The sequence below is a fragment of the Hydra viridissima genome, unplaced genomic scaffold, assembly GCF_058129835.1.
Source record: "Hydra viridissima isolate aposymbiotic clone 2 unplaced genomic scaffold, HvirCarnegie_v1 scaffold_15, whole genome shotgun sequence".
NCBI lineage: Eukaryota > Metazoa > Cnidaria > Hydrozoa > Anthoathecata > Hydridae > Hydra > Hydra viridissima.
In genome coordinates this window covers 1,852,491-1,924,579 of record NW_028324314.1, presented here as the reverse complement: position 1 = coordinate 1,924,579, position 72,089 = coordinate 1,852,491, and the positions used below count along the sequence as shown (strand labels likewise).

Here is a 72,089-nt window from a genome sequence, read left to right as displayed (position 1 = left end):
CTAAACTAACATTGTCAACAGAATACCAGCTTCACCAAAAAAGGATAGAAGATGCTCAATTTGCCAAAGCTACTGACAAAGAGCGATCGAACATTGATCCGTCTTTTTTTTCTGCAAACTTCGATCTCCAAAGTGTGCTACAAATACCGTCTAGTGACACTTCTCAATTGTACTATTCTCCCAAGATCTGTGTCTACAATTTGACGATAAACAAATCACGCTTGCCTAATGACGGATATTGCAATGTTTGAACAGAAATGAATGGGAAAAGGGGTAGTTCGGAAATAGGAAGTGCCTTGTGGTTCTGGCTGAAACAAATTCCCAAAACTGTTAAAGAATTGTCTTTATTTTCAGATTGCTGTGGAGGTCAGAATCGAAATCAACACATAGCTGCATTTTTTATGTATGTGGTGCAAACACTTCATTTCAGTTGCATTGAACACAAATTCTTAGAAACTAGACATACTCACATGGAAGTTGACACCATGCACAGTGCAATCAAAGCTCAAAAGAAAAATGTACCAATTTTTTTCAATAATTGATTTGATGACAGTTTTCAGATTAGCACGGTCTTCAAGGAAACAAAAGATTGCTAAACCATTCAATGTACATCAACTGAGATTTTCTGATATGTTAGATTTGTCTGATTTATCAAAAAAAATTATTAAAAATCGTACAAAGATGAAAATGGTGCTTCCGTTAAATGGCTGAAAATAAAATGTCTAAAGTATGAGAAATCTAAGCCAAAATTGTTTCCAGTATCGTTATGACTTTACCACGCCGTATATAAATATATTTACAAAGGGTAGAGGTCGGCAATTCAGCATGCCTTCAAAAATAAATAAGGCATACTCAACTCTACTGCCCATATCACAGGCAAAAAAGAATGACTTGGAAAGATTGGGTACTTTGGGAATAATTCCTATTGAAGTACAAGAATGGTACCATAATCTGCCAGTTAGTCAGATTGCAAGAGACGTGGCATCAGAGTCTGGTGAAGATGACTTTGAAGACGACGAATGAATGTCACCTACTAAGTAGTATTAATATTTTAGTTTACGATTGAAAAATTATGTCTTAAATATTAAAATTCTTATTATTAGTATATTTGTTTGTCAACAATTGATTAAAAGTAGTTTTGTCTGCCACAAAATAATAGGTTTGCCTTTATTTTAATCATTATATCATAAGAAATCATTCGCTTAAGTTTCTTATAAGCCTCAACTCTTGTCAAGCAGAAGTCAGTAAGTGCAACCAATTTTTGATTTTTCTCAAAATTTGTAAAAACCTCCTTATTTTGTGAAAAAAATTATTTTGCATCTGTATCTTTGTAAAATAATAAACATTTTGAAGTATGCAACATGCATTTTTCTTATGATTCCTGATTTATAGAGTTCTTCAAATATTAAAATTCAAATATCTCTGAAACACCAAAATGTTAGTTACCAACTTCTGCCAAAAACCCGACGATATGTTGATTAGAACTACTTTTGTTTCATGTAATTATAGATTAATAATTCATTATTAATAATTAAGCATAAAAATGCTTAATTATTTCTTATACCTTTATATTATTATTTTTTTGTTAAAAATGAAAAACGGTAATGCAAGAAATTTTTTATTTTTTGGTTTGAATTGAATTAAATTTGTTTAAACTTCGTAGATTTCTTTAAGAATCAGAATTAGTTTTAGCTATAATATCCGAGTGGCGTGGATTTAAAAGGTAAGGGGGATGGCGGGGGGGATGGGACGAAGAGGAAAACTGGTAGGGAGGTGAGCAGGTCTTGGAAGAAAATATTCCTTATTCTGAAGTTTATGAACAAGGGCAAAAGATTTTTTGTTTTTTGTATCGATGTGCGAAAAAAACTTGAATTACTTAGACGTATACAGTTTATGCGTCACTCAACCAACTATAATAAATATTCCGCACTTACTAAAAATAAAAGCAATCAGTTTATATAAGCTTTGTTTACAGCTGGTTTAGTTTTGTTTTGCTCAATGAAAACTATTTTTTTTGCTAGTTCATTTGTCTGATTTTTTTCTAAGAACACAGCAATCTTTATTTTTTAGAGTAATTGAATTCCAGTTAAAAAGGATAGCTTCATTTAAAAGGAGTGACTCTCTTTGGAATTTCATACTTTAAAAAATGGGAAACCTTATTAGCTATTCAAAAGTGAACTAATACTGAATTTTGTTTCAGTAATAGCAGAAATTACGTTAAATGTTTCATTTGAGAAAAACTGACCAGCAAAACTAGGTAAGATGATGGCAGGTAATTACAAATTAAAACATATTTTTATTATGGTGAAATAGACATAGTTGAATTCTTTTTTAAGAAAACCTCCTTAAGTTAAAAGGAAAAGAGATTACACCACAATTAGAAACGTCACGCTAAAATGTAAACCTTAGTGCCGCAAGGCACTCCGGTTACAATTAACTTGAATTCAGTTTTATTAATACATAAAGTGTTTGCTTGTAATGAAATGCATTGATATCTGGGAATTCAAAATTTTGTCGCTGTATTACTTGCGCTACCCATTTGTTAACTTAAAGACATTTGATACAATTTTAGTTTACTCTTAGACCAAAGGCTTAACATTTATGATGATCTTCAAGCAAATTGACTTTAAAACTAGCTAATTGCCGTTAAATTTGGAAAACTCTTTTAGCATTTGTTATGTTTTAAGAAAAGAGAAGCTTAAATCATTTTTTGTCACACCACCTGGTTGGCCCTCATCCGATGGACAGATATTCAAATCTAACAGCTTTAAGCATTATCCTAGTAATATCAATCAAAAGACTCAGATCTTATCAAGCTTTATCTTCAAACTAGATCTGGTTAGTGAATCTTCAACTTCCGTATTTCTCAAATACGCAAGAGCCTTTGATCTCGAGTTTAAAAAAATGTTTTTGAGTTTGAATATTTAGGGGAAAAAAGTATCTTTAACCTACTTTTTGTGTCGTAGGCGTTGGAATCTCCAATTATCCTTCTTTTATGTCTTTACATGTTAGTCAACTTCTCTTAACTCTATGTATCAAGAATAAAACAAAATAGTTTTTAAATGTTTATTTTAAACGCTCATTTTTCGATCTTAAATGCTTTTGAACTTTGCGAAATAATGTCATTGTCTTTATTATTTTTTGAGAAGCAGTAACGCAAACCGCATTCAACCTTCAAGAATTGTTTGTTTTTGAAATTTTGAGGGAGTTATAAAATGTCACTGTTCAGCTCCGATCTCTTTTTTTTGAACTTTTCAGCCCTAGAAAATTGTAAATGTTACTATTTAAAAATGTTACATCAAAACCTTGTGAAAGGTATTAACGTCCTTAAGTAATCACAAAATCTAAATGTGAATACTTTAATTCACATGTCTAGAATACTTTAATTCACATGTCTTTATTTCAGTATTTTCCAAGTCATAATATTTTAAATTGACCAACTATAAAGACTTTTCTCTTGAATTGCTTCAAAACTGGACAGGCAAGGTATGGAATATTAAAACATTAATATTTGTGATGCATTTTATATTTCAATGTATTCTCTTTTGATGTGAATCTTTTTTATCAAGATTTGAACAACTTTAAATATTCGGTGGTATGCAGCTCAAACTTTTAAATATTCAGATCATCTTTAAGTTACTTGAGCTTGAATTTAAAAGGGAACAACACAAAAACGGAAAATAATAAAATATCAAAACAAAAAGTTTAATTTCTTGTATCTTTTTAGAAACTAAAAAAGTTTAGGCTCTAGACTATTGGGAAGACAAATTCAAATTGATGGCCGCTACAACCAGTTGTGATAAATGGCTTTTGTGACGAATATAGTTGAATCATATTTGAATAAATTATCTGGGTTCACTTTACGACCGCCGAAAAGTCAATGATCTTTCAGACCGCCGAACAGTCGATAATCTTCCCAAACTAAAGATATGGTCTTATAAAACATTGATTAAAAAAATATCCTTGATGACAAAGAGAAACAAGATAAGTTTACTCATGTTGCACTTGAAATAAATGCATAGGAGCAATTGAAAAAGTCGACAACCAATACAAAAACAAACGAAATGTCCGAGACGCTCTAGTTCTTGTGATTTAAAGCTCACATTATTTTGGTGAAAAAAATGTCGAAACCTGATAGCAATACCAGTTTACTTTTATATGGTGCAAAGCTTGTTGTATACAAAAATATAATAATGTGCTTAAAATTTCCAAATTAGGTTGAAGTTTTAAATTAAAGACACTCGCTTGGGAAAATTTTTTGCGCTGAAGGAGGAACACCCAATCATAGCGTTGTTGCTGCTGGAAATGCTCTTTTAGTCATAAAACGTTTTAAAAGAACTTTTTAACTTAGTGGTCAACAAAATGTTAGCGATTGCACAAGCTTTGACAGCAGTTATAAACAGATGTTATGAGTTCGAAAAACCCCAAACAGAATATCCAATTTTGCAACGGATGGTATACAAACTGGATGCATTTTTTTGTTAAATACCGGAATGCTTTTCTGGAATGCAAGTTAGCGCGAACACTACCGGCCGTTCGAAAGGAATTGCAAGACGAGACTTAAGTAACTAAAACTATCATGTAGGGTAGACCGGGGCACGTTGGCCCGCTTTTTTTTCTTTGATTCCTAACTTTTTCGCATTTCGTGTTTTATTTTGTTTCTTTATGGGAAAAGGTTGCTAAAACTATATAAAATAAAAATATCTTTTATTAAAAGCTGAAATAAACTTGTGAAAATTTTTAAAATGCTTTATTTAAGGTGATGTTCCTTGGGCCAATGTGCCCCTTACTTGGGGTAAGTTGGCCCATGGGTTGGGGCAGATCAGCCCTCAAAATTTACTTATTGTTATTACATTCTTATATAAATTTACATAAATTTACATATTCCCTACATAGTATGAGATTCTAACAAAATTGTTAAATACCTAATTGATTTATTAGGCTTAATTCTTATCAAATGTTTTGAAACTGGCTAAAAAGTCTCAATCAGATTAGCGTTTTAATAAAAACATTCTATCACTGGCATTTTCTTCCATCACAAATAATTTAATATGAATTAAAAAATGTGCATGGGTAAACGGGGTACGTTAGCCCTCATGGCCAACGTGCTTCGTTTGTGCTGGGTCAACCTACCCCATCGCCATGTTTAGAGTAAAAATTACTTTTTTCTTAACCCATCAACAGATACTGTGTAACATTGCATATTAAAATAATCCTCAGACTTTAAACTTCAAACAAGATATTTACCTATAGCACTACTGTTGAAGACTAGTGAACACAACCACATCAGGCAAACTGTTCAAAATATACTTCAGCTTATCCAAAATCGATAAAAAGATACAACACTGGCAACTGTGCTCAGATATCAGTGATACTTCTGAGGAATGAGGGGAGGAGTGTTGTCAACCTTCCCTTTGATTCCTGGCGCGCCAAAGCGCATAGTCAAAGCTAACTCAAAAGGGCCATCCTGCCCCTATGGCCAACGTGCCCCGGTCTACCCTACAATACCTTGAACCAGCGGACATTTAATAGCATATGCAAAATGACTAACGAAAAGAATTTTAGTGATGATGAAAACACATTTATCTCAAAAAACAAAACGTTTGAGATATTTCAATTAGAACGACAAAGTTGCTTTGAGTACAATTATTAAGTCTGATATACTTAAGATTATTAGTATAAAAATATAGGGTATGATTTCTAGAAGTGATTAGATCTTGAGTCAATATTTGAATGCATACGCATGGTTGTTAATTGGCGAGGAATTAAAAAACTATTTAACAACGCTTAATATATTCTATCTAGAAACGCAAATATTGCAAACTTACTTTTCAAACGTACTTCTTACATCTTCATTATATTTCTTGTGATAGAAACTTTACTCATCAAAACAATATTCACTTTGAAGATATATTTTCATTTAGATCAGTTGCGTCTTTGTAGTTGAAATGGTCAAAATAAGCAGAACTGTTTATTTCCAGGTTGACACTCGCTTAGGTTTATTTCAAACATGGCGTAACTTTTATTTGTTTAAAACTACAGTTTATAGAGTAAGAAATCTAAGAAATTGACATTGATCAAAATAATTGGGAGAAAAAAAATCTATTTTTGAGAATAAAAAGATTCATAAAGCTATCAAAGAGTTAATTTTATAGTCTTTAAAATTGGTACAACCCTCAGAAGTTTTCAAAAATACATTTTTTATGTTTTTATTGCTTTAAGCATTAAGAAAGTTAAAACCAATCTTGAATTTTGTGATTGATGTTTATTTCAAAATAAAGGTTTTCTTAAAACTTTTAGATAATTAAACCTTTAAATAGGTATTAAAAGTACAAATCTTCAGCAGCTATCGTCTTGATTATAATATATACCTATCTAGCTGATTGGTGAACTTATTTTAGATAAGGTCTGTAAGTTATCAATTTTTAAAATCCATTTTGCACGGTGCATATGACTATTCTCTATGACTTTGCAACACTTTCTCAGAAATTTTTTTTTTTTTGATTATCATTAGAAAACATTTTCTTGTTCAAAAAATGTACACGACAACTTTTTTTTGTGGGGGCTTAGGGAGAAATCACATAATTTAGGGAAGTGCCCAGGAATTTTTTTGTTCAAGATAGGTAACTAAGAGGCAAGGGGGCATACTCACGCTTCTAGTATGTTGATACTGGTATCAAATGAGGATGATTTGCAAAAAGTTAGGGTATTTTAGATAAACTAACCCCGCATTGATCCCTTACTACCCCCTTCCTAGAACTACTTCCCAGCTAACAATTAACGTTCAAGAAACGTTGTCCGAACGTTCGTTTAGGTTCGTTTAATGTTCACTGCAAACGTTACGTGAACCAGCTTTTGTGAACTCCGATTTACAGCTCTTGAACGTTCGCATTGAACGTTCAATTATCAGATAGCGAACGTTGTATTGACGTTCACTTCAAACGTTATTTTGACAGCTCTTGAACGTTCATATATATATATATATATTTATATATTTATTCAGTTGAACGTTAAACTTTAAAAGAATAGGTCTACATGGAGTTTACTAAAAATTTAAATGCAATCTTTATTTTTATTTAACTACTGCTTAACAACCAACCATGTACATGTAATGCTTTTTTGACCTTTCAGAGATTTATTTGAAAAGTACAAATTTATTATTTTTATCAGCTGAGTTACATATCAAGCTTATTTGAAAGACTCTGATTTATTAGACAATAGATATATATTACATTATCATTACATAGTTAATCATTTACAAACAAAGCATGAGATAATGTCATTCGTGATGTTAATGCTATTTTAATAACTCGATGCCCTAATATTTGGTGTAGTTGGGCAAACCTTTTTGGTACATTCTTGTTCTCAGACTCCAATCACTTTTTTAAATTTGCAAATCAATCTCATTTGACATAAACATGAACATACTTAAGCCTATATGCTTAAAAATGCCATAACTAAAACAAAATATCCTGCAGGCACCCATGCAACATTTAAACAATATATCATCGCCTTCGATTTACAAACTAATAGTTTTTGATTTGTGTTCTTCTTAAAATACCAAGTCGAATTTGGTTGGTTTGAGTTAATTCAGGTTGAACACCATGTACATCATCTTAACTATTGTCCTCAAAGTTAATGTTAAAAATATTTTGCAGTAGGGGTGTTCTGAAGTGTTCCACCACTTTTGTGCAAACACCTCTAACGGTTTTTGAGACATCCAATGGCTTACTCCACATCACAACGTACCTGATGGTGAAGTTTATTAAAATATATTTCCTCTGGTGTAGCTGGCTGATTAAACCGTGTAATCATGACTGGTGAGAACCCATATCCTGAGTCTGCAAAAAGGAAACCTGCGTTTGGATCATATTCCATTTACTGTTTTAATGCAGAATTAGAAAAGATAAAGCATCATGGCACGATCCAGGATACTTTGCAACATCTCTAAACTTTCCATCAGCATCAATGACAATATGACAGTTTAAAGCACGACATCTTTTTCTAAAAAAAGAAGTTTAAAATCTTTAAAATGTTAAAATATTTAAATATCCCAAGAGCAGCTAAAACCTTTTTGGGAAACATTAACATCATGTTAGAATAACTGTTCACCTTGGCGGAAACAAAAGATTGTTTTTTGACATGATCTTTTATCATAAACTATATGACCTTATATTATAATATTGTTTTAAGTTAAGCACTAATGTTAAATAACTAGATGTTTTCAAACTTTAAAGAACAACGATGTGCTATTTAAAATATTCAAAAAAACTTTGATTTTTGTAATAAACATGTTGCACTTTGTGAAATTGAAGTATTGTCCCTTCATAAATTAAATATTTTTTTTACATGTTATTAACAACATGAAGCACTCTATAATAACTTAATAATGTGAAGTGAACTACAGCATAAAAAACTATTAGCACCTAAAAAATGGAAATAGTAAATAATTTTTTTTTAATAAAGATTAATGGAACAGAAATATTTTTTTTAACCATGTATGCATTATATGCAAACATACGTAGACAGAATAAATCTAGCTGAGCGGTTAGCAGATAAAAGTATCGCTCAAAAGGCGATCAAAGTCCACTTACTAGTGTAATAAAATTGATGCGGAAATTATTCCGATAATAAAAGAATGTGGTAGAATAATTTGAAAACATTTAAAAATAGCAAAACAGATTGTTTTTCTGTTTTCAAAAACAATTTTTTTTAAGTGCTAATACACTAATGTGCAATTTCAAAACAGTACGAGGCAGCCATACATCCTCTGTAAAGTAGAAAAAGATGTGTATTTTTCCTTTTAATCGCAATAAGCTAGATAATTTAAACGAAATTTCACTTCATGTTTATCCAATAAAGTACTATGTGCGATAAATATATCACACATAGTACTTTATTAAATATACATGAAGTGAAATTTTGTGTTAACCCATTTTCGAATTATTCTATCAGCTCTAATCAGATGTCAGATGAAGGTGTCAGATATATCAGTTAAAGAAGCAGAAGGTTCAATTTTGAAAGGATTTATTCACTTTTTCTTTTTCCTTGTGATTTGTTATTGTTTTAATAAAGTTTTCATCTACTTTGAGCTAGCATAATTCATTTTATCTTACTTAATCTAAAATATTAGATCTATATTTACATCTCAAAAGTAATCAGTTTTTTCAGTATCCACAGTGCTGTTAAATTTGCTGCCCATTTAACCCCAAAGAATGTTGGAGTTGAAAAGTATATATAAAAGTATATATTTACAGGAAAAACAAATTATAGACTATTAACAAACAAACTTAATTAAGAATATAGTTTTTAGAGACTTATTAGTGATTTCAAAAAGTTAATAGATAGTAGCTCTCCAGTTATTATATTTAATATAAAATAAATAAAAAAACTTTATGTTAAAACATTTAAGCATTTAAATTTAAACTACGTTTAATGAAATCGCTTGCCTTGCTAGTTTGAATGCTCATAGTTTACTCGCTCATATATTTTTTAGTTAGATATGGATTAATAATTTCTTTAAGTGACTTAAAATGCTAGTAAAAATTTGTTCAATGAATTGAAAGTCATATTGTGAATTAAGTAGAAACAACATCTGATGAAACTGCAGGGTGACTACACATAATTTGAAAAGATTTTATGTTTGGCCACCACTCAACTATCATCAATTTTGTTATGGAAATTTGAAGAAAAAAGTAAATACATTTGCATATTTCCTAAAAAACAAGTCTTACTTTAAAGTTTTTGCTAAATGTGCATAAATTTTCTAACTAAATGATTTTTTTAAGTGCGAAGTATTCGCTTTCCTTGTTGTTCTTTGGGAACATTTAGTTTAGCATAAAAATTATGCTAAACTAAATGTTGCCAAATAGCTTCAAACATCAGAGCTTCTTAATAAGTTTTAAGTGATTAAAATTTTGTAGGAAAAAAAAATGTTGATAAATATTTGCCTCATTTCCAAGTAGAACTAATATGTCAAGTCTGAATACTTTCATGATAAAGTAATTCATTTGTAATGCCATTAACAAGCAACATTTACCATCGGATTTTTGTTTCCAATTGCATTATTGATTCTCAAGTGTTAAATCAGCTCTGCTCTTTTTAATTAAGTTTTTGGGAGATTACAGCAAGAAACAACAGTCTAAATGAAGTTAAAGAATTGTTGCAGCCTGTGATTTAGAAAATTACTGTTCTCTGCTTAACAAGTTACCGAAATCAACCTATCAGTGATGGAATTGGTGAATATTCTGACTCAGTTTGTTCAAACTGCAGGCAGTGGTAAGCGTACCAATTATACTTTTTAGTTTTTCTTGTCCATTTAATAGACTTCGGTAGATATCAGACATTTTTGAAATCTTTTAAAACTATTTTAAAAGAGAAATTCTGTTTAAACAATTGTTCCTTGGCTAACAGTTTTCTTTTTTCAGACAGCATTATAGTGAAATGATGAGACTTTAAAAGAAACAAAACAAATGAATGGAAAAAAGTTGACGTTTCCGTCTACACCTATCTCCAATCTAAACAGAGAGATAAATGACGCACTCTTATTTATATGTACCAAGCTGAAATGGACTTTTGCGACCTATGTCCTATGTTGCTAATTTATTTCTTTAACCTTCTTATATTTACTATTTGTAATTTAAATATGACAAGGAATTGTAAATTTTACCGTAGAAACATAACTTTAATTTACATTATAATGTGTTTGTTTACAACTGAAAATATTATAAGATAATTATACAACAGAATAAATCTGTTACATAAAAATGTTGCGTAAGAATTGGTATGCTTCATAGCAAAACTGAAAAAGTTGGATTTGGGAGCATTTTATCCTCACTGTATATCATATCAAAATAGAATAGCATGAATGCCTCCCAAAAAGTCAATATATTTTGTAATTAAGAAACTGTTAGTTAAACCCAAACGTATTCGTAAAAAAAATAACACTTATGGTGTCTAAATAAACGCCAATATAACACATAAGTACATAAAATAAATTGTTCATATTATTGACCAAGCAATATATCTAAGAGACACAAAATGTCATCTTTTCTGGCGCAGCAACCACTGGAGGACTTTTTCAGCCAACGATCCAAAAGACTGTTCTCTGTGAAAGTCACAGTCAAAAATTTCACTTCCGAAACATATGGATTCAGAATAAATGTGTTTCAATGGTAATAGAAATGCAATAACAATAGAAATGAGTTTATGCATTACAGGTATGTTAACATGATTTAATTTTATGAAAAATAAAAAGAGAAACTAAACTTCTTGCATAAATACACACCAACAAAAATAGTTTTCAGAGCACGTATCTCAGCAGTGCAATAGTCAGTCATGCAATAAAGAGGTTGAAAGTCTTCATTCCAAGATTTATGATGCTTCAGTTAGTGCTTCAGTTATTGCTTCAAAAGTTTCACGTTCACTCACAAAAGTAGCTACAATTTGATAATCAATATTTGTTTTGACTACCAAGAAAAAGAAAGGTAATGAATATCGTGTGGTCTTGTAAGTTGTATCCAAAATGCCAAGCAGATTTCTTTTGTTCTTTCGCGGCTATTTCATATACAAGCATGTGTATCAATTACAGCACTTGTGTTTAGCATAATTTGTATAATTTTGCATGAACAATTTTCGCATAAATAAGTATAATTTGCGAGTGGACTTTGATCGCCTTTTGAGTGATTATTTTATCTGCTAACCGAGCTGAGCTGGTTTCTAAAAAGTTTGGTGAACCCATTTCAGTTTGGTGAATACCGATAGTTTAGAACTGAACAAAAACTTACGAAAGTTTTTTTGAAACGCAGCACAGTGAAGCGAAATGGTCAAAATGCGGCCAAAACTCAAAATTTAAACAAAAGTAATAAACGTTTTTATTAAATTATTGTTCTAATTCTCTGACTAGGATAGTAGACATGAGAGAACTAAAATAAATATTCTTCTTATCATTTGATACTTTTTCTAATAAGTTGTAAAAAAAAAATTAATGAAAATGGTGTATTAAAAAAATTCCACAATTCCAAATGGCCACATTTTAGCTTTTGCTTCATAGTGGCGCAGCTGCGCATGTTTTGGTGAATACGACTTATGCCAAACTTCCGCTAATAACTTACGCTAAAAAAAGGTTTAGTGAACATGCATCCAGAACTTTTACGAAACGTTCTTAGAACGTGCCGAACGTTTCTAACTTTCGTCGAACGTGCTTGAACGTTTTGTGTTAGCTGGGTTCTCCTTTAATCGTAAAAATTTTTTTTTTGTTCTATCGTAAACTAGATCAAAATTCATCGATAGATTTCAAGTTTCATCAAAAAATCTCTTTTCGTTTAACATTTACAACCATGCAAAGTTTAAAATTACCCCCTGAAATAACATTAAATGGTCTTAACTTTTAAACGAAAAATTATTTTTTGATACAATTTGAAATCTGTCGATGAATTTTGATCTTGTTTAGTATAAAACAAGCAAAAAATTGAAAAGTGTTTTTAGGAACCATACCCTAGGGGGGATTCGGGGGATCGTTTTGAACGCCACAAAATCATGCCCAGGCCTCTGCACTTAGATTTTCAGAAATGTTGGTGATAGATTTATCAATTTTTTTTAACGTTTTTAAAAATATTTGTTTAACATTGAAATTTACAGACAGATAAGTAATATTTGTTACTTTCTATTTTCATTTTTATTGAATTAAAAAAAAAGTAAAGCAACGTTTAATCATTAACAATTTGTAAAAGCTAGCAGTTGCTAATTGTTAACAGCTGCATAATAACTCCTTGCACGTGTTGATATACGAACTGAAAGCATGTTTATAGTCATTATATTGACATTTGATTGATATGACTGATATAACATTCCAATATTATCAACCCATATCAGAAGTTTTTATTTGAAGAATTTATTTGAAATGCCTGAACATGCAAACGAACATAGTTAATTTGTTAAAAAATTTTGCACTTGCTGCTTCAGGAAAGGCTAGGGTTTAAGACCAATAAATTATGCTAAAACAACTTATTTATATCTAAACAAAAAGAAAAATGACTACTAAAACCATATCAAAACTACATTCAGGAAAGGTTATTCAGCGGATAACCCTGAGCTTCCTCTCATGCTTCGCTCAAAATGTAGAAAAAGGCTTGTAGGGACTGATCCTTACTTCAAAATGCGCCCGTGTAATGAAGATAATTATAACTATATTGATGTTTAATTTACTTCAGTTAAAGTTTAGTTTCGCTATTTTAGTTATTATAGTTGCAATATATATGCTATAAAACTTAGACCTGAATACCAGAGTTATTAGAGGGAGAAAATGTGAACGTTTTATTTGTGAAAATGGGCGCAAATCAAAAATGGAAAAAATATTGGCGCCTAGGGTTGAATGTGTCTCTGAAAAACTTGTTTATCAAGGCGCTGAAGATGTTTTAAATAAACCTGCAGAAAGAGTAGTTTGTCAAGATTGCTATACCTACGTGGGCAAGGAATTCCACATCTCTGTAAAAAATTAGAAAGACCAAAGAATTTGACTGCCATTTTAAAATCAACATCCCCTACAACGCAAGGAAAAGTTTTGTCCAGCTCTATCAATGATTTCAGCGCAAATGACTCGGGGAACACCTTAGCTTTGAAAACATTTGGCCCGAAGCAACTCACTGTCTCTTTCGGAAAGATTGAAGCTAACAAACCTTTCTTTTCTTTAGATAAATTGAACAAACTTCAATTAAAACTAAATTCGAGGAAAATTTTTGTTGCTTAAAAATACTTTTAAAAATAAATTTGTTATGAGTTTAAAGACAATTTTTGTAATAACTTCATTATGATTTCTAAGTAATCGCAACATGATTGAAGTTGAACAATTTCTGAGAAGTGAGGCAGGATGGAAAAGTGTGGAATCTGGTTTCAATATTAAACTGATTGAGAACAACGAAATGATTGGAAAATTATTCAAAAGTGATAAACTCCCATTGCTATTAGAATTAAATGAAAGCGAAGAGGTAAGTAAACTATTACCAAAAAAAAAATTTTTTATTGCTTGATTGCAATTTGTTTCAATCATTTTGATTTTTTATGAATGTATAGTTTGTAGAAAAAGATACTCCTATTGTGTATTGCAATGACATTGAAGAGCTTGTAGCAATGGTACTTCATCACAGAAGTCAAGGAACAAATAATGTTGATATCAAATTAGGTGAAGATGAAGGGCAGGGATTCCTTAAAGTTACACTGTCAGTAACACTAAAACCGGAGTTAAAAAATAATAAAACTCCAGAGAAACTGAGCAAGCGTGACGGACATGCGTGCAAAGATTTTTTAAGATTGAAACGTCCACAAAACTATTATATTGACCATTTTGCCTTCATTGAACGAAAAATACCATAATTTACGGTTAGTTTTGAAAAAGTTAAACATTTCATCCTTAGATTACACAGTATCTGAAGATCTAAAGGTTTTGCTTCAAATGGTTGGAAAACAAACTCCAACATCAAAGCACCCTTGTCCTAATTGCATGACGTCATCTCCTGACTTTCAAAAAGCTGATCATTATACTCTAGAGTCTTTGTGTAGATTGTACAACCAATTGATGGATGATGGTGCAAATATAAAAAAAGCAAAAAAGTAAACAAATGTTGTTAATTCCCCTTTATTAACAGGTGACAAAAATAAAAAAAATACTAGAACTTGTAAATATTCCTGTCTACATATACTGTTAGGTGTTATAGACAAAACTTTAAAACAGATTGAAAAAAATTTATATGAAAACAAGGAGTGTGGGTTACAGTTTGTTAACCAATATCTGCCTAAAATAAACATCTGCAGAGTATTCTACCAAGGGCAGCATCGTTTGGAAAGCAATACTTGCAATAAGTTGCTTAAAAACATAGACTGCTTTGAACTGTTATTTCAGGAGTCTAGTCTTGGAGTTTCTGCTGCCAAATGCATTAAGGTACTTAGAGATTTTGAAAAATAGTCCATGGTTGTATTGGAAAATCATTAAACTCCACACATGTCAAAGATTAAGAGGAGTTCACTACGAGCTATAGAAATCTAAGGGCTACAATTCCTTTGAAGGTACACATAGTTGAGCAAGTATATCGCTTGGCTGGCAAGGTTATAAATCTTGCTCAACATAATGCCAAGTCACACCACTTTGAAAACATGGAAACAACAAAATTTAAACATATATACGACTATAAACAAATATGGTGGTATATAACACATATAAACACATTTTATAACAATATTAAATGACAGATATATTTATCAAAAACTATGAAAAAAAAATATTAAAATAATAAATAAAGTTATACATGCAAAATGTGCTCAAAACCTACAAACGGCAAATTTTCGAAATGAAACTCTAAAGACTATAAATTAAAAACATTAGAAAACGTAATATTATTTGTGTAATACTTTTCACCTACCATACCTTAAATGAGATGTTTATCAATTTTGAAAAAGAAAATATTAACGGGTGATTACTAAAAATCTGGACTAACTTTAACTGAATTTTAAATACCACAAGCTAAATCTTTTTTTTTCTTGCTTATATCCATTTTAAAGCTTATTTCATTCTCTATAAGTTAATTTATTTGTTTTTAGATAAGTAATAATAATTAAGAAAATAATGATGGCCAAGCAAGAAGAGGTAAGGAAACGGATTTACGAGTTCTATTTGAATAATAAATTGCAAGGTAAAAAGTTCACAGTAGCTTACTTCAATGCTGAAAAAATTCCAAGAAGCACTATCTGATATAATCAAACGTGTTGAGAATGAATCTGGGTACAAAAGAGTGCAAGGAAGTGGTTGTGTGGCCAAAGTCATGACCTCTAAGGGTATCAAGCGCCTGAAAACCATATTTAATCACAGTGACCAAGTTTCGATGAGGCAAGCTGGTCAAAAATATGGATGCAGTCATTCATATATCATTAAAACTCTTGCCAAGTACACTAACATCAAAAGTTATAAAAAACAGGGTATAGCTCATCGACAAGAAAACCAGAATGTGCGAATCAAAACACGCATTGATCGTCTTTATCGTGATTTTATTAGAAAATCGGTCATCTTTGGCGACAAGTCTTACTTTACGCTGTCACACTCAACAGTTAATGGAAACAGCACCTACTACTCTAGCAACAGAAACAAGACTCCACCAAGTGTTAAACATCGCAAAAAGCGCAAGTTTGAGCCCAAGGTGCTTGTCCGGCTGGTCGCTTCTGACAAAGGTATTTCGAAGCCATTTTTTGTCCATAGCGGCCTTGCAGTCAGTAAAACCATCTATGAAATCAATTGTGTAAAGAGAAGATTAGTGCCGTTCATCAACGCTCATCATGCCTTTGGTAATTATATATTTTCGGCGGAACTGGCGTCATTGCATTATGCCAAAACCGTGACCAACTGCTTTGAGACTCATAACATCAATTTTATCAAAAAAATTGACAATCCGCCAGCCGTACCGGAGTGTCGTCCAATAGAAAACTTTTGGGCTATTTTGAAAGACAAAGTGTATGAGAGTAACTGGCAAGCAAAAGACATAAAGCAACAACAAACCAGAAATAAGCTATGCCTAAAAAAAATTAAACTTAACCTTGTACTTTCACTTTTTAGGTCAACACGTGCTAGAGTTGGCCGAATCCAAAGAAACAGACCGGTTGAAGACAAACTTAATCAAAATAAATAAATAACTTAAAACTCTTTTTAATGATAATTTTTATAATCTCTACCATAAAACTATGGCAGTAACTACCCATGAAAATTTGTCCGGATTTTTAGTAACCACCCGCTAAATGCTCTAGTTCTTGAACATGCAACAGATAGATGATCATGAGAGAAACACGTTTTTTTGAGATATACCCCAACTCTATTAAATAATTGACCTTGACTTTTGTTAACTGTTATTGAATTAGCCAATCTGAATGGAATCTGACGACGTTTCAGAACAAAAGGTAAACTAGAATCTGATGGAACCAACTGAATTTGAGAAACAAAAACCTGTTTACCACCAGAAACACCTGTCAAAACCTCTGCATAAATATAATTATTTTGAGGAGTACAAACTTTCATTCGAGTACTATTGCATAACCCAGCTTTGAGATCTAAATTTCTAAGTAGCACAATTACACAACCAATTTTCAATTTTAAACTATGAGGTGGCACACCTGAAGGAGTAAAGCTGTTTAAAAACTAAATAGGAAAGTTATTTCTTTCATTAAGGTCATCAGTATGAATTTGATCAGCACTTGAATAAATTTTGACCTCAACCGGCAGACATTCAAGCACTACTTCATTGATTGATAATTAATCAACATTAGTTGGTGTTAAAATCACGCGTTTAGAATAATCATTTTGATCAGCATCTCCAAAACTCTTTTCAACAATCGATTCATTTTCTCTAATAATGCTCTGATTTGGTATTTCAATGCATCCTTTAAAAGAATCCTCCTCTTTGACAGGTATTGTTCCATTCCTAAGTTTTAATAGCCATTGGGAAAATTCACCTTCCCCATCTTGCACTCTGATATTTTCAGTTAATGTAAACTTCGGCACTCATTGCCAATGCAAAGAACATTTTACACACGGCTCTACTATCTCAGCTGGTTTTCCTCTTTTCACAACAGGCAGAATTTGCATAAAGTCACTTCCAAAAAAAATGATTTTTCTTCAGAAGGGAAAGTCGTTGTTGCAAATATCTTTTAACAACCTATCAATTGCATTTAAGGCATGCTTAGGTATCATGGATGTTTCATCAAGCAAAAACAAACTAACTTGTCTTAAAAAATGCCCGTGTATAGAGTTAGGAGTTACATGACATGTGCTATTATCCAATATTGGAACAGGATGTTTGAATAAGCCATGAAATGTAACTTAAACCATGCTGTTAGGTGGGTATAACGTTGAGCTGCACGATCTAAGGCCATTTTTTCTGCTCCTTCTCTAAAATACAATAATTGATTTTCAGGTAGATGTTTACCATGCACTTTGAAAACACGGAAACAACGTAATATAAACATATGTACCAACAATGTTTAAACATATTTTTAAAACAATTACATAACACATATTAACACATACATAAACAATAAAAAACACTATACATTATTATAAAAATACATTGATAAAACAACTATAAAGCACTTATTATCACATACACATACATATCAAAAAAGCATATATGCAAACAATAAACATTTGCAAACAAAAATTTTAAAAATGATGCGAGAAAATTTAAAAAGATATAAAGTAAACAAAATATATATTTACAAACAACCCAGCAAACATTAAGCAGGCGGACCGACAACAGACCACTGTCAGCACTTGTGCCGTGCCGACGTCGGCCGCCCGCTGCTTTGCCGCGTAGGCTTGCACATCGTATTTACATCGGTTCGTTAGCGGAAAACTGCAGGCGGTTCGGCAGCGGACCGATGGCGGCAAATCGACAACTTTTGAACAACGGTCCGTCAGCGACAAACCGATGATAAAGCGATAGCGGTATAGCATAGGACCTATAATAAGTTTTCACTAAGATTTGAATGCATTGATATACATATTATTTTTGTGTTTTTGTTTGAATAGAACGCACTTATCGTTAGCAAAATTGTGTATATCTTTCAGCGCAATTTTTACTCATAAAAAAATGGCAAATCCTGCCAATGCCTGGATCAAATACCTTTTGACTTTGTGCATAGGTATATAGCCATTAAATACGAATTTATCATACTAAAATTCTCCTTGCACCAAAAAACACTACCCCAACTGTGAATCATTAGGTCATACGTGGCAACGCTTAAGCTCGGTGAACAAAAAGAATAATCAGAAGTTTTAATAAAAATCATTTTAAGATTGCAATTTACAATTACAATATGAATATTAAAGTCACAATTTTTTTTTTTTATTTAAAACAGAATATATAAAATATCAGTATCTATAGATTATTGCTTAACTTGCGTTTAGCGAACGTTTAAAATATAAAATAAATAGTTAATTTTAAACACATCTTTAAGTTTAGTTTATTCTCATTTCAATCGAAAACTAAATATACTCGGAAAGCCATGTGTTGAAAATCGATTTACGTTGCAGTCTGCAGACTTCTAACATTTACCTGAAAGCAGACAATGATATATAATGAAAATATTGAAACAGTTAAGTTTAGAGCTATTACAACAAAGATAATAAACTTACCTTCTCAGCCCTTAAAAACGTTTTTGTTTAAGAGAGTCTGATCATCAGTTATTGACAAATAACTCCAGATACTAAGTTTATCTACATTGAATAAATATAAATTTAATTTTATTATTTAAGCATAATTTAAAACATAAAAACAACAAAAACATTGCTTAATTATATTGCTACATTATCTTAACTAAGGAAACATCTTTAAAAAAAACTTTATAAAAATAAAATCATAATGCGTGCCCTTTTTTAAAAATAAAACTTCATATACAGTAACTTTAAATACTCTACCTGGTATACCAATTCCTATCAATACGCTTGAGGGGCTAATGAACAATAAAAAAATAATTGTTATTTCATTAAAAAAAATTATCTTTACTTTTAATTTTAAGTTAACAAATAAAATAGCATTTAAAAATAATATACTTATATGCCAGGTTGGAAATCAAACTGTGAAACCCACAGCAACTTAAGGGCAATAGGGAGCCTTTTTCAAACCATAGGCCTAAGACACAAGTGCAGATCTGAAAAAGAATGAATCAAAGACAGAACACATCAATAAAAATATAATTTGATGAACTAAAATATACTTTTAGGGCTGTCCAGAAATTATTACACAACCCAGAACATAGCCTTGTGAAGTTTTTCCCATTATACTATCAATTCTTTATTGAAAAACATTTTTTACAGATTTATTTTAAGTCTTCTAGGGGTTGCTCAAAGCTCTTGAACATTTTAACTAAAATATAACAGAAAATGTATTAAAACGCTATCTTACTTTTGTTCTTACTTGGTCTTACTCAATTAAATTTATTAAAGTAATTATGGAAATTGTTATTTTTTATATAGTAGTAATATGATGCACAACTTGTGCATGTTTGTTTACGTTCTACATATATTTCTGGAAAATAATTCAATATTTTCATAGTTTTTAAGGTCCAAAATGAGGAAAAATGTCGAAATTGTCACTTCAAGTTAGTAAGTTCAAGTTATTAGTTTCAAATGTTTAGTGTTTTTTTGTCAAAACTTGGAAACAGCTTCCGATGTTGTTCCACACCTTGCAATAGCCATGCTCTGTTGTTCATCTGTTGTTATTATTGTTGCAAAATCTGAGATTAGTTTGACGCCTCGTTCGGCAGCATCGTTGACAACTTTTACTGTTCGAACAAACTTTTCAGCAACTTGGAAGTCTTCATCTGCTGCCCATTGATTCACTGGTTTAGCAAGCCAATCTCTTCTGATGTTGAGATTCTGGAACAACAGATGTGACTCCGGTCCTAACAGACTCTTCAATGTTGTGTTGCGTTTGATTTGTCTGAAGATTGGTTTACCCATTCGGAAGTTTTCAGGCACTGCTATTGTCCACAATTTGTTTGCTATTTCTTGCTTAACATGGTCACTCATTTTAGGATGATGACTAAATAAAGCAAAAGGAACAACTTCTTCAGTGAGGTACCATCGATGGTTGTTTAGTTTGGCTACCACAACATCTGCAATTTCTCTGTCTACATTGCGGAAATCCATCATGTCATGAATGAGTTCTAGATCGTTTACGGGAGCATCAGCTCCAATACTGGCTTGCATCCATGCTGAGGTGTAAAAAAGAGCCAAGAATCTGTTTATACGTTCCAGTTTAATCACAGTTTCCTTGTCGTATTTCATTGCTTTTGAAAACATAAACATCTTCCCAGCATATATGTTGCAAGCCATCCAACGAGCCTGATGTATGGCTCCAGGTTTGAGGAAATGGGTACCACGAGGTAGTGTTTCACCCAGAACAATAAGATTATTTTCTGCGCACTCTCGGTAGTCATCCCGAGGAAACACAGATGATTCCTTGCTATTGAGCAGCATTTTTAAATTTTCAATGACTCGTTCTTTAACTTCCAACAACCATGGATTTTCAATTTTCAGCAACTGGATAGGTGATTGCTTATCGAGACCTGACCATGCCTCTTTGAAGGTAGCAAACATTTTGTTTTCTGGTCCTCTGATTTCACCAAACAGTGATTTCCAAACAGCGCTAGCTACAAGTTCAAGGATATGGTGACCACAAGCAAGATAAAATAGCTTTTTATCAACAAGTTCTTCGATAAGTTTAGCTGCACCCTTATGGACCCCACTGTTGCTTGCTGTAGTAACAAATACCAAAGCGACAACTGATTCTTTTAATCCCCATGCTTCTAAGAGATCATATGAGGCATCAGCTTGAGTTTGTCCTTTAGAATCTCCTAGTTGTGGCACACCCAGCAATTTTCCCGATGAAAATTCTGGTGAACCTGACAGAAGAATTGCTAGACGTTCAAACTTATCACCAAGAGAGTCCTGCAGTAACTTTCCATCCCAGTGCATGGCACCAAATTGAGGTGGTTTTTCCTTTATTTTCTCCATTATGTTTTCTGCAATGTGCTGTCTGTTTGACATTCGCTTTCGACGCGTAGTTGAACGGGATACATCGAAGTCGTCTAGATTGCCACCCACTGCTTTTATTATAGCTGAAACTATCATTGTAGTTTGATTGTCGGACAACTTTAACCGATCGGCTGCTGTCGTTAACTTGTCACATTCCATAATTTTTCTGGGAACTTGAAGTGTAACAAATTCTTGAAACTCTATTTTTTCAATAATGTGATCTGGCTCAAAATCCAGATCAATTTCCGTACAACCAACTTGTGCATCATCCTCGGACTCTTCAAAAAATTCATTTCCTTCTAGCTCTGCAGCTGCTCTTTTCTCTAGTCTTTCTGTTTCTTTTTCTTGTCGTTGTTGCTGCTGTTCAATTCTGGTCAGAAACTGTAAAGCCTTTGCTTCAAAAATTTTATCCTGGCCATTCATACTAGAATTTCTTTCATGTTTCTGATCAAGATAAAACGCAATGTCATCATCTTTGTGTTTCTGAGATAGAAGTCTAGATTTTCTTATGTCATCAATTGCATCTGGAGCACCAATGTTGAAAAGCATATCAAGCTCTGAGATGAAGTTTTCTCGTTTGTTACCAGGGTCGGTGGCACAACTTCTATTTTTTTTTAAACTGGTCCATTCATTCCATAATCCAAGAACATCAAACATACAGTTTTGTCTTACTTTGGTTTTGATGCGAGCCATGTGCCAAAAATCTGCAACACTGTCTGCAACGATGTAAGAAATTTCTTCATTCTTAACACTGTTACCAACGCTATCAGGATCATGTCTCAGATATAAAACATACTTCATCACCTGTCTGCGTGTAGGTAACTTTGCTCCTGTAATTGATGAACATGGCTGACCAATCAACCAAAAATTTGTACTAGTTCTAGTGGTAGGTTTTGAAGATGACGGAGTTGCGGGAACACTCGAAGGTAATGGCGAAGACGGTATAATTGGGTTTGTCACTTTTAATTCTTTTCCACTCCTAGTCAACATTTTCTATTTTTTCTAAACAAAAATGCAAAATTGTATGTACCCAATCATAGCATGCTGGTAAAATAAATAACTATTATAACAAAAACATCATTTCCTATGTGTTTTAGAAAATGACATACAATTTGTTTGATTTGGGTCAAAATTGGGTCAAAATTGGGTCAAAATTGGGTCAAAATTGGGTCAAAATTGTGTAAAATTTAAAAAAAAAATACTCACAATAACTTAAATAATCATCAACTTATCAATTGGCATCCATAACTTAATTAATCAATAACTTAAATTGATCAATTTCAACATTTTTCGACAGTTATACTAAAAATAACATAGCGTTTTTGTACATTTTCTGTTAAAATTTACTTAAAATGTTCAAGAGCTTTGAGCAACCCCTAGAAGACTTAAAATAAATCTGTAAAAAATGTTTTTCAATAAAGAATTGATAGTATAATGGGAAAAACTTCACTAGGCTATGTTCTGGGTTGTGTAATAATTTCTGGACAGCCCTTATATACTTTGCACATTGAACATAATTTTCACCATGCAAACAAAAACATTGCACAATATAATATACAGCGGTGGCCAAAAGTCTTGGAACAAAACATTTAACGACCAAAAAAATTTATTTTTGATCTAAAGTATAAATTTTGAAGGTTTGAGGTATATTTTTAAAAAGAATGTTGTTTAAAAAAATACTTACAACTTATTTATTTTTTTATTTATTTTACTTTTATCGTTTATTATTTTTAGTATAAAAACTAATCATAACATAAAATATGTTGCTCCAAGACTTTTGGCCACCACTGTACTATGAAAATACCTTGAAAAAATATAAAGAAAGCCAAATAGTTGAATGAAATAAAATGGTTTAGTAAATAAGTATATAATTTTTTCAAACAGTAGACAGACTCCAAAACTTATATTTTGGATTTCTTTCAAAAACAACATTGAAACAAATTACATTAAAATAATAAAATCTATCTTACTTTATTCACTGGTAACATTTAATATCACAATCAATTTAAATTCTCATTAACAATCTCATATACAAGAGGTTACAGTAAAAGGGAATGAAAATGAAAAACATGGAAATAGTAATATTTATTGCACAAATACTTTACTCCAGTGAGTTTAAAATATAAAATATTTAAAAATATATTAAATATTGTAAAATAAAGATAACAAATTTGTAAATAAAGACAACAACTTTGTAAATAAAGATAAAAAGTTTGTAAATAAAGATAAAAAATTTGTAAATAAAGATAACAAATTCGTAAATAAAGATAACAAATTTGTAAATAAAGACAACAACTTTGTAAATAAAGATAAAAAATTTGTAAATAAAGATAAAAAATTTGTAAATAAAGATAACAAATTCGTAAATAAAGATAACAAATTTGTAAATAAAGATGTTTATTTTATTTAAAAATGTTATTCATCTTCTGAACTAAAATATGCCTCTTTATTTAATGGCATTGGAAAACTTGATGTAGGCATCAGTTTTTTCTTGGCCATTTTGTCCAAAAGCTCATTATTGAAACTTATATAAATTTACATAAATTGTTTTATTTACTAAAGCTGGTATATATTAAAAAATACATAATATAAATCGCTGGGTATATTTGGACATTATAAAAAATAATTTGAAATCAGATGCTGCTAAATTAAAGTTAGGAAATAGTTGGATATTTCAACAGGATCGAGATCCAAAAAATATTGTAGAGCAACCATGTTGTAAAATCATGGTTGCTCTACAATATTCCAAAACAACTGCATTCTCCTCCCCAATCACCAGACTTTAACCAAATAGAGAATGTGTTGGATTATTTAGACAGACAAGCAGGAAACAGAATAATAAATGTTAATATGCTAAAAAATATCTTACTAGAAGAATGGAATAAAATTCCGTCTTCTTATACCAAAAAATTAGTGTCACTGATGAACAGAAGATTAAAAGCTTGTGTAAATGCCAATGGATGCTCAACAAAATGATAAAGATTTTTTAATTTTTCATATTCTTGTTTTTTTTACAAGTTTTATTTAGTGTAGGAAAACTTTTGTGACATTTAAATTCAAAAATTAAGCTTTTTCAGTTTTACAAATAAATATTTTTATTTAGTTAAATATTTTTATTTAGTTAAATATTTTTATTTAGTTAATTATTTTTTATTTCTTGTACAATATATTCTTGTTACTTTGATATAAAATTTTTTTTTTGCATTTAAAATGGTTTTTATTAAATGTTTTCTCTAAATTGTAAGGTGTAGGAAAACCTTTGTGACTGACTGTATATATATATATATATATATATATATATATATATATATATATATATATATATATATATATATATATATATATATATATATATATATATATATATATATATATATATATTAGGGATATGACTTTAATTTTTTTTCAAATAAAATGTTTCCTGTATCATAAATCGATGAACTTTTACCTAAAATCATGAAAAAAGGCCCAAATAGCTTTCTGCAACAAAAAAAGGTCACCCCCAAAATAAAAATTTGATTTACCATTTTTATACATTCATTTTTGACCGATGTCCGATGTTTTAATCTTAAGCTTAATTCTCAGCTTAATTCTCAGTGTTGCTAATGTGAGCTCAGTGTTGATAATGTGAATAGTTCTATGAAGTACTCTGCGTGTAACTGAGCTAATAAGGAACTACTGTAGCGAACTAAAGACGCTGTAAGTGTACGAAGTATAAGTAGTTGTAGCATTATCGTTAGGATACGGACTGGATTATCGAACTGTTATCAACATTGACTGGATTATCGAACTATAATTGGATTACTATACAGTTAAAGTATTTTATTAATTAAACGACTTTATTAAACGGATATTTACGCTCAGCTATCCGTAAAGTCGTAACAATATTATATGATGTCTCACAAGAAAAGTCATACCACAGTAACAAAGAACAAGAAGACTTGGACTAAAAATTTGGTGAGATTTCAAGAGTCACACAGAAGAAGAGGAAGCGTGGCTGTAGAAGAACATTCACTCGATGAAAAATCCAGAATACCACTTCAATTGCAGATCGTAGGAAGATACCAGTTTCTCGGAGCATATGTTAAAGGAAGAAAAGAACGAATAGACCAAATTTCTAAGGAAATTACAAAATTGTGGGACAATAAACTGAATTTTCCACATGTGTCTGATCAAGTGATAAGAGCAAAGCTTATGAAGGTGCTGAAGGTCTATGATGAATGTGTCAAGCGTGGAAAATATGATGTTCTCAATGCATTATTTGACATCACGAAAGTGAATGGCCAGTGGTTATCCTCGGAAGATAAACGTCTATACCACCTACAAAAAGAAAGTAAAGGACAGGTGGGGTACTCAACAGGACAAGTGGCAAGTAAAGAAACCATTCACCCTTCCAAGAGAAGGAAAGTCCAGTCTGGAACAGCAATACCTTCCACATCACAAGTCCTGTCTACCACAGACAGTGGTACTGAATCTGAAAACTGCAAAAGTAAGAGTGAAGATGATGAAGACGACGACGGTGATAAAGACGATGATGAGGACACTCAGAAAAAAACTAGAAAGCACTACAAAAGTAAATTTGCTGTAAGTATGGTTACATCAAGTGGAGTTTCCACAAAGAAAGCTGCTAAAATATGCAATGTATTATCACAACAAGGTATTGATATTCCAACTCCAAGTCAATCAGCAATTTACAAGTCCACATTCAAAGAGGCAGGTAAATTAAAAAAAGAAATGATACAACAACTTAAAATGGAACAGTGGTCCTTACACTTTGACGGCAAACGAATAGATGATAAGGAATATCAGGTAGTTGTACTTCAGAATGAAAGAACTGACGTGAAACTTGATGCACTGCGTTTAAAAGATGGCAAAGCTGAAACTGTTGCTGAAAAAATTGCCAAACTTATTGATGAATACAATTTGTGGAATTCAATTAAGATGATCATTACTGATACAACAAACGTCAATACTGGGAAGAGAAATGGAGTTGTTGTGAAGTTGCAACGTATGTTTAAATTAAAGGGTGTCACAATACCACAATTTATCGGTTGTCAGCATCACGTACTAGACAGGATTCTCCGTCTGGTGATGGACGAAGAACTTGGGGGTGATACCAAATCTCCAAACATTGAATACCCATTTGTGTCTGAACTGTTGAATAAGTATGATGAACTGAAGGATAAGTTTGTGAATGGAACTGTAGAAATTCTTGATAAATCAGGGTGGAGAGACGATATGAAGTTTTTGTACCATTTAACAAGAGTGTTTAGGTTCTATGAAGAACAAAGAAACTTCCCTCTGATTCACTTTCAGAACATTCCTAATATGAGCAATGCCAGATGGAACTCAAGAGCCATTCTCGCCATTCTGGCGTTCATTCTTATGCCTGAAGCGAGAAAGAATTTGGAGAAGGTTTGCAGGTTCATTTCATATGAGTGGGCAGAACATTGGTTTAGTAGTCAAAAGTACAATGACAATGACTTCAAGAATTTATCTGATGTATTGAAGCCTTACAAAAAGGCATTGCAGTCATTCAAAAATCACTGGAAGAAAGAGCCATCCGTCATCGACATACCACGAAGTAATCAGATAGCTGAACGTGCAATCAAGGTGATGCAAGACCTGTATGCTTCCTGCAGAAAGAAAGACAAACTGCAACTTCGATTCATTCTAAGTAGTAAGCGCTAGACTCTTTATGAGACGTGAGCATCATGTGACCCCTGTACTAAACACAGTAGGCCTATAGACACAGACAGTTATGTATATTGTTGTACTAGACGCTTTGATACTGTTAATTTTGTAATACATGTATAATTATATATCACATAATGTTTTTTGTTATATCACAGTACATGTTGCATAAATAAATAAAATAACAACAGGAGTATGACTCTTACAACATCTTCAGTCTTTAATATTCATTTACTGTACAAAAGTGTATCTATTGAAAATTCGATTTTTTGGTTTTGGGGTGACCTTTTTTCAAAATATGTCAAAATGAAACATCTATTCGTTCTTTTTACATAAAAGTTCATTGAATTACGATACAGGCCTAGTAGGTTGCAAAAAAGTCATATCCCTAATATATATATATATATATATATATATATATATATATATATATATATATATATATATATATATATATATATATATATATATATATATAATTAGTCTTTTTAATTTTGAGTCTTATAAATATATATTGAATCTATATCCATACTTTATATCAATATCTAAACTTAATATTATAAAGTATTGCTATAAGTATAGCTATAAAATTATAAGAATGTTAAAATCATATAACTTTTAATATTTATAAGCAATAATTATAGCTATATTTTATAATATAAAGAATAGATATAGATTCAATATAAATTTATATATATAATTTATATTTTAAGACTAAAAACTAATTTGATTTTTTTTTACATCTTATTTATTTAATATTTACTGTTTTACTTAGTATATAATTTTATCAGAGTTATAAATATCAAGTAAACTATTGTTAAAAAATAAATGTAATAACAATTTTGAGCATATATTTAAACACTAATAAGTTATAATCATTGAATTTTTTATAAAACAGTCACAATTTAAACATCGATCAATCTAAGTCTGACCAAAAGCAGGCATTTCAATTGAACTGCCTGTTTTTGGTGTTATAACGACAGCTTACCGCTATCCAAAAGCTAACTCTGGATTTGTGTTGGCAAAACTGTAATATATCGCCATGTGTTTACCGAAGCTGGCATGCCGATTTAAAAACGTATCCACAACGAAGCGTTTTGCAGTTTTTCAGCCTAAGGCGGTAAGCCAATACAAAACGAGATAACGGTCCATCATCGGTTAGCCAGCAGCGGCAATCCGCATTAGGCAACACAGTGGGCCAGCAGCGGTATACCGGCGGCGGCTTTACGTATCACGGTCCGCTGAAAACATGTTTGCTGGGAATACTCTTTACCTTCTTTTTTTTTTTCCTAAAAGCTGTAGTCCTCATAACAAAATTTAACCTTTACATGTATAGCATGTGACATGCCATGTCAGTTTTGGCGCAAAATTTTAATTTATTTTTCTAAATTTTCTAAAAAAGAACAGAAATAGTTAATTGCATCACAGAGTTTTCTAAGTAGTAATAATCATTTTATGGAAATAGCATTAGTATAACTATAAATAACATCCATACCCCTATTTTCCTTCTAAAAAATAAAATAACTATAATATAATTCTTACAGAAATGCTTAACGTTTACCGTTTAATGTTCAACGTCGTTTCGTCATTAGTTCCTAGGCTTTGAATTAGTTACTAGGCTTTGTAAGAGCGCGTTCTTCAAATGCACGCGGCCATTGGAGAAAGATCTTTTGAGCGAGTTAAAACTTTTTTCCTTTTGGAATTTAATTATTACTTTAGATATATTACATAAAGAATCATATTAAGATAAATAACCATCGTTAAGATCATAAGATCATATTATAATTAAAGTAAGTATAAGAAATAGTTATATATACATTTTAATTAGATAAAGTAGAAAGGATCTAAGTTTTTGTTAGATTAAGTAGAAAGAATTTAAAGTAGAAAGGATTTTAATTTTTTAAATCGTTTATATTTTGTTTGTTTTAGTTTTTTTTTAGTGGTTTTATTTTTGTTATTTTAGTTATCAGAAGGAAAATAGGGGTATGGATGTTATTTAAAGTTATACTAATGCTGTTTCCATAAAATTGTTATTTTTACTTTGAAATTTCTGTGATGCTATTAACTATTTTTGTTCTTCTTTAGAAAATTTAGAAAAAAAAATTAAAATTTTGGGCGCTACTCGACTTTCTCCCCCCCCCCCCCCCTCTTTTTTTTTTATAATTGATTATGATAGAGAATTTTATGCTGATTCAGAAAAATATAAAAACATTGACCTGAAAATTAACGGAAAGTGCTCTAATTCGAAGTCAAAGTTGTAAAAAATCCCACTAAAAACCCTAATATTCGCCTTTTTTTTTCAAAACGCTTTCATTTTTAACAAAAATTAATTACCGTTACATTGCGCAATAAACAGACATGGTTTCCATCAGCCTTTGCATTATTATTTTAAACTATTATAACGAAAGTGTTATAAGGAAATGAAATTAATAGAAGATTTCAAATAAAGGTTAAACTTAGAATTTGAGAATGTAGATAAATTGATGAATAATTGTTATTGTATCATACGCTGGTTTATTTTATTAAAAAAAACGGTTTGAAGGTTACATTTTCTAAATTTTACATGTGGTAGAACAACTATGAACTGAGTTTCAAAAGTTCTTCTTTTAGGAAAAAAAAACTGTTGAATTCTTTTTTAAAATTTATTACAACAGTACATTACTTGCAAAATAGTTTATTCTCTAATAATCAAAAAACGGCTATTTTCATTGCCACAAAAAATTGCGCAAGGTAAACATACTTTAACGACTTTTTTAACGTAAAAACCATGCTATTAATGTATTGCTTTTGTCAGCTAAAAGTTCATTAATTTATTATTTACAAAATGGCGATTATTAGGGTTTTTACTAAACGTTAAATACAGGAAAGTCTCCCTAATTTGATTGGATAAGAAATCTTGTTCCGCAAAGCCCGAATAACAATTTACTCGTTTGCCGGATCGTAAAAATGTATGTTTTTATGACCATGTATGGATATACATATATATATATATATATATATATATATATATATATATATATATATATATATATATATATATATATATATATATATATATATATATATATATATATATATATATATATATATATATATATATATATATATATATAGAAATATATATACTAAAGAGTACGCTTACAGTTTCCAGTTTCTAATTCGCAATAACGGTGGTGAGTTAGCTACTTCTTTTAATAATATAACTATTTTAAACTTTTTTTTATTATTTTTAAATAACAAATTTTATGTTTAAGGTATCTGGTAGCTTATCTCTAAACAAAATGAAGCTTAATCAGCTTACGATCAATAGTTATAATCGACAAGATGCATACGAGTCACATAAACAATTTATAAAAACTGTTCAAGATTATTCCATCAAAACCAGCCAGTTTTCTTTTGATAAGTTGAAGATGTGTTTTCTCTTATGAGTTTGACACCTAAACATCAGTTAATGAGATGGTCAACTGAATTATCTCTCCGCAATAATATTGCAAGTGGACCCCATTACATAGAATTTAATTTAGGGAAATTCCTCTATGAAAGTGTTCAGCATCTAATAGCGCTTCATAGGGTTCAAGAGATCAAATTAGCAGTTGATATAGAGCTGATATGGTTTAATTCTCCAAAGTTGGTACCAAAATCAATTGGTATATTCCCTCCTCAAAATTTAATTGAAAAATTCAAGGAAGTGCTTTTTAGAAAGCCAGCTAGTACAGAAATTTCAGAATATGGGATGAACCCTAATACTTTAGCTGAGTTATGTTGTACTAGATGGCTCTCCTCAGATCATATGATGCAAATATCTTGTATTTTAAATTCTATTCAAAGCCATTCAAAGGTAATTTACTTTAACTTTATAGGAAGTATTGAGCATTATGTGTCAAGATTAACTTCTGTCCCTAGCAAATTAATATTTATTATAAATGTTGGAGGAAACAATGAGAAAACATTCTCTGGCACAGATTTTAATCCTGGTTCCCATTGGGCATTTGCAGTTTATAATAATATTGAGTGTAGTTTTTACTATGGAGATTCATTAGGTTGGTCAGTTCCAGATGATTTTTTATGTAAAGTTAAATTATTGATCAGAAAATTGTATCACTTAAATAAAGAGGTTAGCATAACATACTGTCATGATCCAAAAACGCACAGATATGGCGTCAAAAAATGCAGTTCATTATGCAGAGGAAACTACCCAATGCAGACATGTGGAAATATTTGTGGAGTTATTACTACAATAATTTGTGCAATATCTTGTTTAAATTATGATTACTTTGTACATATAATAAGCAATGGTAAAAGAGAGAACAATGATTACATTTTTCTACAAGAGCCTACAAAATATTCTAAATATTTAAGATTGGTTTTAATGTCATGGTTTATTAGTAAAGAAATAAATTTGGATTTTGTTGTTCCTGCTTTAGGCGAAGTTTCTAGCAGTTTTGAAGTGCCTTCTTATGAAGATTTCAAATATGCAAATGTTTCTGAATCATCATTAAATAAGAATAATATTGTTAATATAGAAAGTAACAATTTTTCATCTCTAAAATGTGCATTTTGCAACATTACTTTCACCAAAAAAAAGAATATGCAGCGACATATAAAAAAAAGCACAAATTGATTAATGAAGCTCAAGCATATATTCAGTCAGGCAATTCTTTTTGTCTAGAATGTGGTTTTCAATGCAGACAAGTTAATGGTTTACAAAAACATTTATCTGTGGTTCATTTTTATACTTTTCAGAAAGAAAAATTATCATTTTCTAATTTTAAAGGTAGTTATATGTTTTTGAAGTAAATTGTTTTATATGCTTTTATAAAAAAAATGATTTTTATTTATTTTTTTGTTTACTTCTTTAAATTTGAGTTTCATTTTGTTTTCAAGATTTAAAAAAAAAATTAAATTAGTTAACTAATTTCACAATACTCACAGGAGTAGATCTTTCATAGTTTATATTGTAAGTTATTGTTGCAGGCCCTTTTATAATGTATCTTTCAGAATAGTAGCTTCTTATATTATGAATCATTGCCAAATTTGTAATGGAATTAAACAATCAATTATCTGTCTTTCTTTTTACCTTTTTTTTATAACTGTTGTTTCATTTTTTTGTTAATGTTTAGAATTTGATTTGTGGAAATCAGATATTGAAAGTAATAACTCAGCGCAATATGTTTTACCTTCTGGTGAAAAGTTGGATAAAAATGGTAGGAAAGTATCATACTATCAATGCAACAGAAGTGGATTTTATAAAAGCATGGCAAAGAAAAGAATAACTAAAAGTAGTGGTATGTTTCACTGAAATGTTTCACTCTGTATACTACTTTGTTTATTTTTCAATTATTTTTATATTTTGTTCATATTATCAGAATTTTCTTTATTATCTTTCTTTAAAACAATTTAAAAAGTTAGTTATGTATAATATAAGTACAGTTAATTGTAATCTTAATATTCACAATTATCTATTTACCATAATAGATTATTTATTACCATAATAAATATTTTACAAAATAGGCACTCGAAAAATTGCAAAAAATTGCACATCCACTCTGAAAGTTTACCAAAACTTAGATGGAACAAATAGAAATTGCCAGCAAACTAAAAATGGGTGTAACCAAAGATAGAATCCTAGATGATATTAGAGCTGAAATGGGTTCTGTTCAATCCAGATTACATTTAACTCAATACCAAGATATTATAAAATCTCGAAAAAGCATTTAACATTAATTCTATACAACTTCATGCTAATGACCAAGATAGTGTTGCAATTTGGCTAAAAGAGTGGCAAATGAAGGAAAATAATCATGTTTTACATTATAAATTACAGGGAGAGTCAGATACATTTAACAAATTTAAAGATGCTGACTTTATCATTATAATGCAAACAGAGCATCAAAAAAAAATTTTACAACAGTTTGGCAAAAATGGTGTTTGTATTGATTCTACACATGGCACCAATGCCTATGATTTTCTGCTGACAACAATAGGTAGTTTTGTTATTGGAATTTACTGCCTTTATTTATTTACTTAAATCGAAGACAACATTATGCTAAAAATGCTATTTATATCTTAATTTGTTTTTATTAATTGCCATGTCAAAATAGGTTTCTTTAAATAGTAAATCAATTTTCAGTTTTTATGTGGTGTTTTTTTTTAAATTTTTTTGTTGTTGTTGTTTTTGCTGTTGTAATTATGGTATCATGATTCCTTTTTTTTTTTTTTCTTTAAGATTTATGATTGACCTATTTATACGGTTTATAAAAAAAAACCTGATTACCTTTTATTGTAAATTTTTGTCAGTTAAAATAATGTAAATATATGCAATTGGTTCAATTTTTTTAAAATTTTCTCTATTTTATGCCTAATAATTTGTTGTACGTAACTTAGGGGATCTTTTTAAATGGGGGGTGGAGGGTGAATATTGTAGTTTTGCGCATTTGTCAAATATCGAGTTACTTAAATTTTTTAAGGTGTTTAACTAATTAATTAGCTTAGTTTGCATTTGCCACACTTTTGAGGAAAGAAAAAATTCTTATATATGTTAAATTCTTATATATATTAAAAAGAATAAACTCTTATACATGTAAATCATTGTTTTACATTTCATTATTCTGGTAAAAGGTCTTCATCAAAAACTTGATTACTCTTAATAAAGATAACTCTATTCTCTTCACCACCATTAAGGCAAAAACAGGGTAGGGAGGTCCTTTATAAGTGTCTAAATATTTTAGAGAATTATTTTCGAGTAACAAAAGGAACTTTTAGTATATGGTAGCAAATTACCGTTTACTAAAAACTATTGAAACAAAGAGGCCATATATTAAAATGGTCAGATTGTCAGTTATTTTTAATAAATTTATTTATGTGCATTTAATGTTTTAAAGACAATTCCTTTTTTTAAAGAAACATGCATCAAGGGGATACCAAAAAATTAATAACTCATGTATAATTTACTTTCGCTTTATATTAATCTTATTAATCAAAGTTCATGTTATAAATAATATTACAAGAATTTAGCTTTACTTTTTCGTCAATTTAACGCATTTAATTTTACAAATGGTTTAATTTTTTCAATTTTAAGGCATTTCTCTGAAAGGGTATTAGTTAAGGTTTCGCAACTTTAAATTGTGGAAAACAGCCACTATAAATTAAGTATCAGACCGACCATAACCCGTATTACGGGTTGCTTTTTGCTATTTAAATTAAATGTAAACATTTAATGCCATACTCGCTTTAAAAATGATATACTATATCTAAACCAACACTACAATAACTATGTTCAAATCAAAGGAAACGTAAATATTTTACAGGAATGGCCCCCTAATTTGATTGGACAAAATATGTGTCTCACGCAGTCCTTATCTCTAAAAATATATTTATAATATTTCATATACGTATTCCACATATGTCATATAGAAGTCGCTAAGTCCGGCAAACGACAATAATGTTTTTCGGACTTTGTAGACCAATTTTTCGCCATCCAATCAAAATAGGGAGACTTTCCTGTATTTAACGGCTCGTGGGTTTTTAGTGGGATTTTTTACAACTTTGACTTCGAATTAGAGCACTTTCCGTTGATTTTCAGGTCTATGTTTTTATAATTTTTCTGAATCAGCATAAAATTCTCTATCAGAATCAATCATAAAATTAGGGGGGGGGGGGGGGGAGAAAGTCGAGTAGCGCCAAATTTTGTGCCAACACTGACAACGCATGTCACATGTTATTGTATGTAAAGTTGTTATGAAGATTACAGTTATTATGAGAAAAAAAAGAAGGTAAAGAGAATTGTTTGTAAATATATATTTTTTATCTTTTTAAATTTTTTTGCGTCATTTTTAGAATTTTTGTTTGCACACGTTTATTGTGTGCATATATGCTTTTTTGATATGTATGTGTGTGTGGTAATAAGTGCTTTATAGTTGTTTTATCAATGTGTTTTTATAATAATGTAAAGTGTTTTTTTGCTGTTTGTGTATGTGTTAATATGTGTTACATAATTGTTTTAAAAAGGGGTTTAAATATGTATATAAGGTATTTATTTATTTTAGTATATATTTAACCTTATATACATATTTAAACACATTTATTGTGCTTATAGTTTGTACATATGTTTATATTATGTTCTTTCCGTGTTTTTAAAGTGCTGTGAATTGGTACACATCTACCTGAAAATCAATTATTGTATTTTAGAGAAGGAGCAGAACAAATGGCCTTAGATCGTGCAGCTCAATGTGATACGCACCTAACGGCATAGTTTAAGTTAAATACTGAAAATGAAAGAGCACATTGAAATTTTTATGTAGACATTCCTTATCACTTTATATTTGATGATAAACATTTTAAATGGAAGGTTAGACGAAGGGGTGGTAATAAGGTGATAATAAAAATGTATAAAGTTAATCCAACTGGAGAGTTGTTCTTTCTTAGACGGTTAATTTTGCAAGCAAAAGGAGCAACATCTTGGGAGGATGTGAATACTGTTAATGGTATTGTCCTTGAAACGTTTTGTGAAGCATGTGTTTTGAATGGTCTGTTGCAAGATGACACTGAATGGCAGAATACTCTTTCTGAGACGGTTTTAACACATATGCCAAAGAAAATTAGACAGTTGTTTTCAATTATTTTGACCTTTTGTGAACCTGACAATCCTTACATCTCTTGAGTACATGCAAAGCTTTTATGATGGAAGATTTCATTCACCGCTCAGTCCCACTTCTAATTGCTGAACAAGCTACTCTTCATCAAATTGAAAAAGTTATTAATCAAATGTGTTATATAAAACCATAATTGTTTATAGTTGTATATATGTTTAAATTATGTTGTTTCCATGTTTTCAAAGTGGTGTGATTTGGCATTATGTTGAGCAAGATTGATAGCCTTACCAGCCAAGCGATGTACTTATAGCAGAGTTGTGACTTGGCAGCATTTAGTGCCAGGCGGAGTTACTGCTTTGGAGCTAGGTTGTGTTGTCTAGCCTTTTTTAATTATTCTCAAAACACATAATTATGTCTGTTAATGTTTAGCGTAATTTGTATGAGTGGGTATTCAACCTTGATCTTTAAATCTAAGGTGTTTTAATGTCCTATATTTGAACTAATTGAATAACTAATATTGAACATGAAAACAAATATACTTTTATGTATTTATATGTTTAGTAAAAAGATAAATATAGTTAACTTTAAATTGGTTTTCTAATTTTTCCTTTCATATTTTAATTTGGTTTGTTATCTTCACTGGATTTTAGGATCAAGGATGTAAATATTCTATTGTTATTTGTTATTGTTGTGAAGTTTTGTATTGGTATTCATTTTTAACAATAGACACCTTCATGTTGGTGACTATTGTAAAAAATGAATTATAGGTTGTTTCATTATTGGAACTTACTGCTTTTATTTATTTACTGAAAGCCAAGACAATATTATGCTAAAAATGCAATTTATATCTTAAATTGGTTTTTTTTTATATATATATATAGTATTGTTAATCCTTTTATACTTCGAAACAGATTTTATAGTTACATTTTCGATAAATGTTTATATTAACTGCCATGTCAAAATGGGTTACTATAAATAGGTAAATCGATTTTCAGTTTTTGTGTGGTGTTTTTTTTTTTGTTTTTTTTTGTTGTTGTAATTATAGTATCATAATTCCATTTTTGTTTTTTTCTTTAGGATTTACGATTGATGCATTTATACGATTTATAAAAAGAAACCTAATTACCTTTTATTGCAAATTTTGGTCGGTTAAAATGATATAAATGTATGCAATTAGTTCAATTTTTTTAAATTTTCTTTATTTTAAGCCTAATAATTTGCTGTACGTATCAGTTAAGGTTTCGCAACTTTAAATAGTGGAAAACAGCCACTATAAATTAAGTGACAGACCGACCATAACCCTTATTACGGGTTGCGTTTTGCTAGTTCTTATTTCATATTCTTTTTATTATTCTTCTTATTGTTAATATATTTTTATTCATATTCTTTTTATTATTCTTCTTATTGTTAATATATTGTTATTCATATTCTTTTTATTATTATTCTTATTGTTAATATTATTCTTATCATAATTTTTATTATTATCATTATTAGTCTTACTATTATTATCATTATTATTATTATCATTATTATTATTATCATTATTATTATTATTATTATTATTATTATTATTATTATTATTATTATTATTATTATTATTATTATTATTATTATTATTATTACTATTATTATTATTATTATTATTATTGTTATGTGTCAATAGTTTTACTTGTGGGTCATTTACAGTGTTAGTGTTAAAATGCCATTCAAGTTCTTAATCAAAATAATTATATTTTGAGAACAAATTTTTTTAAATAAACTCTGATAACACAAATTTGCTGAAACGAAATATTTCTATCTCTAAATGAAATTACAAGTCTGATTACTGGTTAGGTTACAATAATTGCGCACACCTTTTAATCATAGGATAAATAAATGATTTATTACATGGTTATTTTATAAAATCTTGAAGTTTAACAACTATAGATTTAAAAGTTTACCAGAAAAAAAAAACAAAAAAAAAAAAAAAGGAAAAGGCGAACATTGAAAATGGAGAAAGCTAAAATCAAACAGTGTATCAAACAGAAATCAAAAATACTCTACGGATTCTTCTGGGGATTTTTTTTTTTTTTTTTATAAAAAATAGAAAATGATTTTGTTTCAATAAAGTCAAGTTCAACGCTTCATTTTAAGAAAAAACAATAGCTCTTAAAATAATTCATACAATATGACGCCCATTTTCAAATCGAACGTTTGCTCCATCTAAGTAAAAGCAATTATTGATCACATTAATTGCTTCAACTTTGGTAACCCGCTCCAATTACTTGCATCACTTTTTATAGCATTAGGATAAAACTTATCTAGGTTTTGTATAACGCGATATGTGATATATTTTCAATACAAATAATGATCACTAGCCGTCCCATCAATATCCCAGCTAGAATATCTCGGTCCAACTGATTTGTTATCTTTTGTAACTAACGTATTCAAACTTCGTATCAACATTTTTGAAACGCACGTCAGAAACGATAAGTTCATTACAAAAATCTATTACAAAGGCAGAATTAATTACTTTAATGTAATTAGCCAAACCTTGAGGCCGATGGCACCTACTTAAATGATCAATACTTTCTTCCGCATGTGTTTGATTGTAAGGTGTTCTGCTGAACGGGCACATTGTTGTACATTGAAATAAATGGTTTTTAATATCATTCTTGATTGAGTTTTCAAATTTAATTCTTCAGTAACTAAGAGTTTGAGTTCGTTTTTATCTGCAGACTCAATTAACAAAGCTAGTTTTTCAGTCAGTTCTTTTTCCTCCTTCATTCTTTTTTCCAAATTCGGCGTTAAAATATTATCAAAATCTTCTTCTCCTATTCCTAATGTTTTTATTACCGAATATTCGCAAATATTTACTTTAAAAGATTTGTTGCAATGTGGAACAAACTTATTCAGACATTCTGCTTTTATTTTTTCAGTAATTATCTTTAACTTCGTATTTAATTCTTTACTAATGTTTGCTTCTTTGTTATCATCAACTATTTGAGAAATTTTATCTTCAAACGAGACGAATGGGTCGTTGAAATAAATCTTTAGGAAGGATATTTCTTCTTCGCTCATTTGATTTTTAGAAATAGCTTCTACTACATCACGAAGTACCAAGCCATGCACATAGAGCTTTTGTGTGATCCTCTTCAAAACAAGTTCTTTCAACACGCCTCTAATTGAGAAAAAAAGGTTTTTTTTTTGCTGCTGTTAGAAGATCTTATTTGCCGAGCAGCTATTGTTATATCTTTTTCCTTTCTTAATATTGATAAAAATAGCTCTTTGATCGGTTCTCTCTCTCATTTAACTTTTTCTACAGGATCAACATGAACAAAGTAGCTTTCTTGAACTAGACTAAAGTTTTCAACAGCAATTTGTGTCGAGTAACAAGCAAATAACGCTATAAAAGTGTTAGTCAAAACAAACTTTTCACTGAATCTCACTTTCGAGTGTGTCTCCTTCAAAATATCAACTGCTTTTTTCAAATACTGTTTAACAAGCACAGTACAATCAAATAGTGCGTAAGGTTGGAATTGCATTTGCTTGATGCCTCCTATATCTCTCAAGTAAAGCAAAGTATTTTGTATACAATGAATAGTTGATGAAATCATGTCATCAACTTCGAGAATTAAAGCTTTTTCGTTGGACCTAATGAACGACACTAATTTATCATATACAACTTTAAAAAGACATAAAAAAAGAAGTTTTCCACTAGAGATGCTCTGATAAATCAATCCATTCGATTTTGAACTTGTTTTCGAGACCATCGCCAAACATTTAAATAGTACTGTTAAACTTTGGCGATTGCTCATAACTACTATAAAGTTCTTGCTTGAATACCTTCCTCACATCAGCGGGAATGAACTTTTTAGTTTGCTGCTTTTTTATTTTGCCGCTGACATCATTGCAAAATGTTTCAAACTCACTTTCACATTCTTCCTTGCTGAACTCTACATTACTGACATCTTGGCCCCCTCTCTTCTTCAAAAGGTTTTGCGCCACGTCTCTTGTATATTTTTGCAAAAAAGCCTTGCTTTTCTTTAGTTCTTTTTCAAACTCTAAACTGTTCTGTTAATCATTCAAATATTTTTCAATGCATCCTTCGCAAATTTGAACAAATTTACAGAAAACCCGTTCCATTCTATTAATATAGCGCTGTTTCCATTTTAGAAAAAGGGTCTGATTTACTGTTTTTTTATCGATAAATTTTGTAAACGCTTTAGCTTGTGAATTGTTTATTTCGATAGATTTAGCATGAAAATCACTAATTTTTGTTGCTAAGTATTCTCGACTAGCGTTTGCTTCGAAGTTAGACTTAAAAGAAGCTTTAATTTCATTGTAAACAATTTCAAGGTTTTCGTTTAAACTACATTCTATTTTTGATTTCCAAATGCTAACTTCATTTTCAATTTCATATCTGACTTGAATCTCCGCATTATTAATTAGACTTAAAGTTTTCTTCTAAGATTCCGTTCCACACCGTTTCTATTCTTTTACAGAGATCTTCTAAAGATAAACTGCCCATCTTGTTGGAGACCATTTTGTTTATAATATGATCTCTTAGTTCAGAGCAAGCCTCGCTATAAGATTGATTTGGCGGTGCCATTGAGCCAGATCCTTCCAGGAGTTGTGGGAAATAAAAAAATATCATGTTCAATTGAAATATCAACAATATCTTGAAAGTGTCTATATCTCTTCTGCATTATACTAGTTTGTGCTACAACAACCTCATCCATAAGTTTCAAAAAAGTATTTCGACCAGATATGTTCTTTTCTTTCGCAGACGGATCGCAGTTTTGATGAACGAACACAACATTCGGATGAAAGTCAACCATATTCATTCTCATAAGCGCGCATATGCTTACTTCTAAAAAGTTTTCTATATCGTTTGGCAACTCTCCGCGCACATTAACAATTACAACATCAGATATCCCAAGAACGAACGTTGCTATTTCATTGTCGTGAGTGTTGTTATTTTTGTACTCAGGAGCAGCTAACCCTTCTGTGTCGACAACAAGGATTGCATAATGCTTGCAGTCATCCAAAGATACCGGAATTAATTGTAAATAAGCTCCTTTTGTGCAGCCACCTGCACTTACAGGAAACTGTATTCCAAACATGGTGTTCAGTAATGTTGATTTGCCGGAGCTTTGAGTTCCGAGCACTGTTAATACAAAGATTCTTGGTTCATGCTTTAGGTCATAAAACTTCTCATAACATTTTTTGAACACCTTAAACACCTCTTTCAGCCATGTTACTGGAACTGATAATGCGTCACCATCTATTAGTTCTAGTGCGACTCCATTCAAAAGCAAGGAAGCAGCTAATTCAGGAAGCAAATTTTTGCACTTGCTGAGTTCTTCGTTTAAATTGTCGTTATTTCTACATAATGCTTCATATATCCCACCCATTTCACGAATAATAGTTTCAACTCCTATAGATATATCCAATAAGAAAATACTTAGGTCATCGCAACGCTTTTGCAGATTGCGCTGTTCATTTGAAAATGATAATTCGTCGTTTATAATTTTGATTTCCTTTTTCTTAAGTATGTTTAGCTCCTTTGTGGCAATTGAATATTGGCTTCGAACATCAGAAAGATGCGTCAAAGACCAATCATCAATATAATATTTTACATCACTTAAATATCTAATCTTTGCCTCTATGCAATTACATTTAAATATCTCTTTCAAGAACTTTAACATCAGATCAGGAAGACCATTCTGGATTATTTCGAACTGCTCCTTTCTAACAGCGAGGATTTCATCACGGCATTTATATTTCTCATCAAGATTCCGAGTTCTAGTTTCTTTTTTTTGTGCTTCAGCGTATCGTTTTATTGTAGACTGTATTGGAAATAACTTCTTTCTAACTTGCGTTCTCTCTTGTTCGTTTGACTTTTTCATGAGATCTAACTCTCTAAGAAAGGAGTCACTGATATCTTTTGCTTTAGAATTTTTTGAAATATATTCTGGAGATATTTGGGAAAACCTTTCGTTTAGACTGAGCTTTTGTAAAGTGTTTTTAAGAGTTTCCTCTATTTCAACAGTCACCGTCTCTAAAAGTTTATGGTAGTTTTCATCAATTATCTTATATCTAACATTTGGACAGACTCTTTTAAACAGAGCACGGTTACTTTTAACATAACTAGCGGATTCTGTTGTCATTAAAATAACCAGTTTTTTCAAAGGTGATTGGTTATTATTGTTGGCTAAAGCTTTTAGAATATGTAAATGTTGCTCATCTTTGAAGATGTCTATACCACAAAGTGCGAGTAATGCATCCGAAGCTGAAGCAAGTGATTCTGCTAATGGAATGTGTTGAAGGGCATCTCCTCTTAAATTTAACAAAGAAAATGTTTCAGGGAATTCTTTTTTCTTTTGTGATAACTTGTTGTACCATATTCCTTCAACGGTACCCTCCGTTAATATTCTGTTGTTATTACTTGAAAGAGCATTTCTTGTGAAAAACCCACAACTTCCTAGTTTTGCATTGTTATTGAAACCTAACAAATCGTTGCAGAGTTTTGATTTGGACCAACTACTAACAGCCTGTTGACCGATCCTCATCATCGAAATTACGCAAAGCGGAGATTTCGTAACATTTTCCTCAATTAACTTATCGTTTTCGCGCCTTGCGACTACAATATTTCTAAGAGAAATATTCATGTAAATGGATTGAGAAATACTTTTTATATCTTGATCAGACGGAAATAAGACAGGGACTGAAAGATGACAAAAAGCAAGCTTTTGGTAAAGTTTCTTTCTTAAAGAAAAGTCAGCATTAAGAATCAAATCGTGCAAGATATCCATTGGATGATTAACTGCGGTATTTATTCCCAGTTCGTCTTGCCATTGTAATGGTATGCTAAAAGACTGATATTTCATTCTTGTTATATCCTGTAACAATCTCATTGCTGCAATACTTTTACTTTTTGCTAGAACTGATGAGTTTAATTCTAAAACTCTGGCATTTTTTATAGCCCAAAGTATATCATCTTTACTGATTATGTCCTTCACGCGATAGAAGTTTTTAACGTCGTCATCATCACACTTGCCATCAATATCTGGAAAGTCTTCATCCTAAAAAAAGAGGCGTTTTAACAAATAACTTATCATGAAGTCTTATGTGGATAGTTTGTTTCTGATTTAGCATGCTACTTTTCTAATGTATTGACAAATTCTGTTGCTGCATGCAAAAAAAAATTTATAACACAACTTTTATTATCAGAAAATCTCATTTTGCTAAATGTAAGTATATTTACATGCACGCATTTAATAAATATTTTTAGTTACACTTTATTAAATTGCGAGACTAAATAAATTGCTAAAATAAGTATGACTGCATATCATATAGTTATCAATAAACATAGTGTTTATTGATAACTGTAATATGCAGTCATACTAGTTTTCAGATAATCATGTTTATTTTTATAGTTTTTAAGTGGCGCAATGGGATTGTCTGTTGTCTCAATTTGCATGTCTCAATTTGCATGAAAAAAGAAAATGAAACGAATGAAATATTGAAGAACAACGTATTGAAGAACATTCCATTAAGCATTTAAGAGCAGAGAAGAATCTCAGTTTCTTAAAAAGAACTAGCAACGAAGTTTTTTAAACTTTGCGTGAGACCACAAAAACTTAGCACTAAGGATAATCATAAAAACATGACCGTGGAGCTTATCTTACCCATTTTCACACAAAAAATGTCTTCGGCCTAACATGAAATTTCCTCTATGAAGGCTCCTGCATATTCACTTCATACTCGAAGATGGGAAGAGGGGTTGGAAAAAATTGAGACTAATCAGAGTGCGTTTGTTAAAAAAGTTTAAAAAGGTATATAGCCTTATACCTTATTGGGCATTATACCTTCTTTAAGATTAATGAAAGATTTTAATTAGTGTTCCACTCTTGAATAATAAGTATATGAATGGGCTGTCTAAGTTTTCCTTCTGCGCTCTCAGAATGCTGATATATTTTTGCAATCCAGTGTGTAATCGTATAAATGTTTTTTTTAACCGATTGGTTTCATGAACATCTTATAAACTTACTGTTTTATTTCAAGCTGCAGCCTAAGTTGGCTTTACTTTCCTTTAATGTTGCATTTTAATTATTTAATAAATAAAGAATACAGGGGAAGAGCCCTCAGTTATCCTATTTTTTTACTTTTGAGAAAAATGGAATTTTGTTTTTGAAGAGATGAGTAGCCTTTGATTTTAAACACTTTAAAGCACCTTAATATTGACTGATAACGATGGTTTTTCGCTTGAGTATTGTCAGAAGTAGTAGATATACTGCACTGTATGTTGAAAAGGATGCAAAGGCGAGACCTGCAATTGTTATCGTCTCAAAACTGTCAAAAAAAATAAGTTTACATAACTTTTAATATTTTGTGATATTTTATTTTGATGTTAATTATATATAATATTTTATTTTGATGTTATTTTAGTTACCACATTGAATTAGTTATTTTTTTAAAATTATACGCGAAACTGATTCCCATATTCAAACACACATTATCCATATTAACCCTAACCCTAACTATTGCGCAATTTGTTTAGAACTATTGTGCAATGTATACAATATGACAATTTTCACTCACACTTGCCATGGTAATACTTATTCTACTGTAGGGCTTTTTCGGCAATATGCTGCATTGTATGTCAAATCAAATCTCTTAAACTTTACAGTTTTTACAACCAAAATTTTGAATGCTTTAAAAGTACTTTATGGCGCTAAAAGAATATTTTGTCAAATAAAATGTTATACTATAAATGTTACAAATATATATATATGTATATATATATATATATATATATATATATATATATATATATATATATATATATATATATATATATATATATATATATATATATATATATATATATATATATATATATGAATAATGTTATACTACAAATGTAGCCAAAATAGAACTGGTTAACAGTCCCTTTCCAAATTGTTAGCACTGCAAAATATTTATCATTATTTCATTATTGTATTTTTATATTTATATTTATTGAAAATATGTTAGCTATTTAAGACCAAATATTTAAGAAATAATTTAATCAGGGAGTTTTAAAAATGTACAATCCCAACTTTGGTTTTTCTTATGCTTTAAACTAGTATTAAATATGAAGAAGTGTGAGTTGAGACTAAGAAGAGTTCAACTTGAAAAAATAATTTTGTGAAAAAGCCAAAAAACATCCCCCTAAATTCGTGTTTGGTCTGTTATAACTTGAGTTGGTCTTCTTTTCAATGTGGAAAGAAATATGAAACAAGACCAGTACATAGAAGTTCAAGAAACCGATTGTTAGCTCAATTAGACAATTGGTTTCTTAATAATTAACCAAAAAGGTTCATTTAAGACAAAGCTCCATTTCACATAGCAAGTTTAACTAGAAAATTCGTATCTAATGATAAAATTTGATTAAAATCTTTTTAAAAGGAATTTAAAAGAAATTGGCACTAGGATCTTAGTATTGCAACCAAAACTACTTCATAATAGTAATGCCTCTAACACCCTTTATTAGTATGCCACGCACTTAAAATGTCATAAAAAGTAAAAGGATCTTTCGCAAAATACAAATATCCCTTCAACTTTCTTTTCTTTCACAAGATTAATTTAAATATTTTTAAAAGCGAGTTCATGATTGCTTTTATTACTCTTAAGAACTTTCATTTCTTTTATTTAGAATAGAGATGAGTTCCATTTTCAGTCTATAATAAAAGGCAAACCAATTATTATCTAGATAAACGCCAGCACCAGCTTGCAGCCGGGTAAAAATTATTGTTAGTGCTCATGTCGCTAAATTTAATTTTATAAAGTGATTAATATTTAAAGCATTAAACTATGTTCAAAAAATTAGAGGAGAGCATTGCCTTAATCATTAGAAGTATAAACCTTTGATTGCCTTAATCATAAAATATTTAAACCTAGACAGCTTCCAAATGATTCTGACTTGGAAGCTCTGCTCAAAATTATTTTAAGCTAACATTTGGTTAAAGACTTCTGTAATCTCTAAAACATTTTTATCTAAATCAGTCTAATCCAAAAGATTTAAAAGTTTTAAAAAATTGTAAGTAAAAGAGCTTCAAACTACTTTTTACTCTTTCCTATACAAATCCATTCATCAAAAATTTAAACACACCTCTTCGTTTTTTGAATAATAGTATTTCTTACTCCATTTACTTTTACCAAATTCACAAACTGATTGAATTTGAAAACAGTAATTTCCTGGCTTGTCACAACATATTTTCGCCTTGTATAGAAGTTTGCCATTCTTCCGATTAATAAGAATATTTTTTAACTCGATGAAACACGTTGACCAATCATCATCCAGCTTATAATGGAGGCAGAGTTATTAGTGGGTTGGGTTAACCCATGGGTTGGGTTGGGTTGGGTTGGGTTGGGTTGAGGAAGTATAACCCACTGATAACCCACGCCTTAGCTGCATTTTCATTGTATTTTCGCCGTTTCACCGTTATGTTTATTTCATTATTTGCGCTTAAGATTTAACGGATTTGCTATCGAATGACGCAGTTTTATTAAAGCCAACCGTCGAATTGACGTCAACACATCGATATCCAGGCCGCTGTATTAATGTAAAAAAAAATAGTGTTGCGAACAATGCAGTCAACGCGAGATCGGCCACAGACGCAAGACGCGCAATTACATAATGAAGCAACAGTGCTACAGGAGACTTGCCAACATGAACTATCCAGCTACAAGAGTCTTCGTGTTACTGCTGCGTGCAAGAATCCCGTAACCTTCTGGAAGGACAACGCAGCCGATTATCCCATTCTAGTAGCAACATCTCGCAGACTATACTGCATATCAGCAAGCTCTGCGCAGTCAGAAAGAGACTTTTCTTCTGTTGGGCACTCCATTACAGACACAAGGTCACAACTATCACCGGCTAACGTAGAAGCTATCGAATTAGTACGCTGGGGAATGCGAAATGACATGTTTCACTAATATAGTGCTCATTTATGTTAAAGCTGTTCTTTGTTAGTTTGCTTACTAACACATATAGTGACAGTAACTGAGTAACAACATATTATTTGTATCTAATATGGTTGTATAGGCTAGAATGTATTAAAATGTCGCCAATTTAACGGTATAATTATACATGTTTGGATGCACTCCGTGGGTCAACCCATGGGTTGGGTTGGGTTCATGTGGCAGTGGGTTGGGTTGGGTTGGGTTCAATTTTCTTAACCCACTAACAACTCTAAATGGAGGTAATAGTTTGAAACTTCATATTTCAGTCCATTCCACATTACGGTAACACTTTCATCTTTGAGAGATACCTATAATGAAAAAAAGTTTTTTAACTTTATATTGGTAAATTGTGGGACAGAAAAGAAACGATTTGATTTATCAAAAAAGTAAACTAATTTGGCAAATGATTAATTTTTTTTAACAGGACTTTGGAGAGGAGGCTGAATCTTGAGAGTTTTTGTTTTATTAGCTAATTATCTATTATTTATAAAAAAAAAAATTACAAAAATGTTAGCTTTTTATATAAATTTGCTACATAATCAGCAAAATTAAACGTACTTAGATGAAAATTCATCGCAAACATAGTAACTGTAAGTAACCTTTGTCATTTAGAATAAAATTATACAGATATTCTCTAATCAAGAAGTACAAGAGGATGAGTGAAAAACGAATTACCTTTAAGTATCTAAAACTAATTAAGGTGATATGAAATATATGAAATACTTCAGGTTCTTCAGCTGTACTTTAGCCGAACAAATCAATACTTTCTTGTGAACGACCGCTATGACTGCATTTTTCAGTTTTTTGATTTTCCAGCGAATAGGTCTTTTTAAATTTTTTAATAATTCGACAAATAGTGCTATCAGACGGACGTATATGGAAACCTTTATAATTCATAGAACGCTGATTTTCATAAAATAGTTCAACAATTTAAACGCATCCGAAGGACACAAACCTCAGGCACAAAAATCTTTCTTTTTATTAAAAGAGTTTAGAAAAAATATGAATAATTTTGCATCTAATTGGAAAAAAATTATTTCTTTATTGAGTTGGTACAGTAATTCCAATATATTGCAGTATATCGATGCGCATTACATAAATTGCCATTTTAGACATTTTGATCAAACTTGGTTACTAAATAAAACTGTTTAAATTGATTTCAATGATCAATCATCCAACCATAAACTCCTTTGATTGATCAATCGAAATATAATTTAAAAACTGTGATTACTTTGAGCTAAATCTGAAAATTTTTTTGCTATTTTTATCTTAAAATGAGTTAGGGTAGGGCAGGGCTAGTTGTGTATAGGGAAAAGTTGGGCAACTAAGATATCTCAAAAACTACGCAACAAATAACAAAACATCTACTGGATGAAAGATAGGTATATATAATGGTATATATAATGGGTAGGTATATATAATGGGTAGGTATATATAATGGTAGTAAAATGCGCATGAAATGGTTGTTGGATCGTGGTCAAAAGAGATGCAGTGGCACTTTTTTGATTTGGGACCAAAAAGGTAAAAAAAAAATTTTTTGCTATTTTTCTCTAAGATTCTCAAAAAAAACATTTATCTGGCATCAACTTTAGTGTTGGTATTTTACCCATTTATTTGACTTTCGATTATGCTTAGCTATTTTTCCCTAAGTATTTTAGTTCTTTTTAAAACCTAATTTTTGTATCACCTAGTCTAGTTGTGGTAAGTTGAGCAGGTTTGAAAAAAATTAATAAAATGGCATGGTCGAACACGGAGAAACAAATTTCGTTGGGTAAACATTTTAAGGTCTTTAAACACTTTTAAATCAATCATTATTAAATACTCTTAACAATTTAAAATAAAATCCAAAGTCCTTTTTTTAAAAAAAATATGTTAATGTGATTTAAAATTATTAAATTTTTGCTTCTTTTAAAAATATTTTTACTTAAATATTACTTATTCAAAGATATATAAGTCAAAAGTTCAGAAATAAAAATTTTAACATACTACCTTTATTTTTAACTTACCCCACACAGCTGCCCAACTTACCCTGCTGGTTGAGCAGCATGGTAAGCTTTAGGGAATATTTTCTCAAATAAATCTAAAAACGATTTTTTTTTTTTAAGTAATTTTTAACAGACAAAGTTATTTTTCTAATGGTGAAGAAATTATGTAAATTCGACGCACCGTTCAAGAGATCTATTAGATTTAGTAAAGATTGCTCAACTAGCCCCGCCCTACTCTACTTTAAAAAATGTGCGCGTCATTAAATGATCAATATATTATTTATGCCAGGATAACTTGAATGAAATCATTTCTTTTATTCTGAAGACCCTTATTTTGATCCATAAAAGAAGTTATGTTTATAATAAAAAAAATTTTATTATTTTTATCCAACAGGTATTGGTAGTGAGATGTCCGCCAAATTTTAGTCCGCCAGTAATTTTATTGATGGTTTAAACAAAAATAATATATGTGCCCATAATTATGAAAGTGGTCTAAGTCATATATTTCTTGTTTCGAGATATTTAATGATTCGCATTTGAATAAATTAAAAAATTCCGTATAACATTGTAATTACAACTACTTTTTAAAGGTTCATTTTTCACGATATCGTAAAAATTTCATTGAATATATTTAACTTAAAATCATGTCGTGTGAAATAATTGATAAATTCATTTTTTTTTAATTTTGACTTAGACCACTTTCATAATTGTGGGCACATATTTGCACTTTTAGTTCTTGCATTAACTTTGGCGAGTTGTATTTTAAACACAAAAATATAAAGAGCTCTATTGAAGATGTACAGATGCGCTACTAAAGTATTACAGCATAATCATGAGTGATGGCATGAATTCGTACTGCAATTTTTTTACTGTAATTACACTCATTTTCATAATATTTTGCAGTAAAAAAAGATTCTTAGTAGCAAGATTTTTTTTTTCACGCATTTAAAGCCATTTTACCGTAAATTATGGCTGTAATTTACAGTAATTGACCGTGGTAAAATGATTCCCTGGAAAAAAACAAATCTGCCTTTTTGGCTATCTTGAGTTCAAAGGTACTGCTAATCAATACCTTTTGGGAAAGAAATATAAATAAATTTCCTATCATAAGAAATGTATTCAAAATGTGGAATAAATTTTTTTAAAATAGTTTTTTATAAAATTACGTTCCTAAACAAAATATATTAAATTAAAAATGTTAACATTTGTTAAATAGCTTCTGATTCCGCATTATTTAGATGCCATACATATCCATACAAAATTTAACTCGAAAATGAAACGCTTCTAATAATCATACCCTGAATTTCGTACTAATAACTTTAAACTTATCAGGTTTTATTAATAATTGTACACAGTGCAAGTGTGCCGTTGTTTTAAAAAAGCTATTGGTAAATAAATATAGTATAATCCTGTTTCTCGGTATGATAAATATAAAACTTTTTGATTAAATTATAATTTTGTTTCTAAATCTTTTTTAAATACCGATATAATCTGCGGAGTATCTAACTCAACGGTTTCTTCAGTTCCATCATGAAGCTTTGGTAACGAATCTTCCAAAAAATCTGGAGCGCCAGCTTCTTTAGTTTCTAAAAAAGATGTAAAAAAAATCAATGCTATTCTTTTATCATTGCGGACGATTAGTTTACCGCACTACTTTACCGCACTACTTTACCGCACTACTTTACCGCACTACTTTACCGCACTACTTTACCGCACTACTTTACCGCACTACTTTACCGCACTACTTTACCGCACTACTTTACCGCACTACTTTACCGCACTACTTTACCGCACTACTTTACCGCACTTTTCGTGGTTTTAAATAAAACCTCAGGTAACTTAAAGAAGATCGAACGTTTTAAAAAAATGTTAAGGCTGTTGCATGCTTTATTATACATTGCCTCGCTAGTTTTGTCTCCCTTTTAATGGAGAACATTTTTTTTAATGGGTCAATTCTAAAAACTATAACTTGGAAAATACTGATGTAAACTCGTGAAACTCTTTTCATATATTCTAGATATGTGATTTAAGGTAATCGCATTTGGATTCTAAGATTGAGTACAGCAGTAATTATCATTTTAAATGCAACTTTATGTAATTTTTCAGGACTGAAAGTTTCAAAAAAAAAAAGAGATTGGAGCAGAACATTTACATTTTGAAACATCACTTCATTGAAAATACTGAAATTATCGTTTCATCAAAGTTTGTAGTGATTTGCACCACTGCTTTATATGAAAACATGTTTTAAATGACACTGTTTCTCAAAAGTCAAATGCAATAAAAAAAAAACTCACGAAAAGGTTGAATCATTAAAAAAAAAAATCATAAAGTTTGAAAAACTGATAAAAACTAACATAATAAATAGAACATGGTTTCAGTTCAACTTTCATATCATTAAACTTTATTATTCGGTGGTCCAACTTCTATCGTCAGACTTTTGCAGTTGAAGAAGACTAAGTCGTGTATTTTCCCATGTAATATATATCGTAGTGAATCAATATGGGACGTGTGAAATGATTAAATTGTATTTCTAAACTTTTTAAAACATTAATATTCCTCCTACTCGGAAAGTTTTAGAACAGGTATGAATCTTTTAAATGTGTGACAACGAAGTAACTCGAAGTAAAATAAAGTTCCGAATGAAAACAAATTCCTATTCTTTTGTTAGAATAAAATCTGAAAAAAGTTTTGTATAAAAATCATGAATTTCAATTCATAAATTTCTGAAATGTTAAGTGAAATAATTGAAAGTTCACTTGAAAAAGTTGAAATCATCAACAATAAAATGCACTCGAAAAACCAAATCTTTGAACAATAAAAACAGCCAGTTCAAGTACTCTTTGGTGCCTAAAAGAAGGGGGGGTTGGAATAAGCGGGGGGTTTGGAAATATCACTAAAACTTAATAAGCAGGGGGGCTGGAATAAGCAGGGGGGCTGGAATAAGCAGGGGGGGTTGGAAAATTTTGAGTTTTTTTAAATACTTAAAGCAATAACTAAGTAATGTTTTTGACGCTTCAAACGCTCTAAGTCGTTGTATGAACGGGATGCAAGTTTAACTGCTTTTACGAATTCAGGGTCGTCACCTTTTGCATCGACCAAATCAGTATAAAAGAATCGGACAGACTTTGCAACATATCCAGTTGTCTTTGCAACATATCCAGTTGTGGTTTTATTTGCACGCGTCGTTTTCTTTTTGCATCGTATTTCGTCTTTTCTTTGTTTTTTATCACTTCGGCATCGTACTCTTCTTTGAACTTTTCCACAACTTTTCCAAGCTCCATTTTTTCTACGTTACTATATTGGCTTCTTTCTGTCCTTTTAAAAATTCTTTTCGTAGTCGCCATTTCGTTCTTACACTCCGATATTAAAACGTATACAAGTAAATAAGTACTGCAAATGATATGACGTGACGATAGAAAGAAGAAAATTTCTTTTTTAATGAATAATGACGTAATGATTGAAAGAAGAAAATAGAACGTTCTTTTTTTTAAAACAAAGTTTTTTGAATGAATGATATTACGTAATATAAGTAAGTAGTGAAAAAGAAAATTTTTATAAAAAATTGTCTTGTCTTGGATGGAATTTTTTCTAAAATTTAATAGCCAGAGGGGTTGGAATAAGAATGTCGTGGGTGGAAAATTTTTGAAAAATTAATTAGCGAGGGGGGACGTCTATTAGGCACCAAAGAGTAAAATGTACTCTTAAACTGGCTATTGTTGTTGGATAATGGTTCGATTTTTCTGATGTGATTGTGCTTTGGTATTGCATTTTTTGTAATTTTTCTTAACGATTAAAATCTTAATGGTTTTTTTTTTTTTTTTTTTCTTTTAACAGAGGAGCAGGCGATTTTATATTTTTAAAGAACCCGAGATTTTTAGCAAAAAAAAAATTTTCCCAATCAGTCAGACTTTCTTAATTTGAGTTTTAAAAAGTGATAAAATAAAACAACTATGAAAACATGTTTGAGCTAATGACTCGCCAATAAGCAACGTAAAACATCTATAAGAACAAGTAATAGTTGTTACTTGCAGAGCCAAGTAACAGCTATTAATTCTTCTTATAGATGTTTTACGTTGCTAAGGTGGTTATTTTGGAACATCTTTTTAAAAAGCTCATTTATTCCAAAATCAAAATATTTTTGGGAAACAACTTGTCACAGAATTGTTCTTTAACAAATTGTCTATTAAACGAGATAAATGTCAAAAACTTGCTTTTTTGATTTCACTTGATAAGGCCAGAGAAGATATTTACTATTAAAGTGTTGCTCAGCTGTAAAAATATTGGCTTTCTTCTAAAAACAGTCTTCCGAAGCTTTTGAAAATCCTGTTGGAAAACGCTACCCAGCTGATGCTACTTGGCTTCAAATTTTGCGGTTGGCCGATATTACACACTCGTTTTAAATATTCATTTGAGTGAAATTTCCAACAGACGGGACTCCATTATTATACAGATTGGAAAGAAGCTAACCATGAAAGCTATTTCAAGCCAAACCTTTTACCAAATTAAAGAGAAAGCTTTGACCTGTCAGATGACGGGTGACAACTGAAAAAACGAGACTAGATTTAAAGACAAGAAAGAGTTCAAGGAAGTGGAGGAAAAGCTAAAGAAATGACCAAGACGAACATTAAAAGCCTCAAACTTGTCTACTTACTCATGTTTGATCGTAAAGACAGAGTTTCTCAAAGACAGGCAGCTAAAAAGTTCAACTTTACTCAGAAACACATTAGTAAAACATTAAAAAAAAAAAAAAAAGACAAAATTTGAACCAAGAAAAAAATTCACAGTTCCAAAATGTTCGGCAAAAAGCAGTTGCTAGAACTAATTGCAATCGATTGTATTAGGAATTCAAAAATCGGAAGCCTATCATTGATGATGAGTTTATTTCACATTATATCACTCCTGTACCAATGGAAATGATATATTTCATACTAACGATGTAAAATCTGCTCCATCTACAGTTAAATACCAAACAGAAAAAAAAATCTTTCTATGGATTGCTTTTTCTGAAAATGGCATTTCTTAGCCCTATTTTGTGCCTAGTAGACTGGCTGTAAATCAATAAATCTACTTAAACAAATGCATTAAGAAGAGACTTATTCCGTTCATGGATAAGTATCATTCAGATGGTGCATATGTATTCTGGTCTGATTTGGCATCATCTCACTATGCAAAAATAGTAATCACGTACCTAAACAAGAAAAAAGTCCTTTTTGTTGAGAAAGCGGATAACCTTGCAAACTTGCCAGAATGTCGTCCTTTCAAAAATATTTGGAGTATTTCGAAAGGCCTTGTCTGCAAGAATATTTGGTATGCAGAAAATCTTAAAAAATTACGCTCTAGAATCAAGTATTGTCTTTAAAAAGTTGATATTGAGCTTTACGGAGTTAGCTCAGTCTATCCAGGCCTTAGTTGATAAAGTCAAAAGGAATGGTTTAATTGAACATAACTGATTATATAGACAAAAACTAGGGAAAAAAATGCTTTCAAAACGAATTTCTTTTTTGTTTTATCTAATACCTTAAAAAGGGATATAGGTTTTTAAATCCAGTCTCGTTTTTCATTTGTCATCCGTTAATAAAAATCATCATGTCATTTTCTTAACACTAGAAGCCCCAGTTTTTTAATATAACTTTAAAACCTAAAAGGGATCAGTTGATTCAACTTAAAAGTCGCAACTTAAAAATGTTTTTTTAGCGTAATGTAATCATTTTTCACTAAATGTCATATATCAAAATGTGTCAGTTTCAGCATTAACATTTTGGCTTCGGCAAAATGTCAATGTTATGTTTGGATTAAATGATCCACTTTGGAGTTTCTAGTATTAAACAAAATTGGGATAGTATGAGGAGTATTGACTGAGCAATGTTCTGAATTGGTATTGTTTTACTTAAGAATGGACTTGTAAAACGAGTTCAATTATTTATTTTAAATATTAATATACAATATAGTTAAACACAAAGAAGAGATTGTAGATCACAGCTAGTACATGAAGTGCTCGAGTCTGTTGTGAAGTGAAGAGAAGTGAATATGTGCAGTGCAAAGATACTCCCATAACCATGATATTTATACCTATTCCCAGGGGGAAAATAATTGTTTATATAATATTAACCAATCCAAACACGATACGTTTTACGATTTGATTAGCGCAACAATTGGTTCATTACAACATTTTTAAAACTCAGAGTCCAGATAGAATCATGGAGAGTATCTGTGAAAAACGCGAGTAGTAGAAGAGCGCTAGTAGAATATTCAAACAAAATCAAAAGAATTAAGATAAAATTAATTCAAAAAGATCAATGACAAAATAAGCTTGAATTATAAACATGTTTTTTCTAAATTACAATATATTTGTGTTATATTATGTTATGCCTTGTACATTACTTTTTGTCTATGACGTTTTTATTTTAAAAGAATCTATAAATCATATTATGTCCCATGTAAACATTACCCAAAGCTCCAACATCAATTTTTTATAGTAAACAACATTTCAACCTAAAGCACTGCATTTGACAAGTGGATGTGTTTTAGAGAAGAATTGAATCTGTTGATGACACAGCAAACTTCAAGAAGAGCTTTTGATAATGATAAGATCTTCTAAAATATTATTAGGGAAGAAATGGAAGTTTTCATTCGACCTAGAACAATGCTTAAAGAAATTGGCTCCTAATTTGGTTCCACTGGGTCAGGACCGACCAGTTGGAGTAATAAAAAATATTTTTTAGACTTCTTTTTTCACAAGGCTTAACAAATACAAAAACAACTTATTTCAAAAGAATGACATTTTACTGGATTTAGCGTCAATTTATTGAAAATCATCATGAAATTAAGCTTATGGTCTTTGAGTAAATTAAGATAATTTGGTTGGTCATCAAACTTAAAAAGAATTAGCGTGAGTTATGTAGCGACAAAATATTTAAACCAAGTTAGAAATGCAAGCAGCAAAACTTTTAAAAAAGTTTTAGGTTTTAACATACTATATCTAGAGTTCCAGGCCTTAACAGTACAAAACCTAACTTTTCAGTAGAGCCATTTCAACTTGTATTCTTACGGCCTAATTAGAAATATTTCCAGCCACTTATACTGTTAACCACACTACAAAAAAATTTGTTGAATATTTAAAATAGGTTCGTACTGTTAGCACTAGTAGAAAGATGGTGGTTCATACTACTAAAATCAACTTAAATTAAAAGCTTTTGAGATTTGTAATGTTAAGGCCTAGAACTCTAGATACAAAAAATCTTTTAAATTACGCTAAATTTAACTTTGGTGCCTTGCAGCACCAAAGCTTACTTTTAGCGTGACGGTTCTGTTATTTAATCTCTTTTCTTCTTTGCTTAAGGTGTTTATCAGGTAAAAAAAATATTTTTTGATTGCCAACATAATCATATACCAAAATTAGTTTAAAAAAAAATACTTCTTCATATAAATAAAAATGCTCAAAAAAATAATTTTCTTTTTGTGCTGATTCAGCATAAAATGCAAAAAAATCAATGAAAAGGAGAACAACATTTTCTCAGTCTTTTTATGGCATTATAAGCTAAAACTTACAACACAGATAGATAATAATGTAATAAATAAAAGCTTACTAGAAAAACTAAAAATAAAAATTACTTTTAAAATGGTAGCACTTTCAATTTTAAAGGATATTATTGATACAAAATCCTAAGGTAAAATATCAATATATTCAAATGGAAACAAGTTTAAGATTAGTTCTAGTAAGGTATTGTAGTTCTATCTATAAAGAAACAACCCTGAAAATTTGAACTCAATTGCATATCTGGTTAAAAAGATATGAATGATTTGCTGTTCGCAGTCAGACAAAAAAATACAATTGAGAAATCAAGCTTCAAAGTTTATAGACATTAAAAATTTCCTGACACATAAGAGTTTTCTCCCTCTTTCTCTTTCTCCTTATCAATGTAACTCTTTCTGATACATCTCCTTTTTCTTCTAGCCATTTTTTACTTAGGAGTTGAATTTTTAATTGTGTTCTTTACTCTCGATATGTCCTTCTTCCACGAGCCTTGGATCATAAAACTTCCAGGCAAGAGCTGCAAATAATTGAAAACTCTTGTGAAACCTCTTAAACCATCATTATAATTTATTACGGTTGAAGCAACACCCAGATCTAGTACCTTTTTAGTAACAAAAATATTTTTTGGACACTTTTTCCAGATTATCTAATTGAAAGCTTCATTTGGATTTTGTATTGTGCCATCCAGGCATCTTGATAACAAATCACCTGACCGTAGTGCCAAGAATGTGTATTTAAGAATATTTTAAAAAGAAAGAGGCAGACTAGTTGATGGCTTAAAATTTTTGTCATTCTTCCAATACTTGCACCAGCTTTCCTTTGTACGTCAACAAAATTGATGTTTTCTTCACTGTTGCTTGTATTCGAGCACAATGCCACAATACAGCCAAAACAGATTTTTAATGTTGCACAAGGCTTTATTACGATCTCCACTCCATGCTGCTAAGGTATTTTGCCTAATGCTCATGCCATAAAAGTTTTGCATTTTATTAATGATTTTGTCTGTCAACCTTCCTTTCCCTGATATAATCTTTCCGTCATTTAACTTTTTACCCTTTAAGTCACATCCAATATGATGTAGCTGAGTGCCTATGCAAATTTAAAATAGATGCAAATACTTTGATTGTCTCATGACCTTGTCCAATTTCTCTAAAGGCCATAACAGTTCTCACATTAATTTCTTGAATTTTTACTCCTCTGGTATCTCTATCAGGCATACTAAACCCTCATGATGAATTAAAGAAGTATGTCCATTCACAAAATGCACATTTAATACAAAATTTTTTTGAAAATCCCTTTGCTTTTTCATCAAGATATTCAAGAGCAATTTCTTTAGAATTACATTCACCACAGGATCCAATGCTACAAATTAAATCTTTAAATACTGAGAAATGAAAAAAAAAGAAAAAGTCGTCGTGTTTAGTTAAAGGTTGATCAGCTTTATCTATGGAAATGTTTCACTTTGTTGAACTAGCACATGGAAATATACATAATCCATCATTGTTTGTATCTTTTTCAGGCTGTTGCAAAAAAACTTTCTTAGTATATCATTTACCTTGAAATATTCGGTTAACTTTTCTTTTTTTAAAATTTTTATTCTTTGCCATAATAACTTTTTTTTTTAACGATTTTAAACTACCTTCTCTCTGCATAACAAATAACATCAAAACATACTACCGTGGTGTGACCTAACAAAGTCCTAATTTAAAAAATGACAAATTTCGTATACATAAAATAATTATTTAGAGAAAAAAAAATTAGTTATTTTATCTAACTAGATATCTAGTTAAAACAACAAAGTTATTTTCCGCAAATGTTTCTTTTATTTATACAAAACTTGTCATATTATTAGTTAGGACTTTCTTAAAGCATGGAACTTTGTTAGGTCACACTACGGTACTTAGCTTTACAACTCTGGTTCAAAAGTTTAGTTAATTATACAGACCAAAGAAAATAAATAATTATTTAAATCTAGTTTTTAGGTTAATACATCTATAAAAACAATTGGTTGCTATGCGCATCACTAAGTAAATTTTTTTTACTCATAAACTAAGACAATTTTTTTACATTTTTTTATTTTTTAAACTCATATCATGTTATATATTCTTGAAAAGCCAATTAAATTTCACACAAAGTTGGCTAATAAAACAAAAAACACATTTTTTTACAAAAATCGCTATTTTTTTACCTGATAACCACCTTAATGCTCTTTTCTTAAAAACTAAATAAAATCTTTTAATTCATCGCAATGAAAATATTTTGAAAATTGTAACTGCTTACCTGCCATCGTTTTACCTACAGCTACTTTAACAATATTAGCTCATGCTTTCATAGATAATGTATGCTGTTTTGTAAACTATTCAATTCCAAAGATAGCCACTCCTTTTAAAGGTAAACAAAGCTTGTGTAAATTGATCTTTTTTTATTTTAATAAATGCAGAATATTTATTGAAGTTTATTGCGTATCGCATAATTTATGTCTAAATATTTCAAAACTATTTTGCAGTCCTCAACAAAACAATCTGGTAAATACATTACTGCTCTTCCAAAAATTTCAGAATAATGAATAATTTTTTTTTTTTAATTTGCGCACTACTATACCCACCCGTTTTCTAATTTGTCTTATCTACCCTTCCTTCCAAAAACGCAACAATAGTTGAAAAAGATGACGACTCCCATCTGTACATGACGGCTTTGACTTTATTTAAAACCATATAGGTGTATACACTTTTAATATGTATGTTACAAGTGTTATCAAGTGTTTGTCTGGACATTCTTTTGAAATATACAATCGAAGAATCCGATTGGCGGTTGTTAACCTGCGAGAATGGCACATTGGTCCTGGTTTGCGGTTCCCCAAATCGCTACTGCATTGGCCACTATTGATTGCTTGACATATTTCAAGTAAGTATTTCTGATCTGTGCTCAGTTTGTTTGGATCAATGTTTGGCAAAACATTACCTTCAATAGATTGAAAGGTTACTACTGGCATGTCGCATTCTTTTAACTGTTTTCCAATTGGACCAGAAAAAGAATTTGGTCCATGTGTAACGTCATCTAGATGTATCATGAGATGCCTGAGCGGTAATTCATTCATGTGTAGTAAACATACAAACCAGTGCATCGACTTCTTAAAATGTACTTCAATCAGTCTAATACCACAACATCCAGTGTTAACATTGGTACCATCACAACCTATTGCTACCAATGTGCTTGCATCAATCTCATTTTTATCTAAAAATTCCACAATCTTATTAGTTAAATTTAATGATGTTCCTTCTGATGTTTCATTATGTTCCAGGTATTGCGAATCAGGTTCTTTTATTAACATAATGTGCTCTTCTGTTTCTGTTACTGGATGAAATGTGTCACCTTTCATAATTTGATTTCTGGTTTTGTCTTTTCGCCCATTGAAATACAACCCTTCAACTTTTTTTATTGCATCAGTTAGTCAACTTTTCCTATTTTTCTGTCTTTCTCGACGAATTTTGCTTGGATCAATTACCACAGACGAATCTTGTTCATTAATAATACCAAAATCAACCAGAACAGCTGACGCTATTGCTGCAGCTGAACGATCCGATACTCCCCATCTATTACATTCACGAGCTAATACTGGCAGCGGGTGTCGCATTTGAGAGTTTGTTTTTGGCGAACATGTATCAGCTTTAGTGGCACTGTTATAGGTTCAGTTTCTTCGTCATCTGAATTTTCCAACATAACTAAATCAGAAGCATCATCACATTCATCAGAACTGTAATATTGTTGCAAAACACAACTTCCAGCACTCGGGCTGGTTGCACACTAAAGATTCAACATTCTTGATGCATCTGTATGTTTTCTCTTCAGTTTCCGTTCTTGTTGTTTTGTTGTTTTAATGTCAACATTGCCTATCATCATTTTTCTTTCATTTCGTTGATCGACAAGGAATACTCTTTCATTGATTGGAACTTTACAAGTCTTTTCACAGGTGCACGTTGACAGATCTTTACACTTACACGCTGCAATATCAAACATACGATCCGAGTCTTTCTTGAATAATTCAATTTTATGCTGATAATTTGAATCATTGGATCTTTGTTTATAAGGTTTCATTAGTGTCCTGAATTTGTCATGATAATCTTTTATTTTCGCCACTATTTGCTGAGGTGATAAAACCGGTATTAATCCTCTGTGCCAAATTTGCACAAGATCTTCACATACTTTGTTGGAAGTTACATTAACTGTTGCTTCTGTGAGGAGGGAGAACTAAAATAAAAACAACAATCAATAAAAAATATACACAAGATTATTCACTAACTCTTCACATAAATAAGTGATAAAACGTTAGAAGAAAAGTTTAATACAACCGTGGAAAAACGTAAACACGAAGACGCGTAAATAATAAAGCGATAATAAGAAAAGCTAAAAACAACGATCGGAAAAGACACATACAAGATAGCTCGTCCACTCTTCACATAAATAAATGATAAAGCAAAAAGAATTAAGTTAAAAACAACAACTGGAAAAGACGTAAACGTGGAGACTCGTAAACGAGAAAGCGACAATTAGAAAAGTCAAAAACAACGATCAGAAAAGACTTACACACGATGATTCACCTATCACGTAAGTAGACAATAAAACGGAAAGAAGAAAAGTTAAAAAAAACTGAGAAAAGACGTAAAGTTGAAGACTCATCAACCTGCCATACAAATAAATGAAAAGATATCGCAACGGGAAAACAAGCAAAAACTATAAAAGCTCAAAAAAAGAGAGTCTTACAGAGAGATTATTGGAGAAGGATTAGAGTTAGTTGAGAGAATTAGAGATAGAGAGATCGTCTCTTTAGAAGAAGAGATTTAAAAGAGAATTTTAAGAAAAAAAGAGTTTTTAAGAGATTTAAAGAGGATTTTAAAGAAGAGAAAGAATTTTGTGATAAGAAGAGTATTTTGATGAATAAGCAGTTTAATAAGCAGTTGAATAAAAGAAGAAAAGAAGAAGATTTTAATATTGATTGCTGGAGAATAAGCAGAAGATTTAATTAAAGAAGAGATATTTGTAATAAAAGAAGATATAAAAGAAAGAGGAGTAATTGAAATAAACAGTATTGAACACTGCAAGAAGCGTAACAGAATATTATTTGTATTATATAAAAGTTATAACAGTAAGAGTGCTACCATTACATATTAATAGAACATTTGTTGAGGTTTATTATATTATAGAATATACTGAGGACGGCGATTATAAGTTTAGACCTTTTAGATTAAACCTTGTCCATTCCTAACCAAACTATTCCCAAACCTTGCCCTTACCTAACCAAGTACTCCCCAGACCATCAACCTCGTTCCCAACCTCCATATACCTAATCCAAAAAAACCCTAAACCCAAACTTCCCCTTCCCCTTACCTTCGTTAGCTAAACTAAATAATAAACTACACGTTAAACAAAAATTAAATTAAATAGCTAAAAAAAAAAAAAAGAAAACGCCACCCTCACACTTCTTTCGCTTGTCCATCAGTCAGTTCTTGTCGCACTAACATAAAGTGTTTAATAATATCCCCGTATGTTGGTAAAAAAAGGCTTGAGGCACCTCAGGACGAAACAATAGACAAAAAATATTTTTACCCAACATTTATGATAACCATTCACAACTTTCCAACACCCAGGCTTGGGTGTTGGAAAGTTGTGATTATATGCATTATATGCATGCATTATATGGTTATTTTTTTTAAAAAAAATTTGGCATTTAAGAAATAATTTATGTTATGGCGAAATTGCTCATAGTTATTGTCAGATAACTATATGCACTTTTTTCTCTCAAGTAGTTCATTTGTTTTTTTTTAAATAGAAATAAGTAAATGGTTTCTGTTTTTTTTATTTTAAAAATAACTGTATTTAACATTTTAATGTATCATGGGACCCAAAAAGAATATGCGTGTATTTCGTGATGTTGCAAAAAAATATCCAGCATTAAACTTTACATTGCCTTCACAAATAGACATCATAGACTTTAGAAATGGACATATACTGTTTAAATTCGTAAGCAATTATGAATTACAAAAAATCACTATCGAACATGTTAATAAGCTTTATGACTTCAAGATTTTTAGAAGTCATTTAAATTTCTTGTTGAGGAATCAAAAAAATTGGACTTGCAATTTTTTAAGAGATTCTAAACATTTTGTTGACTTTAGCAATAAGCTTTTCTAGTGCCAAATAACATTATTGTCAGCAACACAATTATTACAGTCAACCTTAAATTCAAGTAACACTATTTCATCTTTGTCAGTTAACTTATCTCCTAAACATATAAGTATTTTATATTTAAGACCATGGTTATCCAGATTAAGAGCTGACAAGTTGTCTCCTAGAAAAAAAGTCTTAAAAAGGCAGTTAATTATTTTTACCAAAACGCAAAATCATAGAGAGGTTGTAAAGGTGTTAAAGGATAAGGTTAAGGCAAGACCAAGATTTAAACAATGAGACTACTGCTCGCAAATGCGAAACAATCAGAAGTTTGACGAATAAATTAAAAGTCCAACGTTTAAACTCACAGTTGAATAAGCTTTAAATTGCAAATTTTCATTTAAAAAAACAGCTGGAATTTGCCGAAACAAATCTGTTGTATGAAGAAACCATCTTACGCCAACAAATTGCTGAAAAGAATGTGGAGATTTATGCCCTGCAGAATGATGTTCTTATGTTACACGAGAAGGTAGAAAAAAATGCTCTGTATTACTTCAGAATGCTGAGTTAGTGTTCTCAACAAAAATATTGACACTTGATTTTGATGCTACAACCCAGAAGGTAGCTTATGTAAATACTGTGCACTTAACAATTAAATCTTCATGTATGGTTGTAGCCATTGACCAACTTGCTGTAGTTACAGCTGATGACTATATCAGTCATTACAAATTCTGTGGATAATCTTGCTAAGTTGTATAGTGACTTTTACAAGAAACAATATAATGAGGTACAAAACGCTATTATTGGAAACATAGCTGACATAAAGAGTGGCAGAATGGCAGTGAACTATACAACAATAATAAAGTTAAAGACTTTTTGGCAGAAATTATTAAATGAACTGAACTGTCAACTTCATCCCTTAGACACAATGACCACTGTTTGCAAGTCATCACTTAAAGCCTTGGAAACTTCAAAAAGCAAGTTTTTTTGTGGAGATTGCTAGGCAGCAAACATTATTGTTCAGCTCAATAAACTCCGTTACAAGGACATTAAAGGTAAATAATTATAAAACATTTATCATATTTTTACTTTAATATAGCTTTGTTGGTAAAATTATGATTTTGAATAATGTTCTAAATATAAAAAATTTGTTGAGTAGCATACTTGTTTCAAATATGAAAACACGTTCCTTGCATGGCGCACTCGCTTTGTGATCTTTTTAGACAGTCATCCCAGCAAGCACACAACGTTGAAACAACGTTGAAAAAACGTTGATCAACGTTGATCAACGTTATTTCAACGTTGTTTCAACGTTGTGTGCTTGCTGGGATGGCATGGATTTGACAACTTGACCAATATGTTAGGAAATACAGAAGTTTTATCTTAAAAGCCACATATTTACCTTAAATCAGAAAAATACCGTTAATGTCATTACTCGAACAAAACTCTATTGTGATATAGTAAATTGTGATGAAAAGTACTTTCAAACAATTATCACATGTCGTTTTAAAGATACCAGCGCCACTTTTGGTCAAAATGCAGTGTTGTCATTGCTTGGATTGTCCAAAACAGTCCGTAATGCAATTCTTAAAATGAAAGTAACGGATGATGTGAGGTAAAAGTTTTTAGTTGATATCAATCTTTTTCGTGTTTATAAAAATATTTCAAAACGCAGATTATTGAAAATAGTGATTTATAGTAAAACCTATTGATCTAAGTATGATAAGAATGTACCAAAATAACATCAAAGCAAATAGATCAAATAATGGTATATGATAGAATTATACAAAATTTGCATAATAAAACACATAAAAAGAAATTTAAAGAGTACGTATGTGAGAAAATGTTGAAATTTTAAAACAAAACAATATCATTTACATAAATATATGCCTCTAATTTTGAATTTTTTAAAAATATTAAAATTATCTCTGTTTGTATTTAAAAAGTTATGAGATTTTTAAGTTGTGATTTTTTATATATGGAGAAGCTATGAAAAGTTGGACTCAAGTTATTAATTTTTTTTGCAAAAAAATGTATATTCATCTAAATTTTTGTCTTTTAACTAAAAGATTATATATCAAAATAAAGTTAAGAGTATATTAAACAAATATTTAGTTATAAATGTAAAACTGAATATATAATTAAAAAATTTAAAACTAAATATAAAGTTTTATATGTAAAAACAAAATAATAAAAAAAACATTAAACTCTATTATTTTAAAATTTTATGGATAAAAGTGTTCTGTTTAAAGATGTTCATGCCATCATGAGATCACCATTTATAATATCAAAAACAAGTTGAACTTTTGAAATATCATAGTCTATTGTATCATTATAATCTTCTTCCTTGTTCCAATAAGCAACAACATGTATCCTGTATCTTTTTCTTAATTTTTTCAGTTTTCCCATTGTATATAACCTTTTTTTCATCTTCATACCAAATATGGCATATATTTCTGCCTATGGCAGTTCCAGACATGACATCCAAAATATCATTAAAATTTGCTTCACTAATGTCTGGAAACTTGTTTCCAAAAGTTTCAACACTTATATCTAATATTTTTAATTATTTTTTTTTCTATCTTTTTCCTTTCTTTTGTATCTGTTTTTTGCCTTTTTTGCTCTGCTCTGTGTGTCATCTCCTTATCCACTTCAGACATCTTTAAGACTCTCTTTTTTTGTTGCAAAATTTATGGCCCACTCCATCACAGACTCTTTAACATATGGCCCACTCCATCACAGACTCTTTAATCGTTTAATTAGTTGATGATATTGTTTTTTTCTGGCACACAGTCTTGATGATAGGTAACAAAGAGTTGTATTAGGTGCAAATTTTTGTGCTGCACTAAACATTCCCATCATTTCCTCAGCATCCATATTGTGTAGCTTTACAGATTCAGTCTCAAATTCCATTTGTTCTGTGAGCTTCATACTAAAGTATTTCTTATATTGCCTATTGATTGCTTCAGATATAGCAGTCAAGCAAACAGAAATCTTTTTTTTTATATTGTCATCTTTAGGGTAGAATTCAATTAGAGCCTTCCTGACAAGATCTTTTTTATCAAAGTTTTCATCAAAAAAATTTTGTGATATTGAAAAGATTTTTAACAGGTTTTTTAGACATTAGTCAACCGTATCAATTACTCTTTTAATAATAACAATACCAGCCAAATAATAGACTGAACAGTAGACCAATCAGCTTGTATATTTAATAAAACAAAATTTAATAATCTGTACAAAGTTTTGAAGCGAAATAAGAAAATAAGTGTTGCACAAATCGGAATTCAATAAAACTACCATGTGATATGGAAATTTTATATATGCGAACTCAGGGTAACAACGCTTCAAATTTTCAAATTCACAAAAATACCTTGGGTGCTTGAGGAAACCTAAACTTAATATACCCACATCAGATTTACTTCAAATTTTGAGGATATATAGTTTAACAAATGTTTTAAAAGAACCTTTGAATTCAAGAAGGACCCTTGCTTATTTTAGGAGCAGTGATTCATAGAAAAACATCAAAGATTTAAAATGTAAAATTATACTATATTTTATTTACAAAAATAACCATGAAATAAATCGAATTGTAGGTTTACTCTTTTTTTAAATAAACACAAAATTTCATTTCATTTAGCTCCAAAATAGAGGTGCAGCCAGTTTTGGCCTAATTCAACTGTTTGCTTAATGAAAAAAATGTGGACCAATTTTTAGAACACTTTTTTTACGGCAAAAAACGCATATTCTCACATCCCTATAAATAGTTAAAAGCGATATTATGGAGCAAAAGTAAAATAATTTATTATAAAAAATTTATATGAATCAATGTATTTAACTTGCATAGATGTTTATGTTTATAAGTAAAAAGTTAAGAGCAAAGTTAACTTAAGGCTGAGATGATCGCTATAGTGAACTGTTTTAAAGATTTTTAAAATATTCTAAGTTATAAGCTTAGTATAGTAAATAATAATGAATTTACTGTAAATTTTAGTATGTTTTAACTTTTTTTTAATCAAGCTTTTTGTTGCTGTTGGTACAAAATTAGATTGTTTTATACAATATTGTAATAAACTGGTTAATAGTTAAAGTTACATGATAATCCATGCAAAAATTGTAGTTTTCCACATTAAAATCTACAGTGGATTGTAAGCATAGGCAGAGTACTGAGTTTGCATCCAAATGGCTCAGTTAAATGCTGCTAAGCATGAGCCTATATTTTGAATGCTTCTTTTTCTCGATTAAAATTAAATTCTAAATAAAGTTTTTCAGTTGATAACAGAGTCAGTAATGCTTTTATGCTTCATTGTGCAAAAAAGCATTACTGTTTGATAATAATAGCATAATGTTAATAATAGCAAAAATAATGGACTTATTATGTAAATTAATTGTTACTTATTTCATATAAGTTTAACAACATTTTTCCAAATTGTTTTAGTGAATTCAGCATTTCGAAGCCAAAGTTTACCATCATACGTGAGATTTATGATAAGGATTGTAATACATCAGATTTTCTAGAAGAACAGTTGGAGAAAGCACTTGAGTCAAAAATCCAGCATATTATTATTGAGCCTGTATCTATTGGTGATGAGACATCTAAATGGATTCAAGTTGGCAATTTTCTCCACAAATCGTCTGTTTTAACTGGGATTGGGTTTCTCATTACTCCGTTTGTAGTTTCTGTTAGATTTCAACCTTACATTTTTATTCCGCTATCAAGTGTTAATCTCCTTTGCACAACATTGTATGATCTTAGTTGGCAGTTTGACCCATGCTGTAAATACCAGATTGAATTAAATCCAAGAAAAATCCAACAGTTACAGTCACAAACTCTTTCATGCACCACACCAGTGATATTGGTGTATAGGGATGACAAATATAGGAAAAGACTACACAATTTTTTTTCGTGTTGCATCATAGCAACAATTAGCTGGAAGTTGTACAGAATGTTAAAAAATTAGTTAATGCTGTATGTTTAGAGTTGTTTTTTAAAATTTAACACTGTGTGATCAGTTTAAAAATAGTTCAACTTAATTGGTTTTCTCTTCAAGAACTCATGATTGTATCATTCATTACTGCAAAACTAAAGTTTCCATATTTTCCTTCACTTTTAAACAACACTTTTACACTCAACTTCTTATATGTCAAATTCCAAGTTTAGAAAAGTTCTGTAGGCAAATAAAAAAACCAGCAAATCAATTTCATACTAATGATCCATAACACAAAACAGAGATAAACAGGGTTTATAAGCAATTAAATGCTACATCAATTATTTATAACATAAACCTGAGTGGGTCAAGTTCTATTTCACTAATTTCAACATCCAAACATATCTGAATTATGAATCAAAGTTCAGAACTGCGAAAAAATATATCAGTATTTTGATGGAACATTAAGTCATTATTACTTTTTTACAGTAGAGAAATGTTTTTTTTTTCCGTGGTTTTTTTGTATAAGCACATTTTCAAAGTTAACTGGCATCAAACTTCATTGAACTTATTTTTTTTTCTTCCCACAATGGTTGCATGTCTTTAATTTCATAAGAAATTTAATTGATCTTTCGGTCTTACAAGTTGTGATAAGTATCAAAGTTTGGTGAAAGGTTGGTGAAAGGTTAAAAAAGAAAGCAAGGTTGGTGAAAGGTTTGTAAAGGGTTGAAAAAGAAAGGTTGGTGAAAGTTGTGTCAAAAAATACTTTTTCTTGTGGTTTCGGTGTGTCGAAAAATACTTCTTTTTGGTTTTGAACTTCTGATAAGAGATTTTCTGAAGAAGTTTTTATATCCATTCACTCATCCATTCACAGCGTGGCAAAACAGGTTTGTTTGATTTCAATAAAGGTTTTCCACATTTTTTTTTTTAAGGGAAGTTAAATATCAAATCGGATGAGCCAAAAAAGTCAAAAAGGGCATCTAAAAGGCACTAAAAGTCCTACCTACAATTTTACTATAAAAATAAAGTGTTTTCTAAACTTAGACTTATCAAATGCAAAATTGTTTTTATATTTTTTGGCATTAAGTAAATTTTTTGTGACATTACTTGCTAATCAAATATAAGATAGTAAATACTTGCTGAAAAGTGATTATGGATGGGAAAAATATGGGGCTGGCGTAACACATAACCTTCTTGTTCTTTGTCTCTATGACCCTGACCCTGCAAAGTTAATTTTGTTTTAATGTAACTTTCCTTTTACTAATCTTACAATTCAAAGTCAAAACCAAATTTTTAGTATTCTTTTAACCAAACTAAATTTCTATGGTTTAAATAAAAGTTAATATTATATATCAATCTGATAAATAAAAGATCATCTAATGTGAACTGTCTAGTTAATGATTTTAAATGAAACTCTGACCACGTTAGGAATCAAACCCACAATCTTCCGATTCGAAGTCGGACTTCTCATCCATTAGGCCACGCAGCCATTATAATCTGTTAGAAAAAGCATAGTTTTAGTTAACTAACTTTTGAATTTAACTTTTAAAATTGTACTTTTAAAATATTTTTTAAGTTGTGGTTACGTAGAGTCGGTGTTTGACCATTTTTGTCCTCCCAATCATTAAAGAAAAGTCTTTTTTTGGGCCCTCTAAAAAAAGGCTAGAGGTCATTATAAACATAATGAGACTGGGCGATCAGGTATACTAAAATGGGAAAACCGGCTTTTACCAAAACTTTTTATGATTTTCTATCAATAGCAAAAACTATAACTGAGAGAAATCCATAACTGCAAATCTCTAGCATTTTAGTTTCTGAGTTACTGGATGTCCAAGCTGAAAATGGACAGAATAAGTGCGGTTTTACCGAAAAAGCTCGCTTTTTACCAATATTACTAAAACAACCCTAGTGTCATCATTTATCATTAAACAGGTAAAGCCACAAGCTTACCAAAAAAAAATATCAAAAAAAAATTGAATCAGAAAGTACTGTGATACAAGAAAAAATTTAAAAAATTAAAGAAATCTCAACTTTCTAAACGAGACCTTTTTCCGCATTTCTCCAGGCTAAATATTAAGTCTGGATCAAATTAAGAATGTATAATAGCAAAGCATCAAAAGAAAATCCTGCGCCAATTCGCACCAGTTGGAAATAAAACGATTTGAAAAATTTCTTTCCTTCTTCTTTAATATTTATTTAATTTCTGAATGATTTTCTATTTACAATTAAAATGATTAATTGTATTTTGTAAGTTTTATTGCTATTTATCTTTTACATGTTAGTGCATATGATTTTTCTAGGTCAATTTCGCTACGGCCAACTTCGTTTTTTTTTATCTGTACTAGAATTAAAACGACGGTGCAACGTTCTTTTTGAAAAGTTGGTCGTAAAATCTTTAAAAAATATTCACCAACAACATTCATTCTGATCTTATCAACCACAAGAAAAAAACGCGAAAAAATTTTGAAAATATTTTATCCATCTAAATATGGGAAAATCGCCCGAAGTAAATTGGGTTTTTTAGTTAGAATTTTGGAAACCTGGGACCTAGAATAACTGCAATTCCGAAGAAATCTTTTTTCACTTTTTAACACCACTATTTTCAAAACTTTGCAAGATTGATTAATTTAAGAAAAAAATTTTTACCTTTTGCAGTTATATTAGAAATTATATAGTTTAATTATCAAAAAAATCTGCATGATTAAATTATTTTGGTGCCCTGGGATATGTGCAACAAAAAATTATGGTTAGGGCTCTACTCTGGCTGTCTACGTAAGAAATCTACATTAAAAGGTTTTAATAACGCAATGAAAATTAGTTCCATTAAAAGGAAGTTAAGCAAACTGGATCACGAGCAAAATAAAATTGGTAAAAATAAGTAAAAATGGTAAAAGAAAAATAGATCACAATTTCCAAACAAGTTTCAAAATTTGTCAAACTTACCAAACGACGAAAAATTTGGTTGTAGAGATGGTTGGTTCCGTAATTTGGTTTTCAAGGATTAGTTATACCGAGCTCTGTAATAATTCGGCCAGCAATATTTAAAATATTAAATAGCCTGGATTTTTATTTTATAAGACTGACTTTTCCCTGGTGGCAAAATTTGTGGCTTGAAGACGTTGGTGGATTATACATTTCTGAACCAGCCTGTTTCTGTAATTTCTGATCTTGTATGTAATGATCTTGTGTCTTGCATCAGTGCTTAGAAGTTTAAGTTCATCTTCAGCGATTTATCTTCTCTTCTTATTTAGCTTCTCTACTTGTGCATCGACATAAGTTGTAAATGTTGGAAAAATAACTTTTTAATTTTGATTGCGTCTGATTGATGGAGACTCACGATACTCACTGTTGAATTGTTTTCAAATATAATTTATGAGGACCTTCAAAAAAATAATCCACAGCAAATTTACCATTCGAGATTCTTGTTAGCAAAATTTTCAACTTTTTTTGCAAAAATTTCTACTTCTCGCGCGTATACCGAAAAGGATTTCGTTATCAAAAAAAATCGTGAATTTTGTTTAGGGCCTCTCATTCAGGGGGAGAGAGTTTTTCATATCGCGACTCTGTTGTCTCCTTACGCTAGTAAATGGTTGAGATTTTTTTCGTAAGCATGATGTTATTGTTATGTTATTAGGCTTGATTCATTGTTCAAAATAATTTTTATTTACGTTGTTAACTTTTTATATGCATTTTGCGTTTATGTTTTCGGAAAATAAGGTCAACTTTTTTTCCAGTTGGCTTTCAATTTGTTTTATAAGTTCATTTAATTGACTTCATAAGCGTTTTCGCTTGTTTAATAAAAGTAGAGTGGCCGGCAAAAATCGATTGCAGGTAAAAAAAGCAGAAGTTAACTACCCCCTCCATCGTTCAATTTAAGCCATTTGTTAATGCTATTTTAAATAGGCATTAGGGACTCCTTCTGAGAGATAACCAAAGGTATTTTTTCATGTTCAGTACAAAAAGTTAAGAGTGTATAATATCTCTATGCTATAAATCAAAGTGTATTTATTGGAAGCTGTAAACCAAAGTAGATTCTGCTCTTTTTAGCATAACCAAACTTTTATTTGTTAAAAAAATTTCTGAAACTCTTCACGCATCGTCAAATTTCTACCATCGACTTATTTATTAGTTTAAGTTTAAAAAAAAAACACATCTTCCATATTTTGAATGCAAGCTCCAGAAAAAAGACCCAAGAGTAAATAACAGGTTAATGACTTCCTTTAAGTTCTTGTGTTTAGGTGCTAAGAATCACACTGATTTGCAAACTCAATCTAAAGTTTAGAAAATTCAGGTTCAATTTTCCCAAAATCTGAAATTTTAGATTCAGAATTTTTGTTTTTTCTAAAGCTGTATTTGTAAAGCTGTATCTTTTTTTTTTTTTTTACAGTAACCAAAGTTGCGGTTTTGGACATTTTCAAAGATGTCCCTTGTGGTTAGAAATAAACAAATATGCAACCATTTCGACACATTCCTGTTTTTTTATTGCTAGATTTTCTGACCATATGTTTTTTGGGGTGCATTTACCCTTATGTTTTCTAAGTTATTTACATCCAGCTAACACTTAAACACACGTCTCTATCCAACGTCGTGCTAGAAATGTTTGTTAATATCAAATTAGTATAAACAATTATT

General features: G+C 30.4%; 1 protein-coding gene, 1 long non-coding RNA gene and 6 pseudogenes across 3 annotated transcripts; 3 read left to right on the top strand and 5 right to left on the bottom strand.

Moving 5' to 3' along the window:
* Window positions 1-18,938: 18,938 nt before the first annotated feature.
* Window positions 18,939-19,684, bottom strand: LOC149878114 (uncharacterized). The gene is made up of 4 exons (XR_016447487.1): window positions 19,586-19,684; window positions 19,451-19,485; window positions 19,169-19,249; window positions 18,939-19,088 (listed from the first exon to the last, which is right to left on the bottom strand). It is a non-coding gene; the product is annotated as an uncharacterized LOC149878114 (long non-coding RNA).
* A 10,710-nt stretch (window positions 19,685-30,394) lies between these two features.
* On the top strand, window positions 30,395-33,401 carry LOC149878113 (uncharacterized; annotated as a pseudogene). The gene is made up of 3 exons (XR_016447699.1): window positions 30,395-32,039; window positions 32,386-32,550; window positions 32,777-33,401. The product of XR_016447699.1 is annotated as an uncharacterized LOC149878113 (transcript).
* Window positions 33,402-38,014: 4,613 nt separating this feature from the next.
* Window positions 38,015-39,903, bottom strand: LOC149878112 (uncharacterized; annotated as a pseudogene).
* Window positions 39,904-39,912: 9 nt separating this feature from the next.
* Window positions 39,913-40,961, bottom strand: LOC149878111 (interferon-induced very large GTPase 1-like; annotated as a pseudogene).
* A 16,429-nt stretch (window positions 40,962-57,390) lies between these two features.
* LOC149878110 (uncharacterized) lies at window positions 57,391-57,974 on the bottom strand (annotated as a pseudogene).
* A 1,861-nt stretch (window positions 57,975-59,835) lies between these two features.
* LOC149878109 (uncharacterized) lies at window positions 59,836-62,058 on the bottom strand (annotated as a pseudogene).
* Window positions 62,059-62,259: 201 nt separating this feature from the next.
* Window positions 62,260-63,595, top strand: LOC149878108 (uncharacterized; annotated as a pseudogene).
* Window positions 63,596-64,081: 486 nt separating this feature from the next.
* On the top strand, window positions 64,082-67,558 carry LOC145193091 (transmembrane protein 11, mitochondrial-like). The gene is made up of 2 exons (XM_090073131.1): window positions 64,082-64,147; window positions 66,968-67,558. The coding sequence occupies exons 1-2, from the start codon at window positions 64,125-64,127 to the stop codon at window positions 67,488-67,490; spliced, it is 546 nt and encodes a 181-aa protein (XP_089929257.1). The 5' UTR covers window positions 64,082-64,124; the 3' UTR covers window positions 67,491-67,558.
* The last annotated feature ends 4,531 nt before the right edge of the window (window positions 67,559-72,089 follow it).

Excerpts from the sequence above, each read along its gene's own strand:
- LOC145193091 (XM_090073131.1), top strand. The coding sequence starts at position 64,125 with ATGAAAGTAACGGATGATGTGAG. Across the intron at positions 64,148-66,967 it reads AAAGTAACGGATGATGTGAG|TGAATTCAGCATTTCGAAGC; the intron begins GTAAAAGTTTTT and ends AAATTGTTTTAG.